The following is a 60,948-nucleotide window of genomic DNA, read 5'->3' as shown; positions in this document are numbered from 1 at the left end:
TAACCTAGTAACCCGGGGTGATCGGGCCTTCGCCGTCCGGGCACCGTGCCTCTGTTTAAGTCACTACTGTAAACCTACCTCTACATTACCTCTTTATATGACTGTACACACCCTAATGTTATCTGTTTAATCAAACTGTTTTTCTATTTTTTGTTTTGCTTTGGTTTTTTTTAACCTTGCTCTGTTCAGCACTTTGTAATTTTGTTTGGAAAGTTGCTATACAAATAAAATTCATTATCATTATTCACTTCTTTTGTTGGGTCAGGTTCTAAAGACATCAAAGAGTGAACTAAAACCTGTCTGCATGTTCCCTTGATGCGAGTAGCCAAAATGTGTCACCAGAACGATGTGGTTTTCTGGAGAGCCTGACAGTCTGTGATGTCCCCCGTACCTTAGGGGCATCTGAACAAAGCATGCCATCATAATATTCAGGGACAGACAGCAACAGAACAATCGGATGTGGTTTTCATTAGTCTGTAACTTAGCAATGTGTTAAGAAACAAGTGCACGTCGGCAGTGGGTAATTAGGGTAACTTTTGGTCTGCTGCTTAGTGGCATATTAGACACTGAGAAAAAATCTAAACGCTACAGAGGGAAACACAATGGGGATTCTGAACTTGAGGTCTTTAAATGCCAGTTAAAATTAATTGAAGGGGCTCTCCAAGTTGCCTATGTACGAGTTCCAGAGTAGCTATTAATTTCATCAGGTTCAAGTTATTTTTTATGAGTTGCTTGGTTGAGGATTTGCTTAATATAAAACATTTGGCTAAGAATTTGATTGAATGCAACAAGAACAGCCTTTTCCTAAATTACAAAGAAAAGGTTTATTTGAATTATTACAGTGAAATTCATAGTGTGTGTATATACATACATACATACATACATACATACATACATACATACATACATACATACATACATATATATACATATATATATATATATACATACACACACACACACACACACACACATACATATGTATATACATATACTGTATATACACATATATGCTGTATATATATATATATACATACATACATACATATATATATAAATATTATTATTTTTTCCTTTGATTTGATGATTTGACATCTTGACTCCAGTACCGCCACAAGATATGAGATTTTATTTATAGACCAACAATAAGAAACAAAAAATGCAATGTATAACAACAATTTATGGGCATATCATTTTTATACAGAACACATCTAATAGAGCATTTCGTAACACAAAAGCACAAATCACAACGAATGTGCGCAAATTACAGTCAATTTAGTCAAAAGAGAAAAATACACAAGCACTTTTACTTGAAGAGTATACAAAAAAGAAAAAGAGAAACCGAACAATAAAACTGCCTGCAAAAAAATCTGTACTGGATAAATGAAATAACAATTGGATTAAAAAAGGCCAATGACATGCGATTAGAAGTATACTCGCATAGAAACTTGGGACATCTTTATAAAGAACTCTCTTGTTTCAGATAGGTAGATACTACTTTTTCTGAAACTATCTGTACGTATGCGGCAGTACACTTTGAGGGTTACTGTCATCATAGTCAAACAGTAATAAACCTAAGCAGAATGTTAAAGCTTAGCACCATTGGGCTAGCAATAACATTATAGTAACCATAATACCCGCTCTGTGACACTGTCATGTTAAATACTTGGGGTGGGCACTGGAAGGAATCCCATTTGCAGTCAGACACGTTTTTAAACATGGCACTAAAGTGAACCGTTACTTCACCTTCCAATGTTGTGCAGCAATGGGTCTTTAAATGTTAATCAAAGTCTTGCTTCCTCCCTTTTGTTCATCTGCTTCCAAAACCATTAACCGTATAAAAGGAAATGGTTGCCTATAAACATGTATAATCTGTCCATGTACATGCAATTAAAAATGATGGGTAGAATTACCATAATGTACATACCCATATCCATTTTAAACATTTCCCTTTGTAAAAAAAAAAGGAAAAAAATCTTTATCAAAACTGCCTCACATGTAGAAAAATACAAGTTCAGACCCCAGATCTGCCTGCAGTATGTGTTGTGTTGCTAAACACTGGGGGCAGATACCATCCAGCATGTTATCCCCCTTCAAGTCCTACAAAAATAACGGGTAGCAAAATACTCCACAATCTAAAACCTCATGGAAAATAAGGACACCACTGTCCCTCGTAATGAGCTATGTACATAATTGAGCTTGTTTTCCAGAACCTGAGTGCTTAAAAAGTCGATCAATGACAGAAAATAATGGCAATATGTTACAGAATGCTGAACGGCACTCTGCTTCTGAAGGACATGCACATGTGGCTGACTGAACGTTATGTTAAATAAACACAATTCCAGAACTATGTGGGGTGCTGTAAATGTCTGCTGTAGGTGTATTGTTAAATACTATTCTACTTACAAGCACAGCACAAATGTGGGGTAACGCAAATTGGCAAAGCACTCCTGTACTCACTACAGGATATCAGTATCACAAGAGTCGAGCACTAGTCCAGCTATGTACCATCGATAACTATTAATTGTGAATTATCACCTGATCATATTCATACATTATGTAATATCAGTGGAATAAACAGGCATATCCTCTTTCTGATGTTATATGATGTCATAGTGTATTGCTGTATAACGGTTAACCTGAAGTAAAAACAATATCTCCTTCCTGAGCTCTACCCTGAACTATCAGACAGAGACATCTTGCCCGCAGTTCAAATCCACAGCACAATCAACTGTGCCACTGGCAGGCAGAAGATTTGACAATACAACCGATTAAAGACTTATTAAAAACGTTGTTTTTATAGAGTCGCACAACACTTGGCTGCCGAAGCATAAAGCTACGGTCAGACATGCACAAATTAAATATTATATTATTCGCCTTCCGTTCACTTCCATTCTATTCGAGCGAAAGGGCGCAATGCTCCCTGTGGTGAAGCAAATTTGCATCTTCTGCTTCACGTGGATTTCAACTTTGGTGACTCATGTGTGACCAAATCCACTCAAACATATCCGCTGAAATTGCAAACAACCTAATTTCCATGTGCATCACATTCTGCACTGCCCACATTCAGCATGAAAAAATATGGATTTTGCCTCGGCATGGGATGGTCATTCGCACATGCGACCATGCCCTAAATCAGGCTTGAGTGGGAATTAGTGGGCACTGGGCAGGTACTGTACATTACAAGTCCACAGCAGCTGGTCAAATGAACTCAACTGTCACTTGTTTTCCTCCTTTCATACACCAATATGTAATTGACAATATCTTATTTGTAAGAAACAAATATAAATGAGCACCTTAAAGTGTCCTTCAATGCTTGCAGCTTCCCTTCCTTCAAGCACCACTCATAAGTGATGGCTGAAGAGTATGTTTTGTTTTCCAGTAATTCGTACATTTTCAATCCATCTCATTGGGTCACATTTGAAAACATCTTCAGAACAGCTATTAAATGCCCGAACAGAGAAACAAATTCCACTAATGTGTTTAAAACGATCTTACACATGCTATACAAAATTACCCTATATATTTAAAAAATATAGAGTTGGGGGAAAACAACTACACATTTTTAGCATCTGTACAAAAAACAAGAAACATGAAAACAGCTTTGAGGAGAGAAAGAAAGTGAAAAATCTCTTGAATTTCTAAACCACACTGCTCCCATGCTACAGCGTATTTGGCACTTAAATGCCAAGTTTATAAAAAAAGAATTGCCATTAAAATATATATGGGAATACATGTGGAGACCATACGAACATGGCTCTGCTTTAATGCACTTGTCCCCTTTTGTCACAAACAACATGTATATAAAAAGTGCTACCAACAGTCGGTGGGGAAGAGGGCGTTAAGTTGCACATTGGAGGTTGTTGGCAGAGTTGAAGGGCTCATCTTCTCTCCAGACCTTTGCGGAGCTGCTCGTGTCTCTATCCAGTTTGTGAGTTGAGTTTTTAGTCTGTTTCACTCGATAGGGGATGTGGTTGTGGAAGTGGGTGGAGGAAACGTTTCCCTAGGACACACTGGAGCAGCGGATGCTGGGGGAGCCCATCTGTGTGAGCACCTTGTCGAGCCACTGCAGGGGGCCGTTGAGGTGCAGCTCAATCCAGCAGGGGGTGCTGGTCACCGTCTGCCGCCTGGGACACGAGGCGGGAGAACACATGGTTCAATAGTCACAACAACAAAGAAACACGCCCCCTCTTTGTACCGAGAACTAGTTTCTCCCTCAAACTATTTCTCTTAATCTTACTTTCCATTTTTTCTAGAACACTGACTGAACAGGTTTCAAAACCACACACCTCTTTAACAATTCGATAGTTCAGTGTAGGGAGAGAGAGTAGGGAAGTCACATGTAGCGAATCGATGACTCAATGTCAGGTCGCCCCATAGTCCAAGTGACACTCATGTTGTGCTGGGACGCACGCATGCTTCATGTGTGTGTCATAATTATGTACAAGCTAATGAATTGCAATATATTGAAGCGACATTACCAGGAGCTAACAGCATATAAATAAATGTTTTGTATTGCTAATAAACGTTAAATGTAATAAAAGATTATAATAATAAAATGGTACAGTCCATCTAAAGCAAAAAAGTGAAAAGTATATCATGTGGTCTAGAAAGAGACAGCATCAAATCCCTTGCTTTATTCCAAACTCTTTAAGCATTTAAAAACAGAACCACAAAGTACCACTAACATCTCCAAACAACTTAACATGAGTCCTCGGCGGACGAGATCATGGGCGGCACAGTAGGGCGAGAGAGTTAATGGCCCATCCAAAGCGTTTGAGCGAGTGAAAACAAAAAAACAGCATATGGGAGAGGGAATATAAGTGGATGGTTCCTTTGCACCTGGTGAGTGGTAATTATTTTCATGTGCCCTCTCAAGTGAGCATGATGTGAAAACGAACTACTACAACACAGAGGCAGAAAGGCACTAGATGAGTAAATTATTAGTCAAAGAGTTATTAGTCAAAGAGATCTGCTTGAAGGAGTCATACATATCAAGGAATTTACAAAATAATTGATTCAGCGGGTAGGAAAAGGGACAGAGCGAAAAATTGTGTCAGATCGTGAGAGAGAGGACAGAAAAGCACACACACACACACACACACACACACACACACACACACACACACACACACAGCGCTGGGGTTTCGCCTTTGTGGAAACCTCTGCTGAAAAGCCAACTTTCAACCAACCACTGCCTCGCACTGAGAAGGCCCTGGGGCCATTTTCTCTCTCCTGTCCTCTGTTTGCTACTATCAGGTGAGTCACGCTGGGTGGAAAAGAGGGAGGGAGAGCAGTGGGGGAAAGTCTGACATCTCTCTTTGACACAGCACATGTGTGTTTGTTTAAAAACAGTGGGCTGTGCTGGGCCAGGGCTGTTCTGCTGATGGGGTCTTGGCAGTGTGACGTACTGCAGAGTGCATGCAGATGCTTGGGAGAGAGTGGGTGGCTGGAGACTTTGGTATGAGATTCATGGTCAGTGTTGGTCTCTGCTGTCTGGTGAAACTCTGATCTCAAACAAAAGAGCTGCGACTGGACACAGAGCTGTCCCCCCTTAACTGGGGTGGGGTATAGTGGTAGTTCGTAACACACACAAACGTTCTCCACTCTATAATCATGATGACCCACTGCTGTTTTACATCTGAGATGTTTTTGGTAAAAATTGTGGGTGAATCTGGTTGTTAATCGCTGGCAACCATGATATAAAAGCAATAATGCACTCTAAGCTGTGACATATTGTGATTTATACCACACCTTTCTGTGTTTCATACCAGAAACACTGGTAGCCGTAGTATAATCACGATATACCACAGCCTTGAGAGTATTGTTGCTTAAATATTTAATTAGATGAGTTATCAGGTTAATATTTTTTGGGCAGTTAACTCTCATACTGTGAGAGACAGTAGAGACAGCTACCATTCATGCAGAGAGATCACTCTAAAGAAATGCAGAGAGAACACTAAAAGAGTGTAGAATATGAACTCGACAACAAGTCAGTTTAGCATATTTGGTGATCAAGTTTGATACTGTGAATTTTAATGGCCAGCTACCACTCCTGTCTCGCTGATGGATCAGTCTAAGCACTGTGCGTTGCTTACCTGTACTCGGCTCCCCAGCCCTTGACGAAGCTCATGCGGATGGTGCACATCCTGGTGAGCTGGTAGACGGCCTCAAAGCCCTGGTTGACCGACTGGGCCAGCAGGGCGGCAAACTCCTGGTTGTTGAAGATCTTCAGGTTACAACCTGAATGGATGGACCCAGAGACAATCGTTCAGCCTAACTAGTCCATAGTATACCCGCCATTTGCACCCACCGTCCATCCGGGCTATGGGACCGCAACCACTATTACAGATCCGATTCACAAAAATGCTAATAAACAGCTTAAATTTGGGAACCGCACTTTGAGAACCAATGCTTTAGACAGCAAGGATATAACCAAAGAGCGCACAAGGCATGAGAGAACCACTGTCTCTCTCTCTCTCTCTCTCTCCCTTCAGCCACATACATACCTGGTGGGATCTTGCAGACAGTGGCAGGGTGCCAGCCGTAGCGCTGGTTGCAGTTGGGGCTTTGGACAAAGATGGCACTGTCACTAAGACACTCAGCAAACACCTCACCGCCGATATAATACAGCCGCACTCCCCGGCCTCCAGGGAACAGAGACACAACACATTGATCCGTCAAATCACTACCATAAGACAGGATAACAACAGGAATTATAGTGTCATAGTTGGTTTTAGGCAGTAAAAGATGTGTATATCTCATATCGTATAAGGTGTACGCTTTGTTTTCGCCCAGTTGTGTGCCTGCATCTCAATGAGGGTTTACTTAGTTCACAGAATATAAGAATATGCAGTAAGGGAGTAAGTAAACAACCACACTGTGATTACAAACCAAAGAAATTATGTCGACTGTGAGTAGAGGCTAATTCATACTTTGCCCCCGCAGCCTTTTAAATATCACTCCATAAAAATTACTCATTTTCAACGTAAATGTTCAAGAGGAAGTAATCCATCAATTGGGGGGGCCCTTAATACCTTAGTTTCATTTGAAGATGCATTGGTTATGATGTCCATAACAATAAGAAGAAAAAGATAGGGCTCGCAACTCACTTTTGTGCTCCAGGTTTTATTCAAACAAACAGCTGTTTTGTTTGAATAAAACCTGGAGCCCAAAAGTGAGTTGCGAGCCCTATCTTTTTCTCATTATTACTGTTTTTACAGTTAAAGCTTAGCACCAAAAGAACTGAGGATGAGCGTTATTTGTTTTTTCTGCATAACAATAAGCACCCTTAGTTCTCCCAGCAAAGTAGGCGGGGCTTTGAACACTGAGGCACGGCGCTTATGACCTATCTGTATCATAGACATGTATGGTTTCTATATTATGCGAGTATTGTTTCTGGAAGCCATCGTGGAGGTGATGAGCCTTACCAATGTGTCTACGGGTGAGCTCCACAGCTGCATTGCGGTTGACGTTAGACAGCAGGCCCAAGCAGAAGCGCTCAGAGTTTGAGGGGTCCGTGAAGCCGTCCACCGTCAGTGAGGGCTGCGAAGCGTGGAAGGTCTCTCCCACCCGCTGGTTCAGCTCATAGTACGAAATGGAGCACCAGAAGGCCGGTTCACAGTACGTCACAGGCTGGAGATCTGAAGGGAAGAAAAGCCTGTTTGGTTACCAGGTCACCTTGATGAAGTGTGGCCAACTCAACTATAGTCACAGCCAGACAACAAGAGATCTCTGCCTGCCTAGCCATCATTTGGGGAAATCTAAATTCAATGTATGGGCTGTAACAGCGGAGAATGCTTACTCTCCCACTGTTTTGAAAACCAATTCTGATATCATTGCTCTAAAGTCTGTGCATTGGTTCTACAATGCAGTCTGTTTTTACATTTCGGAATTGTTTCCACCCCGTTCTAACCACTGCAATGAATTCAGATGTCACCAGGTAGGTGGAGATCTCTGATCATTTGGCTATGCAAGATAAACTTGACTATGTTTGACAGAACAGGATCAAAAGGTAAGGTACGGGATAGGTAAGGTACGAGAGTGTACGGTATAAAGTAGGGATGTAACAATATCATATTTTCAGGCTGATGCAGATATCCGATTATTCCACATCAATATCAGCCAATGCCGATACCGATTGTTACAAGAATTTTAGCCTAAAATGCAGGTACAACATTGATTATGTTTTTCAGATGGTCCTGTCGGTCTTGAGATAATCAAGTGGCATCAGGAGCACTTTAAGGACTTTAACAAAACAAGAACCCACAAAAGTGGAGCATCCGGTTCATGTATACAATCAGTTTCAAACATCAGCCGTAATAATATAATCATACCAAAACAGATTGTGCTTTTTAAAGCCCAAATTGGCCCAGACAATTGCATCTGATACTGTTATCAGTGTATCCCGAGAAGAGTAAAGAGTTGATCGTTCACAGTAGCTTGTAAGTGATATTTTTGTTGTCTGCAGTTGTGTATTGTACAATGACAATAATTTAAAATAATTTAAAAGACAAGATAAATTAAGCAGAATGGATTACATAAAAGGAGAATAATATAGTTCATTATAAGATAACATAATAGAGACCAGCATTTGGATGGAATAAAGAAATAGACAAATACATTGAGAAGGCAAAAAACTACAACAAAAAATGGATGGATAGAAAGGGAAAGGGTGATAAATAAAGCAAATATAATGAATTATAAAGGAACGGAATAGAGAGACAAGCATTTAGATGGGATAAAAGGAATAGAGGAATACAGTTGATTCCTGTTTAACTATGTTTTGTTGACCTCTTTTGTTATGGGCCCAGTATTTGTTACATTTATGAATTGAGTATTTTTATATTTGTGTTTAGTAATCAGAAAGAGAAATGATTTTAAAGAAACACCATCTGACTCCTTGTGTTTCTCTGGCCTACCAACTTAGTCTCTTACAGACCCAAAAATCTGGCATTGATTGGGCTTTAAAAACAATTAATATATGGAGAGCAAAGGGAGAAAAAGAGCGTGAATGTAGACAGCTGTGGAGAGGAAAGAAGGAAAAGAGGGAAGTGAGAGGAAAAAAGGGGGCGAAATGGAGAGCTGAAAAAAACCTAAAAGAAAACAGAAGACATTTACGTCACAAAATGTCAAACCCATACACCCAGTTTCCCAGAAGCCCAAACGAGACAAAATGTGGAAACTCAACCCTCACTAGAGGGACACTAGAGCCAAAAATGGTCAAATTACATGCTTATCCATAATAGCTTTCGGTAAATTCAACACTGGTTCTGGTATAAAAAAAAGGGGGGGGGTGGAGAAAAAAAAGAAAACTAAAAAAAAAAAAATTGTCCTTGGCTTTGAAGTCCAGTTCTGTGCTCCGTGGACAGCAGAGCCATGTGAAGCTGCTATTTATTATTTCACTCGGTTGCTTGGCGGCGAAGCCCCCCGGTGATTTTCCGTTCTGATACAATAAGCGGAGGATATTATTATTGATGTTAGTGTGAGCTGACTGGTGTCTTGTCCCCATTCGGAAAGGGAGCAGGGAGGAGGGAAAACAATGGCTTCTTTCACCCACAGCTTCCCATTACAAAAATGGAGTGTGTTCCTCAGAGAAGGAGAGAGGGAGTGTTCACATAGGAGAGAGGTGGCAGTGGATCACTCATCAGTTAACCACTTGAACCCCAACATCCCTATACTGGGGGGGGAACATTCGCCAAAAATAGCTGATCTATAAGCTCACAACGCAGCACATTGTGACATGTGAGCTTGTAGATTGGCTATTTTTGGAGAGATTTGGTGTAGAGGGAAAAAGAGCACAGCAGCACACCAAGTATAGACACAACTCATGTCCAGTTTACTAAGTATAGAGGGTAGACAGCAGTGGAGAAGAAAGAAGGTAGGTGGTTAACTAAGGTGAAATGTGGAAATGTGCACCCACGCACACTGAACGCATGTACCATGTACGCACTATACACAGGAATGCTCAAGCACATGTCGTCCACATTTTTGGTCTCCTGTGACAACGCCAAACACAAACACACAGTAAAATCCTCGATGTTAATTTAAATGTGCACAAACATTTGTACACTCAGTTACGATAACACTGAGGATTCTACTGTGCACACACACACACACACACACACACACACACACACACATTCAGTCCTTACCCATGTTGTTATGTGTGGGGGAGACAGGGTTTGGTGACAGGCTAGGGGAGCCTGTATCCATGCTGTGGTTCATCTGGTGATCGCTGGTCTCCCCATCTTCACTGAGGTAGCCTGGGGGCGGCGTTTCTGGAACACATACAAAGTACATAATGGTTACAAACAAAACAAAACCACGGCACATCAAGTATTCGCTAAGATATATGTAATCAATCAAACGTTCCGTATAGCCGCAACAGATCCTACCAAGGGGAGCTAGTTTCCAAGAACCTATTATCACAAATTAGGTGGGGTATAGATTCAAGGTTCAGTTTATTTGTCATTTACATGCTTACACATGAAAATGAACATCGTACTCAGGACCGGCAGTGTACTGTTATCGTTACCTATCCACTTCGTGACTTGTGGCACATAAGGCCTTCACAGAGCGCTTCCACTTTTCACCAGCAGTGTACAGTAAATCTAAAATAAACTAACAACAAATCATTTAGGGTTTGGTACAAGCAGAGTGACTGTGTCCGACTTTTGTGAAACACTGATTATAGTAAAGGTTCATAGTGATCCACTAGAGCACTGTTTGGGTCGCAGACCAATTTGTATGGGTCGCAAGTAAATATCCCCTTTTTTTGTTTCCTACATTAAAGATTATAATTTATTTTTAATAATCACAACTTTATCAATTAAAAACAATTCCAATATCTTTCAAAAGTATTTCATAAATAGAATAAAAAAAATCAAATAATATACACATTTTTGTTAAAGTTTAAGTAGTAGCGAAAATAGCAGATCCACAAGCTCGTTGCCATTTTCACTAGTTTGGGACGGGTCCCGGGCAAACGTCTAATTTCTCTTTTGGGCCTTGAGCTAAAAGGTATGGGAACCACTGCACCAGAGCAGGGTAGAGCATAGAATAGGAGATCATAGGAGATCATAGGAGACGAGAGGAGAGGAGAGGCAAGCACTCTCAGTGAGCTGTGTGACTCATGATGTAGCCCAGAGGTTTATATCACTCAAAGTCCCAGGTGTCTGAGTGCTTGAGCGTTCACCTTGTCGCTGCAAATGTTTTATGTTGAACGTCTTCTCAGACTGACAGCTCTGACTCTCAGAGCCTTGAGGTCTGAGTAGCTGTCTGAAAGGAAAGTACACAGTAATATCCCGAGTGTTAAATAGGACACTCTGGATTTTGCAGTTGATGCTGTTACCTGGTATGTAGTTGCTCTGGGGCTCAATGCCAGCTGGGAAGTTGGTGTTCTCAGGGATCGAATGGCTGTAGTCATCCAGAGGTGGGAACTCGCTGGGGATCTCTGTGTGTCTGGGCACCAGCACCGGTGGCAAGACTGCAAATGCACGTACACACACAACAAGCACATCAGAGCCTCACACCAAGTGTTCCTCTAACCAGAATATCACATGTAAGAATTTGTAAACAAAAACTGGCCTGGACTTCTCTAAACAGACTCAACTCTGGATCTTGCCTTTTAACCACTTAAACTCTATATACACTTTGTTGAATGTCCAGAATAGGGATGCTAGGGTTCATGTGGTTAGAAATGGCTAAATAAAGGAGTGGGAAAGGCTGTACCTGGGGTCTCCACCCTCTGGTAGTGGTAGGGGTTGACGCACACTTCGTCCTTCTTGGTGTGGAAGGCGTATTCGCACAGCTCCACCGCCCGCAACTCGTGGTGTGACTGCAGGTCGGGCCAGCGCCACAGGCGGCAGTAGATGACATGGGGCAAGCCCTTTCTGTGGGACACCTGCAGGCGGCCATCCAGAGACCTGGGGGACAGAAGGAATATGCAGGGAAATTCATTCAATTGAATTTTAGACAACTTTGTTTATCATTGAAGGACAATGCCGGAGGAATGAATAATGTGGTTCATTAACACATATAACCGATGACAGTGTATCATATCTTGACATCTTCTAAATACTATATACCCATTCATTATCAGTATCCAAACATTTGACATACCCTTTAAGACATGAGATACTGAGTGTGGGTGTGTGTAATTTTGTTAATGCGAACAGGCAAGGTCTCGGTCACTGTCTTGTTATTGGGGAGGGGGGTGTCTAAAAATAGAGGCGTTGATGGGATTACCACTTTCAAAACAGGAAGTTTCAAAAAGAAGAAGTTGCATACTGGAAACAACCCTGAGAACATGTATCATGGTGGGCTTAAGAAAAACATACAGATAAAAGCAATTCTGGCCAGCAAGTAGCACTAGTATTACATAATAGTATACAATTCATTTTGCAACAGATGAATATGAAGACTGATTGGTGTACAGCTGTAGTAATGACTTGGAATAGGCCTACAGGATAGTAATGAATGGAGACCGGTTGCTTTACAAGCTTTGAAATCACTGAACCATTAAAATAAAATCCCTCTTTCATGAACGAGGGGCAGCGACCACAGACATGTGTGCACACGTGAGTACAGAGTAAGGGTCAAAGGCTTAGGCTAAAGCCCTTTGGAAGGACAAATGTCAGTGCTCAGATGAAAGCAAGGACTTCTACTAGCCAACTGGTGAGGGCTCACTGGTGCTGTGCCATCTGGGTCAACCATTGTGTGTCCAGCAGGGAAAGCATGGCATTTACATTTTTCATCGTAGCAGCATTCACTGTCTTTGTATTATTAAAAGTGAGTGAGAGGAGGCTATTTAGCTGTAAATCAATGAAAGAATGTGCATGCAAGCATATAACAACACCCACTCAGAAAAGAAACATTTTGCAGCTTATGATTGCATTTTTTTGCATTTGCACCAAGCAGATTTATACTTACAGCACGACTATGTCATACGATCTGAATAATAAGAAATCTAATGATGTAAGCATAACTAGGCCTCATATAATCCAAAAGGGCAACACATTATAGTACTTGTACGATTTTATGTATTTATTCCATTATTCTTGTCACAGCAACCCAAAAGTTTGCCACGCTACTCCTTCCACAGTTTTGCTGGCACACACACAAGCTACATATCAAAATCGCTGCGCTTGCATTTTGCTAAGCGATATGTTATCACCATACTATCATCATCATTATACTATAATTCATACTATAATTCTACAAAGCTCTGTCCCCATCTGTGTGTCCCCAAAACTCTTCTGCCCGGTTCTCCTCAGTGGCTGGAGCAATTGATCTGCATTTGCACACAGCCATTGACCATTACCATTTGCACGGAACAGCTAAGCCCGTTTTTCACTTTCCCCGAATGTCAGCTGTTTATTAGCGTTTTGTGTTAACTGGCTCCCGGGTTGCCAAATCATGTGCGTGCAACAAGCACCGGTGTTGCCACATCCGTGAAACAAGCGGACCATGACACACTTTGGGTGCTCATCGCCCGACGGGTATGGTCAAGTATAGGTATAATATATATATATATATATATATATATATATATATATATATATATATATATATATATATATATATATATATATATATATATATATATATATATATATATATATATATATATATATATATAGTATAGTTATTTATATTAATTTATTAGTGAATACCTTTTCCCATTGACTTGGATTGGAACTCCCATTCAAGTATTTTTCTCTCTGAAACTGTAAGGGCTACAGTTGCCACACTTGGTAGAGAGGTTCACAGTCCAGAGGCATAGGCAGGAACAAATAATGACACCAGTCGGCCTCATGGTGGCGTTATAACCACTTTATGTATAGGCCACGCCCATTTGTGTCAAACAAGATTTTACGGCATTTAACATTTTATTCAAAACACACTTTTTGCTCCTCCTCCTACAGATCTTATCCAAATCTTTTAAAAAGTAGCACAGGTGATCTCTGGGCCCATGTGATAAAACCACATCACACAGAACTTTGATAGTCCATACCGCTCGGCCGTAATTGGCTTCCGAAGTTAGTGGAAGGGGCCTATTTTACAAAGAAAATCCAGAAATCATGAACAAAATGTCCAATGAACCCCAATTTGTAATTACATGTCAAGGGTGGTGGAATCAACGCAGTGGCAAAAGCAATTTACCCACAGGGCCGCCACAAACAAATGGAAAAGTAACCATTTGTTGCAAAAACATGATTTTTAGGGGATCATTGTCCTCCAAATGACGATGTGACAATGTAAAGGGCTTGCAAAATTATTGGGAGGGGCCTATTTCTTAAAAACAAAACGCCATATATCATGAAGGCAGGATCCGATCAGCACCAAATTTGAATCTTATGTTGCTTGGCCTCTAATGCAATGCCTCCCAGTGGATTCCTCGGAGTCCCGACGGCATCAGTGTGATCAAGGCAACAACACTTGCAATTTCCCCAAATGTCTCCTTTTCAATGCTCCACCGAAAGAGTTTGTGAGTGAAAGTTGCTAAAGAACATTTTGCACTCAGCCAAGGTCGTTCATTCACTTAAAGACACCCCCGCAACAGATTCACTCCACCAGAAATTGATGCGTAAAGTTTTATATTGCTGTAATGAAAAGCAGCATGACCATTCCTAGCAGAGCCAGCAAATGAACATACATGTATTAAATATTCACATGCCAAAGTGTCTCACATAAAAACTACTGAAACATTTTCCTTCAAGTGTTTAAGAAGCAACGCATCACAACAGCAACACACAAAACAATAAGGTGAAAGAGACAAGTCCAGACACTATACTCTCTTCAATCAGAACGACCCGTTTTATTACAGAGGTTTATGACTTGAGAGTGTTGAGGGGTGGAAGTTCTGGGAAACGCCCCCATGGCAGGAAAAACCATTCCTCCCCATTCAACCAAGCCCCAGTCTGTAGTGGCTAAACTTGGCTTGGGTATCATCCCCATTTAATATTGTTTAGGAGAGCCGGTAGCCGTACCCCAGCTGACTAACTCAGATTCTTCAAATATGCTCCAGGAGTATTTAGAGTGCTTCGGCTATGTGCAGCATGGGGAAGCAGCAGGAGGGGGGGGGGGATAACGCTGACCCCAAATACCCTGCAATGCTGGCGCGTGTGTGTGTGTGTGTGTGTGTGTGTGTGTGTGTGTGTGTGTGTTTGTGTGTGTGTGTGTGTGTGTGTTGTTGACTGACTAGCTGGGAGGGTAGAGATGGCCAAATCGGTTGTTCAGGCCTGTTCTAGACCATGACCTCCAAGAATCCAAGCCAACTGTTTCATCTCCTCTATAGAGCAGCAGAGAAAGGGGCAAACAAAATAGTGTTTTCAACTCCCATTGACCCCTTTTCAGTTGAAAAGTCGTCATTTGCTGAAGTTAGGCCGAACATTATGTCCCTCCAAAATGAACCGAAACATTCCTGCCGCCTTCACCCGTTGTTACACTATCGTTTTTTTCCCCAGTGCCTGAGTCTGGATAAAACTCTCTTAGCCAACCGGGACTCAGTTCTGGCCCATCCTGAGTTTCTTTCCAGTGTGGGAGGGAGCTGAGGCCCTTCGAGTTCCCTCGTCATAAAACGGTCAGAGTGGAATTGATGTCCAAAATGGATGGGACAAATTGGTATTGATTTTTGCTACGGGGGAAATTAAGTGAATGTCTATTGTGTTCCATGGCCCAAAGCAGAAGCTGACCCTGACCTTAATCAACACCCCACCCACCACCACCATATCCATACACAAGTCTGTGTCTGTGTCTGTGTGTGTGTGTGTGTGTGTGTGTGTGTGTGTGTGTGTGTGTGTGTGTGTGTGTGTGTGTGTGTGTGTGTGTGTGTGTGTGTGTGTGTGTGTGTGTGAGTGAGTGAGAGAGAGAGAGTGAGACAGAAAGAGAGAAGGAGAGAGAGAGAGAGTGAGACAGAAAGAGAGAAGGAGAGAGAGAGAGAGAGATTCAGCAGTACATGGCATGCATGGTGATTAAAACAAGATTCCCAGATAATGCCACTTGATATAAAGGGGCGTTGGGATGGGGAACTGGTTCTAACATTACTCAGGATGGTTGAGTTGATTATGTGAGCGAGTGTGGAACAGAGACAGACTCCAATATCTGCAAATATGCCTATGTGTGTGTTAGGTTGACTCATAAAACAGACTCTGACAAGCCCAGACTGGGCTTCAGCAGTCTCAGGGGGCTAAACAAACACTTGGAGGCATGCGCATGTGTGTGTGTGTGTGTGTGTGTGTGTGTGTGTGTGTGTGTGTGTGTGTGTGTGTGTGTGTGTGTTCTATTTAGAATGTCAACACACTGAAAAAGGAACACAACAAACAGAGATAGACTTCTTGCACCTTAATGTCTATATCATGTACAGTATATATACCTAAGGCAAAGTTAAAACAGGGTATGCAAGTGCCGAGACTATGCAAACGTCAGAACGTCTAGTGCATTTAAGTAGAACATTGTGTGTGTACAAAATAAATGTACAAATAAGATGGCGGGTGGGGGCTAGACAAAGCAGGGCGAGAGATAAAGGAAGGGGACAGAGCTGCAGGACAAAGGGGATGACAGACTGTCTCAATAGTTCAGGGCAGCTCAGAGTGTCTGTGGCTGCACCCCCCCCCCCACCCCCAATCCTAAAAGGCACCCCCTCTCCGTCTGTCTCCCTATTTGGACAGCCCACTCCAAAAACTGAGTGAGACTGGGGGCTGGAATGGGTCTATGTGCCCCTCATAAAACTCAGTGGCCACTGGCCAGTCTGTCTATCTACTGCCATTTGGGGCTGCAGTAGTGCACAACTTCTGTTTTTTGGTGGCAGGATGCCGTCTTTCAAAAACACCAAAGCTGGTAATGGCGTCTATTGCCCTTTTGGCAGGGCCGTCATAAAGCAGTGAAAAGGAGATCATTCTTCATGTGGCCCCAGACTACATGGAAGCCCACAATATTAATGTCATTGGAAATTTCACCGCTGGAAGAATCTGCAGTTACTCAAAGTTAACACTATGTGTAGGGGGGAAGTGTATTCATATTTTAAATTGGTGCCCTATGACCGGGAAAAACATTATGCAGTCATTAACATTCAGTCATGTTCCTCTGGAATGCGTTCGACTGCATTACTCCAACTACCAGCATGCTGTGCGCACCGCCATTCCAAAAGCTCCTCCTACAAATTTCCTCCCACGTGGGAAGTTCTTCCCTTTGCATACAATAATAAACATCGCTATAAGTGCAGTTTGGTATGCTACTATATTCAACATTACTACTGAACTGATCAAGGTGTAAAACTGTGTTGTAAAGTATTGGATTGCAAAGTATTCACGTCAAAACTGGAGGACTGAATGGAACATGTGAGGGAGACAGCAACTTGCTGTGTCTGTTATGTTGCTAAGAACACTACATGATGAAGTAGCTGGACCCTCGCCAGCAACAGAGGTAATAAACTGCTGTTCTGTTGATTCTGTACTTGTTATTTATCCTTGCACAGAATACTAAGTAGTGTTCATAGAGGTGCAACTCACACCAGTCCTTTTAGAGGTGCCGGCCAACGGTAAAACACAAAAGAGTTGCTGCACACTCTTAAGGCCCGTTCAAAGTCCCTAGGTGGGTCTGAAACGTGCGTCAGGGGGTGAGGGATTCCGTCCGTTCTTTACGGACAGATGCATGGTCGCTCACGTTAGTTAGTTTTTTTTTGTTTTTTTTTTAAGTGTACAGGCGTAATACACCTATTCATCCACTAGATGGCAGTTGTGAGAGTATATACCGTACCCATAATGTTCCCATAAGCGACTTTGACAAAAATTAAGTCAAGCTTCAGTTTAGTATTCACTGTGTACGTTTAAAAGTAATTGAAAGTAATGGAACATTACCAAATGGCATACCATTTATTTACTGTTCTAGATTCTAATAAATAAGGTAAGATATAAATTATAATATTATAAAACCTACATTAACCACTTTAGCCCTATTTTATACCTAGGTTATTTGAAAATAGCCGATCTACAAGCTCTACAAGCCCGTGTCTCGATGTGACGCATTGTGAGCTTGTAGATCTTCTATTTTCAAACATTAGTACTTTTACTTTTGGTACTTTAAGTACATTTTGATACCAATACTTTTGTACTTTTATTCAAGTAAATTTTGAATTTGGTACTTTTACTTGTAACAGAGTACTTCTACATTGCAGTATTGATACTTTTACTTAAGTACAACATTTGAGTACTTTTCCCATCACTGTACATAAGTGACAAAGATACAGTTCATAGTCGCTTCTTTTGGGCTTGTTTTCATAGACAGGGTTGCTTATTTCTTTCACAAAACCTGGCAACACTGACCAGGAAGTGCTTTCCATCGTATTGTTTACATTGGATCACAGCATCCAACAGTAATAGTTTAATAATGATGGGAAAAATATAAGTTGCACTTACAGAAACAAACATAAATAGGAGCAACACTACTACTACACTACTTGTGTCGCACCGAAAATAATGTTTTACCGCTACGTGCGGCATCAGGGACTTGCGCAACATGGCCGTTCGACAAACTTTTTGGAGAAAGAGGGCCCAAGGAAAACTTTTTTTCCCTTATACTGCCAACGGTCGCCAATGGTACTACCACCAACGTGCACGTCGGCCTGACGGTGAATGTCAAAAACGACAACGTAAGGAGCGCCAGCGCTCCTTACGTATCCTTACGTCCGACTATAAATTATACTTTAGCTGTCGATGCAATTTTTATCCAAGACAGGAGAACAGCGATTCTGCCTTCTTCAGGGTGAAAATTGCATCGACAGTTACGAGAGTGTGCGGCCGCCGGCTACTTGTGTTTTTACACTACACTAAGTAAACAGTAACACAACTCTATACGAATCGTGAAATATCTGACGTTAGGTTAGCGTGACCTTGTTTGATGCCTACATACAGTATGCCTACAGCACATGTTGATTTTACTGTGCTGTCCTTTTCAGAGCCAACAAGTGAGTGAGACAAGACATACATTCGCTGGGACACTGGCTCGGATACTGAAGGATATCTCACCAAAGTATTGTAATAAAAACACTTATTTTTTTCACCGTCATTCTTTATTTCTGCAGATATATGGGGGAGTTTAATGCAGGATGCAGAGCTTTTACTGTATGTAATTGTGATTACTAACACCATACATTTCATAAGCAGGTGATTGTAAAGTAAGTTACACGTTTCTCTGTCATTTTCCTTCAGTCATTTCAGAGTTACAGATATAAGCCACACTACTGTGTTTGGCCTAAACTTCCTGTAAAACACAGTAAACATGCTGATTATGTCATTTTAATGCTGAAATACCATTTTTCCTTTAAACATGAATAGTTTTGGTACAACTGAGACATATGCCTTCATTGATGTGTGAGATAAAAACAAATAGGTCTGAGGTCAATTCATTTCACCAACTAACCGAAGACAGCTGACTGATGCGCTACATATTACTACAGGTAGTATCATACACAGTCTATTAAATGCTGCTTTTATTTGTAAGGTGCTAGCTATATCAAGACTAACATTTTGGTGCCAGGAGCATCTTCACCAGTTGTTAGTCCTGATATAGCATAGCACCTTACAAATAAAACAGGCATTTAGTAATGCTCCCTCATTCCTTTTGTCTCTGCTCCAGAGAGGCCCTGCCCTGGTTTGATGTGCGGTGGAACTCCTTCTCTTCTAGCATAAAGAAAGAATGCATTTACCATTTGGACAATAACACATACATTTCAACCCTGCATAGCATCGTTTGAGTCTGGGCTCCTCTCCAAATCAGGGGTGTGAGAGGTACAGTAGCTCTAACGATAGGAAACACTGCATTTAGCCTATGTGCTGTGAAATATTTTGTGCAGTAAATGCAAAATGTACACTAGATCAGAATGATTCTTTCTGTTGGGCAGCCTGTAGCCATCAAACCTCAATCCATATGGTTGATGTACATTCCTCAACACTGGGGTCTGGACAACAAATAGTTAGGAGCTTTATTATGAAACATCATCTATGACAACTCAATATCATTCAGCACACTGGTTGCTCAACCAGTATCAGCAACATAATTGTGACCTGTCAGGCTTGATTCCCCGCTGAGAACATGTGATTCCTCCTCTCCACCCTCGCTCTCTCTCCAATGCTGCTGTCTGAATAGTGAATACAGCAGTAATTGCCATAAAAATAAAACATCTTAATAGTTACTTAATAGTGTCCGTACTCAAGCCCAGGTTTTAACATGCAGATACAACAATACAGAGCCAGTTGGGGTTTTCCCCCCACAAAACCAGTATTGCAGTTGGTGCAGCCAAGCATCGGTTTAAAGTATACATTTTCACTTGCACTGTGTGCAGTGGCTTCAAATCTTATTGTATATATCTAGAAATATATCACTCACACACACACACACACACACACACACACACACACACACATACACATCATTTCTCCCTCTCTCTTCCCCTTCTCTGGAAAAGCCATTAGACATCTCTCTTTCCTTCCTTACAAAAAAAAAGAGTGGATGGAAGGGGGTGGGAGGAGAAAACTAGGTGATATCATAGGACTGGAGTGTGTGTGCTGCCTTGGACCAGAGAGGGGGTCTGAGGCGAAATAAGAGACCAGCAGCCAGACAGCCAGAGAAGCCAGACGACCAATAACACAGTCTGGATTGAAAAGGTGGGTAAAGGCTGGGGGTCATTACCAGCTGCATTGCTGAATGCCTTTGAGTCAAACATAAACATATACTGTAGGTTTCTTTCCAGGGTCCAGTCAGTGTGATGAGTTTCTCTTCCAGTAGGTCAGTTATCTATCTAGTGGTGCCACCAACAACTTTGAAAGTGTGACTTTCTTCACGTTTTTCTATCAGATTGATAGCAAAACCATTAACAAAAAAAAACCAAAAAATGATTACACCATGATTTTTCCATAACATAGTCTCATTTAATTACCTACTTATATTATCTAGGCCTAAGGCATAGGCCTAATATTTAAATGTGAACTGATTTTTCTTTTGGGTGTTGAGACCTAAATTACTATGGCTTTTCTGACAAATAAATCCTCTTGAATATTTATACTCTTTAAAGAATATTAATACATTTCAAGTATGGGCCTCATATTCAGGCCCACAATACTGAGAATGTGTGCTGTGGATTGATTAGTAAACTGAAAAGAGGGTTGGATGAAGATCAAAACAATTAGTGGGCTATAAGAGGGCGCCAGGGGTAAACTAGCAACCAGACTTAAAAAAAAATCACCAAACTGTACATGGTCCCTGGTTTATTTTGATAGTGACAGTCAGCAAAGGCGAGAAAGCAGGCCAGTGACACACAGCAAACAGCCAGGAGTCGAACCAGGGACACGCTGTATCTTGTGGTATACACCCTAACCATCGGGTTGCCCCCAGCTGTCCGCAAAAATAACCACAAAGAAGAGAATGTTCTGAAATGAAATGCAAACTTAAAATCATCAGCATAAAATGACATACTATTCCACAAAACATCATCACAGTCACTTTCTCCATTACAAAGCTGCCCATCATGCCCTAAGTTAATTGGCGAGGTGCAACTTTACAGCAACTCTGGACCACTGGGTCATCCTTTATCTCTGATCCTGCTTCCAGTTCCACAACTTTGTACAACGATTTCACCCCACCATCTTTTAACTTTTCGCTCCTCGAATTAAGACCCTCCCATTACACTAAGAGATTAATACGAATCTCTCATCCTCTGCTTTAAACCTTGTAGTTCAAGTGAAGTTTTTTTTCTCAGCACACATCCATCTGTAGCAAAGCGCTTGTAGCAGAGGTGCTAGTGGCCGGTGGAGCACAAAGGCAGGCTTGTTGTCTGGTGTGTGTGTGTGTGTGTGTGTGTGTGTGTGTGTGTGTGTGCGCGTGTGCGTGCTCCCCTGCAGATAGTGAGACAGCAAAGGGCCAAGTTGAGGCAGAGCTGTCTCTGGCAGTCTAACCCCCTCCACCCCTGGAGCAGCCGCAAACCAAACAGCAGCCCACGCCCTCCCCAAGGCACTGCAAGAAGCATTCCACTGGCCTGACTAACCACACACACACACACACACACACACACACACACACACACACACACACACACACACACACACACACACACACACACACACACACACACACACACACACACACACACACACACACACACACACACACACACACACACACACACACAGACTGAGACATATACAGTAGTAAACCCCAGATAAATTAGGATGTTGGATGTAAGGATGTAATAAAATGCAATTCTGAGATGACTTCCTCTATGTTCCGCTCTGGGTGCACCAATAGTGATATTACAACACAGTTTGTAATATCAATCAATCGGATATACAGTATGTGCAATTCCACTGAGTTGTTGTGGTGAACTAACACACTAGTGTACACAAGTGTAGTGAGCGTGTACCTGGATACTTTTGTTATTGTTTAATGTTTGACTTTTGGATCACAGTACTATGTCAGTAATCCATGCCAAATCCTGACAATTAAGCAAAAGTTGTTTATTTGAAAAGGGATAGCATGTTTATAGATCTGCATCTGCTATTTTCATCAAATGTTCACCACCACCACCACCACCACAGAATAGGGACGCTAGCGTTCATGTGGTATTGTGGTAAAGTTATAATGAAACAAACCTTGTTTAGATACAATCAATTTTGTAGACAGGGGTTTAGAAGAAGTTGACTGGGCGCTTGCAGGGGCTTCGGAAAAATGTACAACTAGAGTTTATCATTTGATTCCAATAACAGGGCGGCAATACATTACACACACACACACACACACACACATCTGACTTCAGAGACAGGCGGCATCCCCTTTCTGTAAGGCAAATTAAACAATGGAATAAATCCGGCATCCTACTACACAGAGGGTAATTTACTACTGTAATTACAGCTGCCACCCACAGACAGAGTAAGACAGACAGCACACATACACTCTCTGTGACCTTGCTGCTATCGTGACGCTGAAGAACAATGCTGTCTCAGATGACTCAATGATGGGCACCTTGACGTGATACCTATATGTGCATGCAACACCTACGCGAAAGTCTGTCTGCATGCGTACGTGTCGGTGATAGCTGTGTTGTTGTTTTAACAAGGAACATGAAATGAAAATACACAGGTCTAAACACATACACAATGTAAACTGATCAACACAGGATGCACAGCTGCTTCTATTCATTATACTAAATAAGACAGGATGTATTGAGAGAGAGAGCGTGAGTGTGTGTGTGTGTGTGTGTGTGTGTGTGTGTGTGTGTGTGTGTGTGTGAGAGAGAGAGAGAGAGAAAAAAGTCTTCTAACAGGTGGAGGAGGAAGCAGAGCAGGTGCATGTTGTACTTCCTGCATACAGTGTGTGTGCGTGTGCGTGTGCGTGTGCGTGTGCGTGTGCGTGTGCGTGTGCGGGTGTGGGTGTGGGTGTGCGTGTGTGTGTGTGTGTGTGGGTGTGGGTGTGGGTGGGTGTGTGTGTGCGTGTCTTTGTCAGTTTCATGTTGACTACCATCTTTGACAATATACCACACACACGCGGGTGGCTCTATTGACGTTGTACCACTGTCTTCCCGTGGGCCTGTGTAGAGTCTGGAAAACACACTTATCTTGGTTATCAGCCAGAGGTTTCTCTGTGCCACGCCGCAGTAACCGCAGCCTGCTGTCTGCCAACCACCTCTATATTAACGCTTGAGTTGAGAGTCCATTTGGTTCCATTTGTACACTCTTAAGAGTTAAATTAACACTGGGGATTTTACCCCTCACACTCCTCTATGCTTTTCCCTGGCATATCTCGTTGTTCTTCCTTGTGCGGCCTGACATTTCTTTCATACCCTCCTCACACATTTCTTGGCCATCATGCTAGGCCCTCCATCCACCAGTGTCCTCCACTATCATGGTCTCTGAAGCCTATCGTAGTGTGAAGTTGTGATTTCAGTGTGTGTTTTACAGTTTTTCTGTGAAACTCATTATTAGTGTTCTCAGCCGTATTTAATGTGTCAACGCATGGTTGATCGCATCTATCTTCTTCAATTATTTAATAACACACGTTTCTGCCTTTTGGGTTATCTTGAGTGTCCATTTCACCTTTGGGCTTTCTCACTACCTGTCGTTTAGGGGTGGGACGATATATCGATATCGCGATATATCGCGATACTTTCCCCCGCGATAAATAATCGATATACTGCCGAAAAAAATCAATATATATTCTTATTTTATTTATTTTTTTAGTTTGTGATATGTTGTTTTTCCGACTCTGTATTTGTGTAATGATGATTTTGAACTGTTTGGTGCTATTTTATGTGTTTATGAATTGAATACAAGGACTATCGTGATATATCGTTGGTGAAATTTCATGCAATATATCGTGATATCGCAATATATCGAATATCGTGATATTATCGTTATCGAGTGCCTAATATCGCCACAGATATCGTATCCTGAGATGCCCATATCGTCCCATCCCTACTGTCGTTGTGTAAATGGAAAAATATAATTACTACATAAAGTATAATTGTATTAATAATGTATACAATGTATACAAACCAAACTTATGTGACCACTTTAAGTCTATCTCTATCAATTCCTCTCTCTCTTAGTCTCTTCCTTTCCCTTGTCACTTTCTTGTTCTATTCCTTTGCCATGTGTTTCTTTCTCCTGCCCTTTCCTGTTCCAACATGCAGCAGTCTGAATCAGCAGGGTCAGACTGCAGACTTGCTGCCAGGGGGATGTTTGTGGACAAGACAAGACTGTTCTGACTGCCAGCTAACACCCAGAACCAAGACCTCCCCGGGCAGTCTGAGAGGATAAAAAAGAAACGGCTAAGTGTGAGGAATCCACTGCTCCAGGGTCTATGAATGAACACACACATACAATGCACGCGCGCACACACACAGACACACACACGCTGATGAGTAAGAGTAATATCTCTGCTTGTTCCCCCTGCAATTCTCCCGATCAACCCAATTTATATTATGTCTAATGACAGCTTCTGGTAGCTTCAGGTAGCACAGGTAGGAAACCACTTACCAGGCCTACACATAATTTAGTAGCTTAATGGGTTCAGGTCTACAGGTGCTATTGAGGTTCATGTGACAATTTTCAGACTTCTCGCTCTCGCTTTCAAATGTCATTGTCACCATACAGTCTAGCAATATTTACTGGTCTAGACTGAGCTAAATGCGATATTGAACTTCGGTAGAGCCTTGGGCTGTATAGCTACATGGCCATGACATACTGTAATTAAGCAACAACTCACTCCAGGCCGTGGTATATTATCATCCTTCTAGGAAATCTTGTGTAGCAAGATTATCGGAGATCTCCACCAGCCCTTCCTTTTTGGACGGTGATATGATTTGTTTCAAAGGCGTAGGTGTAGGTTAGAGGCTGTTCCAACAACTACATTGAATTTAACTGTCACCAGTACACGGAAGATCATCCCGCTATGCAATACTACCTTTTAATACTACTTTTCCCCAGAGAGATGCACTGCTCTATCCACTCCCTATTTGGCTCCACAGGGGTCAAAGTTAACCTTAAACGTTGTTAACCTTTAACTCATATACTGCCTAGAACGACTAAAACGACTTCTGTCCATAAGCCATGCCTGCCAAGAACGACTAAAACGACTTTTTAAAAAAATTTAAAAAATTAAAAATATTTTTTTTTTTTTTTTTTTTTTTTTTAGATTTTTTTTTTTTTTTTTGACCCAAAGACCAAGGAGATATGATTTTTCGAAGATATAGACTCCCATCCACTTCCTTGTTAACTTAAAACTTAAAAATTCTGTATCTCGGCTCCTGAGTACTTTTTTTTTTCAATGAAAAATCTTGGCGGTGTTCAAACAGGCCAGAAATAATTCTGGCAGTGAATGAGTTAATGTTGTCATTTTGTGTTTAATTATTGTGGTTGATTATTATTGCGGTTGATTATTGTTATATTCAGTAATCTATGCAAAATATTCGCACATCCAGGTGTGTTGGACAGTGACAACTGAAGCAATCATGAAAAACATATTTCATGAACAAAAATGCCACACTCTGTATACAGTAATCAAATTATCATTGCATTAGAATGAATTCGCTCCCAAAATTTGTGGAATGGGTCTATCTTTTACAAAAAAAAACTATATATATTAAATGCAAAGTCCAATCCACCCCAAATTGTATTGCATGTTGAGGGGCCTCTACAGAAAGCACATCTAAAAGCACTTTCACTTCTGACTATAATAGGGGTGCCACAAATGCAAAAGGTTGGACCGTATGTCGCAGAAAACTATTTCCCCCTTTCATAGACTAATCAGCTGGTTGCCACACTTTGGCCACGTGCTCTTAACTACTTTATTATTTTCCTGCCTGATTTGTGTTCCCAGTCGTAATTGATGCAATGTATTTATGATCAGCATCCTTAATCATATTATTTCCCCCCATTGCGCTTTGCCTTTTCATACACGCACACATCACCAAGGCAATGCCATAACATGCACCACAGACTGACAGACACAACGGTGGAGGGAGGTAGGGAAGTGCCTCCTGTCTGAGATTTGCACTCCACTGAGCACCCCTTTCTAGTTATGGAAGATTTAGAGGACACATTAATAAGACTTGCTTGGAGTCACATATTGTATGTGCACTATAAAGTGCACATATTGTCATATGCATTTTTTTTATAAAAACACTTGCCTGGGTTGTTTTATGATGTTTTATGGGTTTTGTTCAGTGAAATTATTAAGGGGCACTCCACAGAGCGCATATCTATTACCTACCATCCCCGACGCCCCGGCCTTCAGCGATAAATATAATTGTTGAACATAAATCACTATTATTATTCAATAAAAGACCAGCTTAACCACATGAACCGTAGCATCCCTGTTCTGGCCTGGGCATGTCAAAATATGTGAATAATATTTGCGAAAATACAAGATTTTTTTCGACAAAGAGATTGTGTAAAGGGAAAATGGAGGGGACCACGTATAGACCCCTGGAGGACAGTCAACAAAGTATAAGTGGTTCTGTGATTTAATGAAGGACCAACATTTACAGAAATTAATGGTTATTACTGGATATAATGTATTGACTGTAACACACACAAAATGACATGGCACATCATTCACTCATACACAGTCAATGTAGGGAATTTGTTGTTGAAATCTAAATAAATATTCATTTTGCCAGCAATACTACAATTTGGTTGAGAATGTGCATAGTGACAGTACAGATGCTTCTTTTCTGTGAGCTTCTGTTGTGGTTCTATGAACCTTTTGTCTCATTGTGGCCAACTGTAACAAATCCCCCCCATACCGGATCAATAAAGTTATAATCTAATATAGAGTCAGACCCTCGTGAAACCAGGCCCATGATAACAGTCATACTGCACATGAGTCACCTTCACAGTTCCCACCTTTGGCCAATGTTAGGCTGCGCCACTTTGAACGCACCTCCTGAACACTGGATAGTGTCACAATTTAATGACTTGAAGCACTTGACACACCATTGTTTGCATTGGACGGAAGTGAGCAACTCAGAGAGCTTTTTATAACACGGTCTATGTGAAGAAAAATAGAAAGGAAAAAGAAAAAAAAGAGACACCGAAAGTGAGAAAGGGCCGGGCCATACCACAAAGCCACGACGGCTTGCTGTGGGGTGACTAAGACTTGAAATTACACAAGAGCCTTGGCATTTACTGTTGCTTATTGTTTAAAAAGTAAAAAATTACTTGTTATCAAACCACAGCGGCCTAGTAATGAAATAGTAGCACAATGGCCTTGCCCCAGAAACATCTAAATTAAATAATGAAAGTTAAAGGGACTGTAGCTAGTGTTCTTTTGTGGGGTTTGGGCTCCATACTCACTAAGACACGAAGTTTCACCGTTAAAACTACCCGTGAACATGTCCTGATCCTGAACACTGTATAAGTCTTTTGTCGCTCCATACGCAACTCCTGGGAAAACACACTTTTCTGTGCTGGCGCCATTCTATTGTGAAAACCCACTAAAACCAAAATAACCACACATATCCACAATTACACTTTCAGTAGTAGTAGTAGTAGTAAAAACATACTGCATATTTTACAAGCAATGACATCTTTGTATAGCCACGCAAATTAGCTAAATAGTTAGCATTATACAAGGACCGATGTAAATAACAATTTCATACTTACATGGCAAAGAATTTGAGTACATTTCAACTTGCTTAAAATCTGTGTAATTGATCTGATCATGTGAGGATATCCATGCCATGCAGTCTTGCACTAGTTCAACAAATCTTTCCTCAAAACAAAAGCTCTAAATGGAATGGTAAATGGACTGCATTTATGTAGCACCTCTCTCCAAATCATTTTACCTTCACCCATACATTCACACACAGACAGCGGAGGAAACCATGAAAGGCTCAAACCTGCTCATCGGGAGCAATTATGAGTTCAGTGTTTTGCTCAAGGACACTTCGACACAGAGCCAGGGATCGAAGCGGGAACCTCCTGAACCACTGCCGCCCCCCTCAAGCACTCATTTGGAATCACAGCCATAGAGTTGTATTACAATTCTAATACAACTCTGTGGTCAGAATTCGATGTGGTCACTGTGCAGGCAAAGCATTGAATAATCCAACTGAAGTAATGGAATACCGGCCACAACTGTGACAAACCAACCATGGGATTTGGACCAATTGCTGAAAGGGGAATATGGACAACAAGAAAGACGAAAGGATAAAGTTCTACCTGCCAGCTAGACAAAAATACTGCGTCTTTTGCTCTGCATTGCGCCATAAGTTCTACTTCTTACTGAGTATGGCCTTTATGGTTCTTTATCTGGAAAGTAAACAGACACACACCTAACTCAAGGACACAAACATGTTGTGTACAACCACCAAGCTAGGCTATAGGCCTATATAGCTATTTGGCAAGAAATTGAATGAGAATGTATCTGCATTGTTCACTCCCAAGGGAATTCCTTTCCATTCCACTCTCTCCAAAACGGATACAATTGTCCTTCACATACCCCCCTAGTTTAAGGTTTGCATTAGACAAAAGCCTTCAGCAGCATGCCTGCTGTACAAGTGCAGTAAATACCAGGAGAGTCTTCAAGCAACACTCTTGTTAGAACTACAATATTTACAAAGCTATACAGGACCATCTAGATTGTGATTTCGGCTACAGTACACTGCTCACAGACAGTGGCTACTCGCTAGCTGACTATCTGATCAGCTGGCTGGTGATGGGCCTCACTGTGGCAGTTCATGTGTCAGGAAGATAAGGCAGCGAAACTCCCCATGGGACAGGTCTGAGCAGGCTTGTGGCAGCTGCTGTGAGCCGGCCGGCATGTAGGGAATGAATAGGAACAGGGATGCAGGTACCACAAGGCCAGCTCTCCAGGGAAACTGTCAGCCAACATTGATCTGAGGTCATCTTAGCGCACTCCACCGCTTCCCCTCTGCATTAGTGGTAGGAATATGAAACTGGAAACAAACATTTAACTTTCCAGGCAAGCTTAAGACTCTGGATGCAGGCCCAGGCCCATGCACACTATGATATGCAAAACACTTGTGGCAGTTAAGAATGTGGGAGTGCCCTGTGTCAGATTTGATTTCATCTGGCATGCTACTTGGGCTATTGAAGCACAGCGGAGATATCTTCTGAGGGCTGAGAGGGTTCGAGGCCTTTGCTTGCTACCCACAAAACTCTGAAGCAATCACTGCCAGTGCCAAGCATGGCAATGGAGATAGTGCTGACTGTATTGCAGTCAGGGTTATTATAAACAGCAGTAACTAACTGTGTAACAGTGTCTGAACGTTGGAAGGTGGAGGTCAGCTTAACATTCTAAAAGGAGTCCACTGACTTCCAATGGACAACCAGTCCAGCATGGTGTGTGTGTTTACCAACAGAACAGTTCCCCTGGAGGGACTTTCACCAGTGTTGCCATGTCTGCGTATTATAAGCGTCTTTGGGCTTGTTTTTCTGTGAAGTTGCTTGTAAATATTGGTAGTTGCGGGTTGCGTTTTTTTTAGGCTTGTTTCTAAAGTGTAGTTGCTTATTTGGGCTTGCTTCCATTTTTATTTTGTATTATTATTATTTAAACCAGTGGTTCTCAAATATTTCCATCTCATGGACCCCCAAAATTAATTTTGTATTTGTCCCGAGCCTAACCAGCATCTGAAAATGTTTTGTGCCAGGGAGCCCTGCATACCAGATTTATGTTGTTGAAATGTTTCAAAATATTCCTTTTTTTTTTAAGATTTTTTGAAAATGGCATATCTACAAGCTCACAACGAGTCGCATCTAACCCTATATCTGCCATTTTCAAATAACCGATGCATATAATAGGTTTTAAGTGCTCATATGGCCTAGTGGTTGCTTCTTGTAGGCTTGTTTTCCTAGACGTGGTTGCTTGTTTCTCTCACAGAATCTGGCAACATTGACTTTCACTTGTCTCCACAAGGCAGTGCAGCAGCAAGTCTTTCGGCCTCATAAAGCGCATTGAAAGATTCCAACGACGGGTAGTCATTTTGCCGAATGCCAATGTTTGATTATGGGTTTGTGCTGCTGTCTGACTGCTTCACAACATGGCGTGGTATAAAGGAAAGGATCAAACCAATTTCCACAGCCTCGCCTACGCGCACAACACAAACAAACCCACCACCATGCTAGAAAGCGTCCCAGATTAAGGCCAAGTTATATAACTTGGACTCCATTTGTGTGTGTCTGTGTGACTATAATATGTGGACAGCGACGGCTCGCAAAAGGTACAGAAAGTGCACGCTGTTGTTTCCCCCAAAGCATGACAACCAATCATGAGTTCAAAGAAACCATGCAAGGACACCTGACATTATGATAGAAAGAACTTACTGCGACAGAACAGCTGCTAAACGTAATGTTTTGCAGCTAATGTTACTTAAAATCTTAAACGGGTGTATATTTACCACTGATTTACCAAATGGACCCTAACGGGACCCTAACGAACCAAATGGGTCCATTTGGTTCCATTTGTACACTCTCAGAGTTACATTGACATAGATTTTACAATATAAATTGCGGTCCAAGTGATAGAAATGCCATTAAATGAGGGTCTGTAGCCCTAGTGCATGTCAAACTGGGGGTCCTTGAAATTAAAATGGTTGAGAATCACTGCTAGAGCCGTAAAAAATCTTCTCTTATGGGGGTCCCTGGCATATCTTTTGAAATGGGGGTCCGCGGGCTAATAAGTGTCAATTTGGGGGTCCTTGACATGAAAAAGTTTGAGAACCACTGAACTAGAAAGTGCTGCTTTGTTATTTATTATGTAACACTGCGTTACACTAAGGATGGACTGTCTTGCCTGTAACTGTGGTTTCACTGTATATAATACACACCGTAGGTGTGCGTAGTATAGTAATCCAGCCGCTGCGGTGCATGGACGTTTACCTCGGTATGGTGATGCATTTGGTGTTGATGTTCTGCGTGGTGATGGCTTTCTCCAGCTCGTCCAGCTGTCCCGTCTTCTTCAGCTTCTTCACCAGGCTCTTCACCGCCTTCTCGCACCATTTCTCCTCCTGGCCGTTCTGCTCGCCCTTCTTCCAGCCCAGCAGTCTCTTCACGATGGGGGGAGTGAAAGGCAAAATTGACATGTTTGGGAGTTCAGTCAACTATTAAGTCCTTTCCAGTGCTGAGAGAGGAGAGATGGTCCGCACGTTGGTAAAAAAATAATAATAATCCGCAAACAAATCTTATGTTTGTTGAGACGGTGCCAGATGTAGAGAAACTGGTGGGGTTTAAAAAACAACCGATTGTTTAATAAACTCCACGGTAACGCTGTGGAGCATCACATTGAAATGGGTTCAGTCCTTGGTTAGTGTTCCGTCCGCCTGTGTCTGGAGCTCTGTGTGATCAGTGTTGCCAGGTTTTGGGAGAGAAATGAGCACTGCAACCAGGTCTATGAAAACAAGCCCAAAATAAGCGACTATATGGGCCACATGAGCACTTTAAGTCTTTATTAAACATAATCGGCTTGTAGATCTGCTTTTTTTAAATAAAGTCTTGGGGGAAAGGGACAAATATGGAATATTTTAACAACGCAAATCTTGTATGGCGGTCCCTGCCACAAAATATTTTAGATGGGGGAGGCGCGGTGGACAAATGCATATTAAATTGGGGGTCCTTGACATGAAAATGTTTGAGAACCGCTGGTTTAAATGACATTTGGAAACAAGCCCAAATAAGCAACCACACTTTAGAAACACGCCCAAAAAACGCAACCCGCAACTATCAATGTTTACAAGCAATTTTATAGAAAGTCCAAAATCGCTTATAATAAGCCGACATGGCAACCTCGTCTGCGATTAACGCAATGTGCAACCAGCGGGAGATGTGGTACTACTCCGCGTAGAAACCTAGTTCTGTCTACACATCTTTTGCAATAGTTTTAAATAGGCTACTCTCAATAGAAGTTACAACCAAATAACACACATGACTTAAACGGCACTTGAATAAACTGTATTAGTCCTGGCGATAACTTATTTTGCTTGAGGTTGTCGTTGTTGACCAACAAAGTTTGGTTAAATTCAGTGTTGCCAGAGTTTGTGAGAGAAATAAGCAATCAGGTCCATGAAAACAAGCCAAAAAGAAGCCACTATATTTGAAAATAGCCGATCTACAAGCTAGATCTGCTAATTACCCAAAAAAAAGGGGATTTTGAACATTTTGGAAACATTTAAACAACACAAGTCTTGTATGTGGGGGGGTCCCTGGCACACAATTTTAAATGTATAAGAACCAGTGGTTTAAACACTAGGAAACAAGCCCAAATAAGCCACTACACGCAACCAGCAACTAACAATATTTAACAAGCAACTTTGCAGAAAAAGAAGCCCATCATCGCTTATAATAACCCTACATGGCAACACTGGTTAAGTTCAGAGTCATCCGCTGTCTGCAGTCTGTGGAGTTTCAGTCTGCCTCCAATGCAAATGCAGCTCCTCTGTAGTCTGTTTAGACCCCTCATTCAGACCCTGAAAGACCACTGAGAGCAGCTGGACAAAAGTACCGCACATTGCACAATCCATTCCCTGCCTTTTCCAGCCTTGCAAACTGCATGCAGACAGTTGTGGTTAGCAGTAGCTGCCTTTCTGACAAATACATGTACACACATATACCGTTGCATTGATTTGGTTACATAACACAGGAGTATATTAACTCATACATAAAACACAATTATATACGGCAAACTCAACTTCACTTCAACTCAACTTTGTCAGGTTTACAGATGTAAAGGAAAAGGAGTGGGTGGATTTTTTTTTTTACAAGCTACCCACACATTTCAGTTATATAGAATAGAGAATAATAGAGGAATAACAAAATCTAATATCAAGTAAAGCTAAACAAAAAGTGTGTATAACCTACTTAAGAGTCAGTCTCCTTTAAAGTAAAACATCATCAGCAGCAGATATCAAATACTGTATGAAATAGGCCTATCGGGAGGGAATATATCTCCTCCCTCCCTGAACACAATTATTATTTTTTTGTTTAAATCAGTTGTTTGTCTGGTGAATGTTAACGTTTTTGTTATTGGTATTGTATATTTCTGTGTGTTATTTACTGGATTAAACCAAGCAAGCATCTCTGAATGAACTTCTCTGTCTCCAACATAAGAAAATAACTTGTGATCTGGTAGGGTGCACTGAAGAATATGCCATCTTGCTCGCTCTGGTTTTAAGATGTCAATGTTGTATTGCAGTGCAGTCCATCATTGGGAAATATGCACACACTTATGCACACACTGATGCATGCACATACATGGACACCCTCACCATCTCTCTCTCTCTCTCTCTCTCTCTCTCTCTCTCTCTCTCTCTCTCTCTCTCTCTCTCTCTCTCTCTCTCTCTCTCTCTCTGTGCCCCTTGACACTATTATGTGCAGGCCAGGAGATGTGTCATGGTGGACTGTGTAGTACAACTGAGTCCTCTGCCAGTGATTGCCCACTACAGCTTGGTGTGTGTCTATCTTTGTTCTTCAGCTTCAAAAGAAATACTTAACTGCATCCAAGGACAGTTTCCAAATCGTGAGTGCCCTATTTGCAAGCACTTGAAAAGGCTGTAAAACACTGATTGCGCCACAGCAATATAGTAAGTGCACTTTGTTGGCATTTCAAATTCATTTGGTGCGCCATCAATGGCATGATAGCAACATGTTGAAATTTTACAATACTATGATGAGGAATGTAGACCAATTCAGTATCTGGAGGTAACTTTTACAATGCCATATACATTTATGTGCAGATTTATTTTAAACCAAAAATCAAGAATTTGCATCTATTTGCAGCAGACAATACACACATTCAAAGAACAACCTAAAAAAATCATTAACAAATCATCAATCTTTTTTTCTTTTTATCTAACCCCATTATGTTTTTTTTAGCCCCATACCAGTGGGTCCATTTCACAGTTCACAGTCATCCTAGAATAGTAACAATGACTTGTGGTTGTCATTTTGGTATGTACAGTACTGGTGATTATAGCAGTCCCCCTCTTTCTTTCTTTCTCTTTCTTTCTTGCTTGTGCTAAAATACAGCTGCCTTTGAGCCAGCACAACCGGCCCTCTTATCTTTAACCATATCAGTGATACTCCAATGCATTTACATCAGCTATAAGCATGCTTACACATTTCCTCTAAACTTGTGATAAGAAAACTCAAACTTTTCCAAACAGATTTCAAATCGAATGGCTGAACCAAAAGTATCTATACAAAATAACATTCCTGAAAATAAATTACATATATTAAGACAAACATTTATTGTACATTATGGTAGTATAGAAAATGTTAATGTAGCATCGTAATAAGACAGACCCATCAGATACACACACTCTTCTTGTTTAGCTGAGTAATGGCTCAGGGAATGAATGAGTTCCTGATTCTTTGTTGTTTGGCACTCTTGTCACTTGTTATCAGTTTTTTATATCTGTACTTCTTTTTTCTAACAAAGTACCCAACTATAGCTGCAGCTGTTTGGTAACAATGATGACTACAGCTGTAAACAACACCAAGGTCTCAGTTAAAGTGGTGTGTTGGCAGGTTGGAGAAGAGAGAGCATGCTGCCATGTCACATTGCTGAGACCCTTCAGTCGCCCCCCACCACCACCCCACCCCACCCCACCCCACCCCTCCCCCTGGCACCTGTTTATGCCTCCGGGGACACGACCGGCCAAGACAGCTGGTTTGGTTTTGGAGAAGTGTAGGGTGAGACGGATATAAGGGGTGGTGGGGGGATGGGATTACAGATGGACGGTAGTAGTTGCGGGGGGTTGTGGTGGAAGGCGGGACTATGGAGGGGGTCTCTGAAGAGAAGAATTACAGAGCACAAAAGGCATGTCAGTAAGGCTGAATAGGTAATGACCATGTACAATCCGATGGATGATAATGACATTGTGCTGATCTGCACCTCAGGGGACTTGGTTCAGTGTGTGTGTGTGTGTGTGTGTGTGTGTGTGTGTGTGTGTGTGTGTGTGTGTGTGTGAGAGAGAGAGAGAGAGAGAGAGAGAGACTTTGTTCGATGTCCGGTGACCCAACTGAGTGTGTTTGCAGAATGAGAAGAGGTTCCAAGTGTTTGCGAGGTTGTGATAATATTGAGTCTGAATGCTCAACACAGAGAGTAAATTAATTATTGACCAATGCACAATGCGTCTTCCTTTTGGCATTTTGCCTTAATATTCATTCTATATAAGTTCCTCTTAAAGTACCACACACTTTCACACAAGGATGCCTTTAATAGTATGTCTGCAATGATGGACCAATAGCCCAGTATACTCATATAGAGTAAAATCTCTCATTAGCACAAGGCCATTATTTTGTAGTTGAACTGTAAACAAGACATGACATAATGTCATTTACCAGCTGATAGTGGACTAAAGGAGGCTGAGGAGAGAGCACGGCCATATCTTCATCGACGGCATTGCAGTGGACAGGGTCAGTGACTTCAAGTTCCTCTGCGCACACATCGCTGAGGACCTGGGACACACGCACGCGGTGATAAAGGCCTGCAGCGCCTGTATTGTGTCACCTGACCTGAAGAAATTCAGGGTGAGTCCCCGCATCCTCAGGTTGTTCTATAACAGCACCACAGGGAGCATCCTGACAGGCTGCATCACCTGCTGGCATGGGAACTGCACCGCCCTCGCCCGGAAAGCACTACAGAGCATGGTGCAGATGGCCCAGCGCATCGTCGGAGGTGAGCTTCCCTCCCTACAGGGAATATACGAGAAGCAGTGTGTCGTCAAGTCTGAGTGAATCATCAAGGACACTCACCACCCCAATGTTTGTTAATTTCTATCTCTTTCCACCTTTCTTGAAACTGCAATGATGGGAGCTTGTATACGACAAAGAATTTCGCCCACTTTTTTACACCTGCAAACTTCTGTGATATGACAATAAAGTTTAGCTGAGTTGTGTGTTGATGCATGGGTGTGTGTGCGTGTATGTGTCCTTTGCTTGCTTATGATCTTAAATGCAGGACATTATTATGGACAAACAGAGCTCAGGGCAACAAAGTGTTGATTGAAGATTCAGTATGTTTTAATTTTATTGTTGTATATTTGGAGAGAAAGCAATGTTTTTTCACAGATGTACTTGGTGATTGAAGAATAGTTCCAATCCATCTCTTAACAGACTCTGACATCTCTTCCAGTGATTATGAAAGCACACAAAGAACACCAACACAACTCTTCCCGTCCTACCTGCCATCCACCCATCCATCCATCCATCCATCCATCCAGCCATCATCCTTTCTCCCCCAATGTATTCTTCTTTCTTTTCTTTCTTTCTTTCTTTCTTTCTTTCTTTCTCTATAAGAAGACACTGTCGCTCCATCTTTCTGTAACTGTCTCTGTAGCGGTAACATTTCCCTCTCTCCTAACACACCACCAGTGTGCATATTCCTTTTCTCCATCTATATTACAAAGTCACTTTCTCCAGATGATGGGTGATTCATATTATTTAGTTACAGTAATACACTTAAAAAGAGGAAGCCATTTTCATTCCTTGGTGAAAATATTTGGAAATTGTTTGCTGTTGCACAACTTGCAGGGCTATGAATAACAGCAAGAGAGTTATTATTTTTGCTTTAATGTGCATGAGACTATGAAATCCAAGTAGAATATACAAACAATCCTTGTTGAATGGAGTGTAGCATTTCATTATGTATCAAGGAAAATAATTGAGACCAAAGTGTTTGAGATTATATTAAACAAAAAAAATGTTTGCCCAGATTTTCAGATCTCAGTGTTGTTAATTAAGTTGACAGTACATTTTTTGAGAGCATCAGTTATTGTGTGTAGCCTGTGGTAGTAACCTGCTGAAATGAATTCATGTTTGTTATTCCTCTGGCCTTAATGACTCACTGCTGTGCATCCGCTCTGAACCAACCTAGGTCTGCTGAGGTGACTCCTCTGTTGTATTATGTGTGCTCTGAATGACTCCAAGCTCACATTACTGACACAGTGTAAATATAACCCCAGTGAGGTTATGAATGAGCCCATCCAGAGTCATAATGTAGTAAATGTAGGTCAATTCCCTTCCCTTATATGGTCACGCTGACTGGAATGTAAGTGCGCATTTGCGCTGTGTCCACTCATGTGAAATAACAATAACAGTGACAATTTTATTTCGCAAGTACGTTGGCTAACTGACAGATAAGAAAATAGACACTTCCCTCAATGAGCAGTTAAAATCATATCTTATCTTACTTTTTACTCAATGGCCATGATAAAGTGGTCAATCCCGTAACAGGATATATCCTGCGAATGATGTGATGATTCAGTATTCTTTGAGATGACTACTCTAGGTCAGCATCAGGTCACGGATATTGTTTCATTCAGTTATGTTAGCCTACACAGCTCTTGTCTTGTCTACATGGAATCTTTTTGCAAAAGAATGTCCAATGTAAAGACAGTTCTGTCCATAAATGACTTTAACATTAACATATAGATAGAGCTTTATTGATTCAGTTGTCAATGGCAGTACAGCAGTAAGAAACACAGGACAGGTGCAGAAAGGGGAGATACAGCAACGAGTAACAACAAATAGGCTAGTAATGATAAAGATAAAGATACAAAAAGGGTTGATATACAGTAGGTAGCAACACACTGTGACTAGCAAAGGAGTACTAGACACCAGATATAGCCTATACACAAAAAAACTTCAGTTTTTATTGATTGAATACTTTATTAGTCAGAAATAGAATGTAGTTAGAGTAAGACATTTAGGCTAAAAGGATAACACAAAAAGTCCTGGGGACTACAGTATACAAACAGTATTGTCATAAAAATGGATGTCAGAACAGCAAAGGAATGAAATCTAACCCCAATTGACCCTTCGATAACCTCCGACCCACCACTCTGCAGTTCTATGTCTGGCAAGCACTGCTCATCCATTGACTTGAATTGAATATCACAGATTTTCCCACATCAAATAATCTATCGTTTTAATAGCGAGACTCACAATCTCTTATAAATCTAGTCAACAAGGCCTGCCCATAACATTACTATTTCAACAAACTAAATTCATTACAGGCAAATGTTATCACTAAAGGAGGGAGGAACAGCATCACCGTACAGGAGAGGAGTGTTTGTGTACTGCAAGACTACAAATAGTAGCAGTTAATAATTACACAAACAAATGAATAAACACTTAAAGGAGCGGTATGGCGTGGTAGGAGTTGCATGTGATTCTGGTGTGTTGAACTTGAAAGAGACCCAAGGTTCCTTTTGAAGTTACTCACTGCCACCATAACAAATACACATCTGCTACAATAGTAACAATATAAACGGCTTAAACGGCACATTTTTAAACATGCTCATGAATCTATACACCATGCCATAATACAACCGGTCCATATCAATGCACAGTGATGCTGGTGCTGAACATCCTCAGTGATTCACTGAGGATTTTTGTTTTATTTGTTATGTTTAATGTCATGTGTAGGCTATTGCCATGATATGAGAGTGCCTCGCCATGGTAATAGTGGGCAACAAAACATTCTGGGCACCTAGGAAGAGTGAGCACTATAGGGAAATGTGGGCACCACAGAGCAGACAGCAGGCCTTGGAAAAGTGGGAACTATGGAAATCTGGGCACCAAAACAGATTGGGCACCGGGAAAACTGGGCACCTCGGAAGAATGCGCACTAAGGAAATGTGGGAATCAAAACAGAGTGGGCATCCCATCCAAAAGATTTAATGACACATTTTATATAAGTTTGAGGTTAAGGATAGTTCTGTGAGGTTAGGCATAGTTTTACTGAGGTTATGGTTATTGCTAAGGTTAGGCATACTGAGGTTAGGGTTAGGATTAAGAATAGGGTTCGGCATAGTTTTACTAAAAGGTGCCAACCAAGTCTTCACCCATAAGGTTTGCATATGGCCATGCCAGACCAGTTAGCAACGGTTGCTAACTTCTTATTGGACGGGAGGCATGCGATAATCCAACAGACCTTTTCTCCGACTATGTGGCATCCGCGTGCGGTTAGGGTTAGGACTAACGTACTGCACCCGCATTGGACAATCGCTATTGAGTGTAGGCAGCAACGGGGAGCAAAAGCAGCATAGCAGAGTTATGGGCATGAGCAAGATAATGTATGGACAGGTAGGTCTCCTTGGGAACCGCACACCATTAATTAACATGAATTAATGATGAAATCATGATACATTCATGATGAATTAATGTGAGTTAATTAAGAGTTAATTATCTGGCCATTGAGGAAGTGTTACCAGAAAAAAACATTTGGGGGGTTAAGTGTCCTGCCTGGCTGCCCAAGGGGTAGGCCTAATTTGTTTTTAGTTTGAGAGTGGCTCACTGACTTTCACTTGTAGTTCAGGAATTTGAACTAGTACACACCTTACGGTGTGAAGCCTGATTCTCTGACCTTTAGGCTTCCAGCACCCCTAGAACTGTTTCAGTAGACAGTCACACATTCACTTCAAATGAATGCAGGACTTCACAGCACTGCTTAGCAGTAGTCTACCCTTTACAGTTCTTTTTTTCTTTCTTATTTTACGTGGCTATGCTGCCTCTCAGTGGTAGCAGTTGTTTACTGCTGCTACCAATCAATCCACCCTGAAATACAAGTGGACCCTGCGTAAATCTCTATCTTTGTCTTAAGCATTAGGTTTATGTATTTTATTTGATCAAGTATTAAGTTAAGTATAGGCTAATTGTATCTGATGAATAAAGGTCAGGATCGTGCAGAGACCATTAGAGGGTCAGGAGCTCTAAGTTCAAAAGGGGAACGTGGAACAATATTTTAAAACGCCATACATAGACATAATTTACAGCATAACCTGTTGAATTAATCATTTAACACAGAAATAACCGCATATATGGTTCACCCTCTAGACCAGTAGCTCGAGGCCCAAAAGAGAGATTAGACGTTTGCCCGCACTCAAACTATAGTGAAAATAGCAGATCTACAAGCTTGCACAAGGCTTGTGTGTGTGTGTGTGTGTGTGTGTGTGTGTGTGTGTGTGTGTGTGTGTGTGTGTGTGTGTGTGTGTGTGTGTGTGTGTGTGTGTGTGTGTGTGTGTGTGTGTGTGTGTGTGTGTGTTTGAGATGATAATCTAGTTTAATTAGCTCTGATGTTTTCACTGTTTGTTTTTGGTGGCCCAAAAACGGCCCAATCTATCAAAACAAACAGTGAAGATAGACACCACCAGTGGCTGATAACTGCTGATATAGAGGGACATGATGGGTAAACAATGTATGTATTGTTCTATGTAAACACAGGGCAAAGTTGCATATTATGCCTTTAATGAACCACATAGACAATAACCAAGAAAATAGACAAATCCTGATGCTCTAAAAACCTCACTGTTGTCGGCCTATACCGTCAACCTGGTGTGTTTACTGCCTCTTGTTCTCTTCTCTCATAGGCTATTTGTCATCATGGTGAAAGTGAAGTAGGCTGCTAGGCCTGCATTTGAAAGAATATTCAAGTGGTAGAAAATCAAGAAGAAGAACTTTAAATGCGGTCCAGCATTTGCATTTGTCACTCAGTTATGAAAAAACTTGGTCATATTAATAGTCAAGGAATTTGATTTGACCAATTTATCACCTGAAGTGATTGATAGCCATCATGGAAAAGTAAGTGACTTACTACATCCACGAGGTAGGCTAACCAATGACTAAAAAATACAATGTGTTATCACTGCACTGCACATCATACTTTACAGGATGCCAAAGCTGATTAGGTCTTGCAAACTTCCTATTTCCTCTACAATTGCACATTATAGCCTGCATTCTAGTCTCCCATTTGCATTTATATGATAATAAAACCCCTCAATCCTGGATAACATATGCATAGACGATCCAGCATTGTTCACAGCCCATTGCCTTTCTCTGGCTGGCTGATATAATTTCTCATTTTCCTAAGCCCAATTCACACACCCCTTGACAATATGCAAATAATGTCCCTGGGCTACCATTATGTTGCTGCACTTGTACAATAGAGTGAAAGCAACGCTAATATCACTCGTATTATTATCAAGTTCCACAATGCCTTTAAAGATAGCTGCAACATTGTGTGAGGGCCCAACAAAAGGATGTTATTATATGTGATCTGCTTAATGTTGTTTGGAAATGAATTTTCCTGTATGATTAGACAATTGAAAATGAGATAATCAGATTAGTTATTATTCAACAGTTTCCCTGTTTTGTTATGACACCCGTTGTGTTCTAATTCTGTTATGGGTGTCACCTTTAGAATTAAAAAAAAAGAAAAACATAAAACATTAACACAAATGATCAACCCTATCTTGTTTTCTTTGAAGAAAGCATCTGATCTGTTTTGTTGTGAGCTGCTCAAAATCAGGCTCTATCGCAGAGAGATCATTTCTATCAAGGTCTGTTTTTGAATAGGTTTCATCCCTGGATGATTCCAGGGGCAGTGGAATGTAAACAAACACATGCAACGTCTATAAACATGCTAATGTTAGCATGCGGCATGTGTGCATATAAATGTGTAAATGTGAGGTAGGCACAGTGTGGTGACTGAACAGAGGTTTGCAGAGGTACAAAAAATAAATTAGGAAAAAAAAAACCTTCCCTGAGGCAGTTCTGTTTAGCCAAGCAACGTTACCTCATTTATCAGCATTTCCCAACCTCGGACCAATACTTCTATGTGTGTGTGTGTGTGTGTGTGTGTGTGTGTGTGTGTGTGTGTGTGTGTGTGTGTGTGTGTGTGTGTGCGTGTGTGCGTGCGTGCGTGCGTGCCTGTGAAAGAGAGAGAGAGAGAGAGAGAGAGAGAGAGAGAGAGAGAGAGAGAGAGAGAGAGAGAGAGAGAGAGAATGTGCCCATGTATCTCCTCTCTACTCTGCATGCCCCCATGGGATGACAAAATGATCAGATGATCTCCGTGGGGACCACTTGATCACAGGCAATCCTGTGAACCCAGTGAAACCTGATACTCTGAAGATTAAATGGAGCTGTCACTCATACTCTGGCTCTAGCTGACAGGCCATGCTTACTGGGGATGAAACTAATACATGACTCAGTTGACCAGATATGCCAGTGGTCTTACACCATTACACTTCATCTTCCCTGAGAGGATGTACACACACACACACACACACACACACACACACACACACACACACACACACACACACACACACACACACACACACACACACACACACACACACACACACACACACACACACACACACACACACACACACACACACACACACAGAGAGAGAGAGAGAGATAGAGAGATGTACTGACACACTCAAAAACTTCAACAGCCATATGAACCAACACACACATTATGGTATACAGTACGTGCAGGCACTAGCAGGCATACAGGATGAGCCTCATGTCCACACATGTGCATGTGTGGGCATGCATACACACACACAACTTAATTATAATGTATCATGGTGCATTGAATTAAATAATCCACATTGCTAGGGATAATAGACGGGTTAGACATCACATGCTTGCTTCTTTGTTGCATTTCTGTCTCAACATTCATCAAACCTTCTTGAACTGGGCCAATACATGTCTTACTGCCTTTGTATCAGAAGATGGCAGCAAAAAAGCACCAATGTCACCGCAAAGAAACACTGTATTTGGTGTACCAGTGTAATCGTCTTTTATTCACACCCGTCCTGTATTCATAAATGGGACATGATCAGCAAATGACCACATCTTCTCAAAATGAATTTCCGCAATGTTGGCACCATGAATGTGTGTGCATGTGACATTTGTCATGGTGACACACACACACGCGCTTGTCTGCAGTACCACCTCCTCTTCAGGGCAGCAGGGCAGCTAGTGCGGAATGGTGAAATGAAGGGCCGTGACAGAATGTCTGGCTGTGTGTCTATGTCCAGCCATCCTGTGGAGCCAGGCCGTCTAGATGCCAGTCTGACTGTCTGTTGGCTAGCTGGCCAATAGCTATGCTTTGGAGCCACTAAAGAACAACGGGAGGGGCTGGAGAAAATCAGGGAAGGGTGGATGGATGCTCAGTACACTTAACTCATTTACTTTCTTTCTCTGCCATTTCTCTATCTCAGGCTTATTTTATTGAACTGAATGATTTTGTAGCTAATTCCTCTGTGACTTGGAGACATATTACTTCAAAACAGTTTGAATCTATCCCCATGTTTACAGAGTGCATGTGAAAACCGAGGCTGCAGTAATTCCCTTTTGTGGTATATTGCTGTTAATTTCAGATCACAGGTCTCTCAATATATTCATGACAGTGGATATTCAGCCATTTGATGTCATTGGTAAATAATCTATTTTTGTGCATCAGATACAGATTATAATGTAAAGGGTTGGAAACCAGAGGAGAGGAGAAAATCAATGTGTTCATTCAAAGAGCCTTCAAAGATTTTTTTTCAAGCTCTAACACAACTTTGAAAATCCCAGATTAACCCTGCTTTTACCATTGCTTCATAACCAAGTAAGCAGGTCATAAAGACCCAATGGAAACCATAAGAAAATGGCGTTTACAGTCTAGTAATCTGGACATTTTAAAACAACACCTGCATGTGGAACTTGAAAATAATCTTCAGGGATGTGTTGGGAAAATCTGGATCTTCTTCAAATGAACAAAACATAATTACACAGAATATGAAAGTATAGTATAGTCAATCAATCAATAGAAACAGAGAAGGCAAAACTAGCTAAGAAAGTACATGATAAAGAGAGCTTGTGTCCAGTGAAGGCAACAGCACACGATGGCACATGTTGGCACAAGGATTGAAACTTCATCATTAAGAATGTCATTTTTATTTCTCCCGAACTGTGGCATGAATCTTGCTGAAATGATTATGTATTGGAGAGATGAATCCCTTTATTTAGAAAGAAAGAGGAAAAGCAGCTAGTGTGGTTTGTGAATTTCTTTTTCAAGATCTAAGTAGCATTCTCAATCATGAGCCTAACTGGAAACCATTCATTGAGCCATGACCAGGCTGAACGGTCTTTCCCCAGAGTCATCCATAATTCATTGCGCCAGTAGGCAGGCGACTCTGCAGAAAGTTAGAATGTCTTCAAATGAAAGAGTAATTCTTTCCCACAGCAGCAATTTAGTTTTGGCCTTATAAAGAAAGAAAGAAGAAGAAGAAGAAAAAATACTTTAAAATATATGCTTGTTCACAGGCAATATAACTGTCCCTAGTAATTAAAATGATCCTGATCCAATTCATTTAGAAGGTTTTGTTTTCCATTTAACTTCTCATTAATTGCCTTGTATAATCCTGAAGTATCAATCATAGCTGACAGCCCAGGTCAAGTGTCTGACTGAGTACAATAAATGCCTCATCTGTCTTGCTTTTCACAGTATCACTATGAAAATATGTTAATTCAAATATATGGTCATTATGGTGTTAATACACACTGCCATTCAATCTCCGCCAGGCAGGAGGGGCAGTTTTCACCCATCTCCGTCCATCCAGGTGTGTGTGTGTGTGTGTGTGTGTGTGTGTGTGTGTGTGTGTGTGTGTGTGTGTGTGTGTGTGTGTGTGCGTGCGTGCGTGCGTGCGTGCGTGCGTGCGTGCGTGCGTGCGTGCGTGCGTGCGTGCGTGCGTGCGTGCCTCCTGCCTGCCTGCCTGCCTGCCTGCCTGCCTGTCTGTCTGCCTGTCTGTCTGTCTGTCTGTAAAGAACTAATCTCAAGAACCACTGTACAGATTTGCAAGCACATTCCCAGTAGGCCAAGGATGAACCTCGGCCCCAATGTTTTCAAATCGGCCTCATGGGGGCGCTATAACAGGCCGCTTCACATTTTGGCCTATAGCTATTGAACACAAGGACATACAACCAAATTATTTCCTCCTGGATACCTTGGATAATGAAGCAAGTCCCCTTATTGGCCACACCCATTTCCGTCTGACAAGATTATTTTCTTCAAAACATACTTTTTGCAACTACTGTTGTGGAATTCTGGAAAGAGGACAAGAAGACAATATTAAAGGTGGTGAAGGCTATACTTTAACATACACGATATCATGGGGAGTAGTACATTAGGCACAGTCTGACACAGATCGGTGGTAAGGTAGTTCTGCCAACGAGGACAGGGATCAGACCATAGTTATACTAGCTGCTACAAGGACAAACTGAACCAAAACAAGACAAGCTGTACCAAAACAATAGCCATCAGGCCAAGCAGAGACATCTTGGCTCCTACAAGCTACAGAATATCATGTCATAAGGTACCATTAAGTAAGTACTTTAAGTAAAGGTTAGATATAAAGGTTAGATATAAACAGTGTTGGGTAGTAACAAGTTACTTTTAATATATTACTGTAATATTATTATTTTAGCCAGTAACGAGTAGTGTAAGGTATTACTCTGCCAAAACAGTAATATTATACCATATTACTATATAAAAAAATGTACATATTACACATTACTGTGTGCAACCAGGCCTGGCAAAGATCTGCGCTCTCCGCACTTTTCTAGTTCAGGTATTCATCTCTTAAATCTCTCTTGTGGTATACCAGTTTATTTGAAAACAATCTCTATTGTAAACTGTTGGGGATATAGGCTATACTTTCAGTGTTGTTACATTTGCTCGATACAAGGTTTGCAGTGTTCTGTGTAACTGTTTTAAACACCATTTGTCTGCATGTTATGGTAAGGATGCTACATACTGTAGAAACAGTTTAGAAAGTTGTGGTATTTCGGCTTATTTTACACATGTGCACTTCATCGATCACAGTTCCAATTTTCCATCTCTTTATTCTTCTTTATTCTTTCCCCAGCATTTGTATTGGTGTATTGGAGAGTTTTGTTGTTATGCTTCCATTTGGTTGATGTTTTGAGTTACTGTACATTGTCTGCGTCTATCCATTTATTTCCAATGCATGGTTTGATTTATGTGATATATACTGTATGATCTATATGACTATTGTGTTTTATTAAATTATATTATGTCCAAACATCACGCAAATCGGTACACATTATGTCTATATGTGATCAAGGCGGATCTGTCTTATCTTTTATATTTCATCCTGATTGGCTAAGAGGCTTCCAAAGTTTGCAGGAGTGGCCCATTTTGATCCAATTCACATTTTTCCTTTGGATTCCTTGGATCATTAGGTAACTCCTAAATAAGCCATGGCCATTTCCATCAGACAAGTTTTCCGCCAAAAAGAAAAACATCTTTGCAAAACAGTTTTTGCTACTACTCGTACCGATTTTGTCCAAATCTCTGTAGTCATGTGATCAAGATGTATCTGTCAGATTTTTCTAATTCTATTCCGATTGTCTACGATTGGCTATCAAAGTTTGCTGGAGGGGCCTGTTTTGCACAACATGGTACAAGCACCGCTGGACTGATCAGCAGGAATCTTTGCATGCACACTCCCAGTAGACCAGGGAAGAATCTCTCCAGCCATTTCTTTTCTCAAATCGGCCAGTTATAGTGCCAACATAAGACATATTTTTCCGAAACAAATCTTTTGTTTCTAATCCTACAGATTTTGTCCAAACCTCAAACAAATCGGTATACATCATCTCTGTAGTCATGTCATAAAGCTGTATCTGTCACTGTTCAATACAACCTTGAACGTGGTTAGGTACCTTGATTTGGCCTAATTTTGGAAACAGTCAAATTTCTTGACTGCGGAGGATATGCCATAATGCTGTGCAGTTTGACCAGTGACATATTTAACTTGCTTATCCTCTTACTCTTCCCAAATAAATTAAATTACAATCTTTAAAAGTTTAAACTGTTTGTGTTTGTGGCCGCCCCTATGGGCAGGAGTGAAAGCGGTTTTGAAGGTGCGCTTCATAGAGGCGCACCTCCATTCTTAAAGGAGTAGTTCACCCCAAAAAAAATCTATTAATTACACACCCCATGAAGCGTTGAATTCATGAGGATGTTTTTGTTTTTGTCACATTCCTAAGCCAATAATTTGATGACCGGGTCATCAGTCAGAAGGAGAATCAGTAGGACACTCCGCAAGTCTCCTCTGGTCATCAAATTATTGGCTTCGGAATGTGAAAAAAAAAAATCACCATGAATTCAAGGCTTCATGGGGTGTGTAATTGATAGAAAATAAGTATTTTTTTGTGTGAACTTCTCCTTTAACATGCAATTCCATGGTCTGATAGGATTTAGATATTAGATTATTATTTATTTTACGACCCACGGTTCAAGGGTTATGGACAAAATATGAAGCAGCCTGTTATATTGCCACCATGAGGCTGATTTGGGTAGATATTAGTCTGGAATCTCTGTGTAGAACCTGCATTTCCAAGGGGCGGATTAAAATCAATGCCAATGCCTCTCATTAAAACCCGCCCCATATTTGCATAGGTTTCTGATTGGTGCCCCACGACTTTGGGGGGAGCGAAATCCAATCACAACCGAGCAGGGCCAGACTAATCTTTTTGCACTGGCAGATTCGTCTGGTTTCCAGGCTAGTTCTTCCTGGGGCCATGATAAAACACTTTTAGCAGAATTTTACTTTGTTGCGGATTGTGTCTCACTCCAAAAATAGCAGCAGATCTGATATTTTTGGTGTGAGACACTGGTCTGCAACTGTTAGGTATAATCAGGTGTTTCATTCATGTGTGAATCTGCAACTTTCTGCCTGAAAATAATGTGTTAATCTTCCAACACACATGTAAAAGATAACTAGCATAAATAATCAAACCATAAATCAGTATATCAGTAGATAATCTCCTTTTTATGTGCCTGGAGTGCACGTCGATTCCAGTTTCTTTTTCTTACTCCAAAATTGGTAGGCTATTATGCTTTTGGTATCCATGTCATTTTGCGTGTTATACCAAAAGTCCATCCGTTATGCACACGTAAAAACATAAGCATAAAAAAAAAGAAAGGAGGGGAGGAGACGGTGATAAAGTATGTTTTGGTTGCATACTACCTCTGAGAGCAGGCCAACATAAGCACTGGAGGGCATGTGGTGACAACTAACGCAATAAGCTTGTTCAAGAACATCCATAGTTGTTGCCTGAGGGGAGTTGCTGTACAACACAAGCACAGTGATGGGCCAACATACCTTTCTTACTCCACCTCAGTGTGATAGGCAGTTTCATGAAAAATGAAGAGAGAATTTCTATTAATCCACTTAACACAGGGAGACTGGAAAATAAGAATGGGTACTTTGTCAGATGCATAGTCGCCTGCATCTCTTATTCTATATGACACCTCACCTGTCTTTTTGAAAGGCTATCTGGTTACTCCAACTGGAAAAAGAGGCAGTTTTGTCTTTTCTAGTCACCATGATGAAGCCGAAATTAAGTTCTTCAATTTCAAACATGTCGTCTTTAGAGCAGCGGCCCACAATACATTGCTTTTGTCCGGTGGAGACAGTCCTGTGGCCTCTCTCTTTTATTTCTGCTTTTAACACCTTGCTTTCGACAAAGGGTGAGAGTTGAAAAATCACTGTATCTGGTTGGTTCAAAAGGAGGTCGGACAATAAGGCTTTGTTGGCTCTAGCTAACTGCCACTGTTCAGTAAAAGGCTTTGATTATGGGAAAGACGTGTGAGAATAAGGAAGGAAGAAAGGAAAGAGATGAAAGAGTCAAGTTTAACCACTTTCAACCTGATGTCCCTATTTTGGGCATGTGTCATTATAGGCGAGAATGGCCAGAAATGGTAAATATTTCATAAAAGATTGTTGAAATAGCATATCTGCAAGATTTATAATATGTCACATAGCTTGTATATTGCCTAAATATAAAATAGGGCTTAATCGGTTAAAGTTACCAACATTTCTGGGCCATCTTGTCCTGGTCCTGGCCCTGATATTGGCTAAGGGTGCTTATAGCCCAAGGGTGCCCAAGCACTGGGAAGCATGCAATAATTATTCATCTAATGATTAGCCTATTATGCTGCAGACTGAAAGACTTCAGACCCATTACTTTTATATCTTTAATGATTCATAATAGTAACAAGCACTTTTCAACCAACAATGTGCTTTACTTGCAGGCTTGGTCAAGTTTTCCAATGCTAGAAGTTGCTGACGGTTGCTTATGGTCTGTAATCTTTCCATTTTAATTTGACTACTTACTCTTTTGTAGGTTCTGTTATTCGGGAGTTCCGGTGCTTTATGCCCAATTTCAGGGTTAAGCACTTCAGGGCAGTAAGGGTTAAATGATATTTTCCCCTACAGCTTTTATGTGAATGGCTACAGTAGCCTTCTGGAAAGAACAGAGCTAAGTGTCACCACTTGTAATGCTGTCAAGTTCATCGCTGCTTGTAGCCGGAGGCTCATTCTTTACACTGATTCGTATCTGTGTTAACTAGTGTGTTCACACACCATTCAACAGTAGGAGTACTGACAAGCCCAACCCAGAGCTAAACTGACTATAGTAATGTGTTAAGCTTGAACGAAGAATACCAGCATGGTTTGACTATGTCGGTTCACTCGGTTGGTTGGACGGTCAATCCAGGTGTCCCCAAACAACATATCTTGAAAAGTACTTGCTCGATTGCCATGGAATTTGCTGTGCACCTTCATGCTCTGGATACAGATTTTGGAGACCCCATTGCCTTTCCTATACAATTTGTGCCCCCCCCCCATAGTGCAATAGGCTCTATGCACAGCAGCCATATTGGAAAGAAATTGAGCCTCTTCTTACTTCCTTCACAGGTGTTACCAATGATACTAATGAAGGCTCTGTTCCATTCTGGAGTCAGGGTGCTGATGTTGTGCATGTTGGCTCACTGGAAACACTCTGCTTACACCAGTGGGTCTAAAAGTGTGGTCCAGGGACCCCTCATGGTGCCTTGAGGGGGTTCCAAATGGACTCCTTACGGCTGTGTAACTCTGAGAGTTATGGGGGTCCTTGAAATAAAAACGTTTGAGAACCACTGTGCTACACTAAATGGAACAGAGCCTTCATTAGCATCATTGGTAACACCTGTGAAGGAAGTAAAGAAGGGGCCCAATTTCTTTCCAAAATGGCTGCTGTGCATAGAGCCTATTGGAGTTTGAAGAGGTGAAGATGGGGAGTGATTCTGCAGCCCTGTGTCTGACCGAGGACGGTCGGGTCTGGAACCAGAAGAGTGTAGTTGGCCAGGGTATCGTTAGGGAAGGGAGGGATAGAAAACGGACTGTGGTATGTAGGAGGTGGCGTATGGCTGGAATCATATGTTGCAGGTAGGGTGCCATGCCATGCCATGCCTTAGCCAACTTGTAGGAATTCAGCAGTGTTTTGAATCGGATGAAAGTAGCCACTGGCAGCCAGTGGAGTGAGTGCAGTATAGATGAGACAAGACAACACTTTGGGAAGGAGCAGGTGTGCTGTAGCATTTTGGATCACCTGTAGAGGACTGAGAATGTATGCAGGGAGACACACCAGTAAGGAGGGAGTTGGAGTAGTCAGGTCTGGATACTGCTTAGATCGGGAGCTGGGCACACTCCTTTGTAAGCGATGTTACAGCTCTGATGTTCTGGATGCTGTAGTACAGTACAACCCTACAAGAGTGAGTGCTGCAATGTGTGCAATGTGTGCCTCAGTATTTTAGGCATGTTTGTTTAGAGCTGACTCCAAAATAGCTCCAAAATGCATGTGATCTAAAGATTTTCCAGTTGTATTTTGACAAATCTTAACAGCAGATGCATACATATAATTGCATACATAGAATACAACATAAACTGACTCTACAAATGGCAAATATGTCCTCAGTTCTAAAATCAACATTTCTGGAACATTCATTGGGGAACTCCCCATGTTTTGATGGACAGGCAACAGCATGATTCTCATATTGATGCTGCAGATAACTTCTGAAGTTCTGACGAGAAACATGTAACCGGAGAGTGTTTTAGGTGCTTTTTGGGGGCCCTGTGTGCTATGAGATAAATCTATTACAATTTAAAGTTTCTACATTTTAAATACATATATATGTATGTATAATGTTTGGGGGGAACACAAAATCTGATTAATCTGTTACTACTCATTAGGACCAGATGGGATAGAATAATATTGTCTCCCATAAGCAGCATGATCTCTATGCCAAATGTGCCCTGAAATAGATCTCATATAAAGAACTGGGGAAGCAAGATGAGTCGTTTATTCAGTAAAGTCATCACTGTACCGTATAGTAAGACACAGAAGAAAAGTGGTACACCATAGTTAAACAAACACACAAACAGAGAGAGCTATTAAGACAGTAAGCTGGCCTCCACACAGATATACTAGGCACAAACAAACACATAGACTACCCTGTAACTCTACAAAATGACTCAAATGGGCAGAAAAAGGGGAAATTGAGTTTTTTTCCATCTGGAGCTGGAGAATCAAGAGAGCTGGGCGGAGACCCGCCGTTCTTCCAGCGAGAGGAAATTTGAGCAGGGTCGGTACCGTGGTGGAATCTACCGCACTGGCATCTCCCAGAGCCAAAACCTCATTCTGGAAGTTTGGAAAGCAGAGTGGGGTGACAGCATATCCTGCATCCATTCAGAGCCCTACAGTATGGAAAGCATTAAGAACACTTAAAAAAAGAGTCAGTTGTACATTTACTGTGTTGTGTGTGAGTGTTTTTCTTTTCTTTTCTTTTCCCAGTGGCATCTTGGGTAAATGGGAATTTTGTAAAGGAAGCCTTTTATCTGTGAACAATGACAAATTGGAAACAGAAAGAGGAGTTGGACTGATGTTTGAATTTGTGGCATTTGGGCAGCATTGTTCTTTGTTATGGATTTGTAAAAATGTGCCGCATTAGGCTTTATTTCAATGTCGTCAAGCATCCTCTGTGTCTTTTACATCTATTGTCTGAGTGCTGTGACATTGAACCTTTCAATGCTTACTAGTAGTGGCTTGTAATGTTGGCATCAAGGAATTTAACCAGATTCATTGGGTTTTTTAAACCTTACTGGCAAGGTTAGAGTAAAGGTAATAGCCAAGGTCCATACATGCTGTGTAATATTATGTTAATCCCATTCATATATTAAACATTTGTTTAAAATTGTACAATTATCTATAACAAAGTTCTACAAGCAATGTTCAGTTGAGTACAAAAGACCCCAATGGAAACAACAAACAAGCCATAGTGCTTTCTTGGGTTTAAAATCCTCTTAACAGACCTTGTATTGCACTGCACTTACCTGTACTTGTCTTTGCAAACTGTTAATAAAGTACTCAATCAATCAATCCATCCATCAATCAATCAATGACTTTGGTAGTTTGTGGCCCATTTAACGCATCTTTGTCATGTTTTTGTGGCTCATTTAAAGTACAAACATAGCAAATAGAGCATCAGGTAACAAACATGTAACATCAGAGCAATAGTCATGAACAACAGACATTACCAAATTAATAAGCTCTATAATTAACATTTTGTGCAAAAGAAAACATTTTTTGGTTGTCGTCCAAGATAATTGTTACAACTAAATGCGTAAAATATGACACTTTTGAAGAAAACAATGCAAGACATAATTATATTACCATCATGTGTTACCTCTGCGTATACATAAGCCTGTCTTATATAAACATTGAGGAATATAAAGGTACATCAAAATAATTTAGTTTAATTCAACTTTACTAAAAAGTTATCATGTAAAGACTTCCAATTCAGTATGAACATAAAACCTATAGAATTCAGAGGATCTGGTGTCACAGTCAACTTAATGTCACAACAGTTTGTCAGAAGGACAAAAATACAGTTCCTTGCTGAGACACTATACACACTGATAGACAACTGTTCTAGGAAATTAGGAAGAACATTGCTAAATGTTATTATTGCTACAAACATATTAAAATATGTCACTATATTAATGATGTAGCCTATACATTAATATATAACCCCTTTTTTTAAGATGCCACATACAAAACATTTGGTTGCTACACCATTGTGCTTAAATTTAGTTTTGGATGGTGGATTGTGATTTTCTCAGAGAGCACCTCAATGCCTTTAAATAAAGTCTCTGATGAGATCAAACTCATTCTCAGGAAACCATCAGGTAAAGTGGAAGAAAGAGCTCTTTGGGTGATCTAAGGGGTTAAAAGGGAGTCGAGGAGTCTCTTGGCTGCCATTCAAAAGGCTCACAGCTCCAGGCAGTACTGGTCGCGGCTCACAGCAGCTGAAAGAGAAGGCTGTCTCCGATGCCTGCCCCCCCTCCTGCGTCTCTGTCTCCATATAATTACACTATAAGGCTGACAGACATGGTGCTTAAAGAAACAAAACAAAGACAGGCTAAAAAAATAAACAGCGCCACAGTAATTCATTGAAGGGCTACAGCTGAAATGTGTACATCAGTGAGATTTATGCTAATAGTTTGTGTTTGTCATAGAGTAGCAATGGTGCAATGAAGAAAACATCTCCTTCGATAGATTATAAGTGACATGTCATGTTTTTGTTAAGATGGTCAACAAGTGGCAGTCATTTATTTGTTATTTTAATCTTTTTTTTTTTTCTAATTTAGTCATCATGCCAATTGCCCTGTGTGGTCCCTGTCACTGCTGACCCCTACTGTTTGGTCTTTGGCAGAGTGTAGACAACCACATGTGTCCCCCCATACACATACACAGCTGCTTCTTTTTCACCTGACAGTGAAGAGTTTCACTGGTGTGGCCGTAACGCATGTGGAGGAACATGTTATCCCTCCTGTTTCTGCTCCCTGCTCAACATGTGCCCCAAACAATCTGTGTGCGTGTGTGCGCGCGCGTGCGTGTGTCTAACCAAGACAAGAGATATTCCATAAAAGACCGGCCTTCAGCACTACAAGTATAATTTGTTTCTAGATATGATTGCCAGAGCAATCATATCTAGAACATAACAAAAATAATATATATATACCTCAACCAAAATATCAGCACCATAGTTACTATAACTTCAACAAAGCTGTGAACGACCTGAGAGACAAGAAGGGCTGTTTATGCCATCAAAAGGAACATCAAGTTGGACTCGAGGTATGGGGTCCATTTGCAAACCAAGATTTTACTAAATGGGACAAATACCAATTGAGACTCTGCTAAATCATGATCCATATACACAACAGAAAACGCTAAATAATACATGCAGAGCAGAATTAGGACGACACTATCTAATTACCAAAATTCAAAAGAAAGCTTTTGAATCTTATAAATGACAAGCTACACAAGCAGAGCCACCAGACAGAATCCACACTGACTAGACTAAACCAAAGAAAATAAAAATAAAACTATCTGACACATTGGAAAGAATCAACCAAAAACCAGAGCCAATTTGAATGCTATTTGGCCCTAAATCGGCCTAGACAGAATACATGAGCATTGTGACTGATCCAAAAAAACGTAAGGAAATCATTGACTAGGCTACTGTATGTAGAGACTCAGAAGTGAGGACAGCCTGTCTAGCAAGAGAGGCCACAGAGCAGATACCTTTATATACATGTGTAAGTTGTCTATACTTATCTATAGCCTACATATATATATATTTTGTATCTATTCCAAACCAATCCAACTTTTAGAATCCAAAGATACACAAGTTTCATTACCATCATTCACTGCCAGTTGTGTGATGGTAATGACAAAACCACAAATCTCACGTTTTTGGAGAAAAAGATGTCTAGGTCTGTCACGGTGCGGGCAGACAATATAGGACCCAAGCGGAGACAGAGCGATTCAGATGCAGGGGGATTTATTACTTAAACAGGGAATATAAGGAACAACAGAACACAGTAACAACAAATATGAACCAACATTGACTAGAAACAGAGGGGCATATAAATAGACAGGGACTAACTAGGCACAGGTTAACAAAGGACAATTAACACATGATTGGTTGGAACAGAACAAGACACAGGTGAACGACAATTGCAAAGACATACTGGTGAGACAAGACAGGAAGCAACAACTAGGGCAGACAGGAAACACCACGACAACACTACAAAATAAAGGTGCAAAGAGAACAGGGAACAAAACAACAGAACAAGTGGCCAAAAGGGTCCAATACCATACAAGGTAGACAAGGGCTAAATAATAAAGTCACAGTTCACGGTCCGAGGAGCGGACCGTGACAAGGTCCTTCAAAACACAGCTCAACAAGACTTTCCTTCCCCACCTAATCCTGTTTCTCACTTCTCTATTTTTATTTTTAAGTCTTAGTCTTGCTAAGCTAACTGGTTAGCTACACACACTTCTGTTTTTGCCTGTGGGCCTGCCATTTGTTTTTGTTCTTTACCTGTTAAGTTTACCTGTATTTTGTTTTTTCTAATCATGCACATACCTGCCGCTATGTGGACCTACTATGTTACCACTTTTGCTACTTATGCTTAACCTCATTTACATACTGTATCGGTCACAGTGCGAGGCAGGGAGGTGTAGGACCCAAGTGGAGATGAGAGGCAGAGGCAATGCAGCTCGAATTAAAGTGTTTATTAACACTGTCACAAAAGGAATAGGCAGCAATCAACGTCAGGTACAGGCAAGGTCAGTAACCGGTCAATCAATCAGAACACGAAAGTGACAATACAAAGAGTAAAGGGAAAACTATACTGGGAAAGCTACGGGAACTTAATACAAGGCAACAATATGAAGAGACAAATACTGGCATTAACTCACACAACTACATTCAACAAACTAACAGTAACTGAAGCAAACACAGGACTTAAATAGACAGGGGATTAACAGGACGCAGGTGAACACAACAGACAATCAACACAGGATAGGCTAACAGGCAACGAGCACAGGTGACTAAGTTTACAATAATTACAGGGAGGTGAGACAAGACAGGAAACAGTAAACAATGTAGACAGGAAACACTACTACAAAACAAGAGTACGGAAAACCAAGGCAAAGGCAAGAGTACAATACAGACAAATGCAGAACATAATGAACAACGGCCTAAACAGGCCTAAAGAACAGCCCTTAGGAGTCCAACATCATATAAGGGCATTTAAGGTCCAAATAATAAGGGCACAGTCCACGTGACAGTATCTGCTGGTCTCCTTGCTACAAAACCGTTTTAGAGACCGTTGCAGCGGTCTGAACTGAAGAATTGCAGACTGGTGCCATTTGGGGATAATGGTTGCAAGTAGTTGCAAGGAGTTGCAGTTGCAAGTACTTGCAAGGAGTTGTATTGGTGTGGACTGGCCTTTATGCTCTGCGTGTATATACTGTATGTGTATATGTAGATATCATGATCTTGTTTATGTTCTCTTTGACATGCTTATGGAAAACAACAAAATGATGGAGCTCATGCAAAACCGAATTTCACCCACTTCTTCACATCTGTAAACCAGTGATGTGACAATAAAGCAGATAAAACGGACTCTCCACTCTGATGGTCCATTGTGGAACCTTGGGCCGTCAACCTTTACTTTATAGAGTGTGGAGCACAGAAGCTGTACTCCAATTAGAAGGCCGAACGTGCCATCCACTGTTTTTGATATACTGAATGCTAAAGATAAGAACGGCAGAATTCTCCAGGCGCTCAACCGAACGCTTGTTTGCATGCAGACCTAGATGTGGAGCGAAATGCCTTCGTGATATATCAGGTCGTATTGTTTTAATATCGTTAATTTGCTGTTCTTTTATTCACATAGTATAAAGGGAGTCTCCCTTGTTTGTCAATAAAGATGCCTTGCGCATGTGAACGGTAATTTCTGTGTATGTCGTCTATAAACTGGACTTTAGGGTTCATTGAACCAAGAGTGACAGGTCAACCACGGCACATCAGCTGGTGACCCCGACCGTGACCCTGTCCAGTCCAGACGACCGCTGGATCCATAAGATCCAAATAACAATTCGCCCATACACTATGTGCTACAATTCCTTGGGGCCCCAGGAAGAGTACACGCGGTGCTATATGTGAATTGTATTATGTCAAATTTAGGTCAATTGTTAAAGATAATGTGTAAATATGATTGCTTGCATGTGAAGTCACCACTGAACAGCAGATTGAATGACCTTTGTGTATTAATACTTAGGCTCTGTACTTCCTATACCCCATGATGTCCCGTTAGTGGCTGGGTGGACCGAGTCGATCCTCCCAGCATCTGTCTCTCTGTATTCTATGATCCTATAGTCTACTGAGACACTACACTGTCTCTCTGTATTCTATGATCCTATAGTCTACTGAGAGACTACACTGTCTCTCTGTATTCTATGATCCTATAGTTTACTGAGACACTACACTGTCTCTCTGTATTCTATGATCCTATAGTCTACTGAGACACTACACTGTCTCTCTGTATTCTATGATCATATAGTCTACTGAGAGACTACACTGTCTCTCTGTATTCTATGATCCTATAGTTTACTGAGACACTACACTGTCTCTCTGTATTCTATGATCATATAGTTTACTGAGACACTACACTGTCTCTCTGTATTCTATGATCCTATAGTTTACTGGGACACTACACAGTCTCTCTGTATTCTATACTCCTATAGACACTATTCTATACTTCTATGAGACACTACACTAGCTGCCTTTGCACGGCTCTCTAAATCGCAAACCACACTGGGTTCATGGGAGAAGATAGCGTGTAGCCTAAGTTGTGTACGTTATATGTCGTTATATGTCGTTATATGTCGTTATATGTCGTTACATGTGAGCTGGGACTGCGGCTCAGGGAAGACCCCAAAAATACTACAGGTGAGCTGGGACTGCGGCTCAGGGTAGACCCCAAAAATACTACAGGAGGTGACGACCGTAAACGGGCCTTGAGGACGTACGCTGCTGGGTCCGAGCGGTAGGTTACATGTGAGCTGGGACTGCGGCTCAGGGAAGACCCCAAAATACTACAGATTTGTGAGCTGGGACTGCGGCTCAGGGAAGACCCCAAAAATACTACAGGTTGTGAGCTGGGACTGCGGCTCAGGGAAGACCCCAAAAATACTACAGGTTGTATGTAGGCCGGCCATGTTAAGGCTTGTAGTGGAGTCTTAGAAAAAAACCAAATACACTGAAAGGCTGGCTCTGCAGCCTAGGGCTGACCCCTAAATGGTACCACAGTGTGTCATATATGTTGTCTATACTGTATGTGTATGTTGTCGTCATGAATGAATGAAGGCCTCTGTAAGTCCTGTTTGTTTATCTGTTTGTTTTTTAAGGTATGTTTGTACGTCAGAGACGTGTAGGCTGAAGGTGCGGAATAGGTCGACTGAAAAATACCTTCTGTCATTGTTAAGTGTACATGTTTGTATCTACTGTAAGCAGGAGGCGTGCTGCTGTAGAACACCTGACCAGTGTGACTGACCGTGTGACTGCTGCAGCTGAATGTGTGTCCCACTTTGGGGTAAGTGTTAGAGGTGAATGCATCAGGAATTGTGAGAGTATGAATGACAGGCGCACCCACTCTATTTATTAGGACCGTGGTTCAACTTATTTCATATATGCCCCTCGATCACGTGCCGTTCCTGGGTCCATATATGTAATTGAGTTGAACACAAATCACATAGTTCTGCTTAAGTGGCTTCTGATCCTGGTCACTATGGTGTGCATTCACAAGTGTATGGCTTTGTACCATTTTGAGTCTGACTCAGTGGAGCACAGTGATTTACTTCTGAGTGAACGGTGTGAAGGCCTGAGGACGTAGGAGACACTAGGGGAATATTTTCCAGGGGGAGTGAGAGAGAGAAATAAACTTAGTAATGCCCCACATTCACGTAAGGTGCATCCTTGACACCTGCTACTGTTTTTTTCCCTGAATTAAAATATTTGAGTTATAAGTGCCCTTACCCCTGAGAATTTACATACTGCAGTTATCCAACGGCAGGTTGACCAGTACTTTCAAAGTAAAAAAATAGGAGAACACAGTCAATGAATAACAAAAGGCAGCCACACATAGAGGGAGAGAAATAGTCTTCTTTAAATCTGGTAAAATAGATAGTTGAAAGAATGAGGGGAAAGGAAGGCATTTGACCTTCACTCCTTACCAGCGGCCTACAGCAGAGGCCCAAACATCCTGATAAGATTCCCACAACACTGACAGTGGAAAAGGAAAACAAAAGCTAGTCTCTGCATGTGATTTCTCCCAGCTAAAACATGGTTATGCATAGAAATTAAATCTGGTTGAAATTAGTGCCCCAACGTGAGCTTGTAGATCAACTAAATTCTCCATAGAATGATAAAATAAATGCAGAAATAATGTACTGTGACCAAACCCGCTTATATCCTTAATACTTCTACAATCCCATAAATTAGGGACACTGAGAACTAGGGAATGCCACCCTTAGATTTTATGATTGGAGTCAGTTATTTATAAAGAAAAAAGTGAGGTCAGAGGTGAGGAGAGAAATATGACGTTCAAATAAATTAGTTTCTTCAGAAAAATTCTGCACAAATAAAGAAAACAGTATGGCTTCCATACAGTAAGTGAGTCACTCCCCTTCCCCCCACTCCCCCCGTCAACTATTCTGACTATTCCGTATTATTAAGTGATGGGGCAACTATATTGTGTAATTATATTTTTTGCTAAAATGAATTATGGTGTACAACATGTAAGTGGTTTACTTTCTTAGGACCACAGCCAGCAGAAACCAATCTAGACAAACAAAGCTAAATAAACAACTACGCCAATTTGACCGTTAGTAACAATAATAATTTTAAGAATGTAAGTGGGCAGAAAGCCCAAACGCTTATAGAGTGCGGTAATCATAAAACATTAGTTTTGTTATAGACCAAACATGTCACTAGCACGCGCACATGAAGGCCAAGAGCAGAACAGAGGCCTTACTGACATCACGTTTGCCACGTTTAACCGATTTGCCACACAGACTGCAGGATCAAATTACAGACAAGTGCCACAGACACAGTGCCTGCAGGCATTCCACACATTAATATACATACAAATACCCAAAATGGACCTTCACAGAAGTTAGAAATGTATTGATTCCACATTCGACGCTAACTTACAACATGAATGGCAGAGGTTCACTTCCAGCTATGACCTGATGGAACATGGAACTGTACAACAAACTACTGTGTGCTACAAGTGAAACACCACAACATAAACCATCGTTCTGGACATGACGTAGAGGGCCAGCAATAGATACAAGCTGTGATACGTGTATAAGTGCACTTCTGTGGACACCTATGGGGAACAGACACCAAGCCTTGGGGAAGCTTGGGTTACTCAGACTTTGAATGTTTCGAAAGACTTTACACCAGATCACTATTATGCTATGCTATGGTCACGGACACATGACCTCTCGTCTTTTCAGCCAGTGGAATATACGCAGCTGTGGTTGACCTCTTGCCTACTCTGTGTTGTTGTGGCCTCGACATGTGCAAACACATACATTTCTATCGATCTGGAGAGAACAACAACACAATTTATGTTTATAAGTGACAATAGCGAGGGAGACACACACACCAGAGCTATTAGTGCTTGGTCGTATCGTTATCTAGAACACAATTCGTTCTGCTATAAAATTATACAACAATATGACTAAAAATATTACTTAAGTGCCAAACTTTGATTAGTGGGTAGTGTCATAAGTGTAAGTTAAAACATTTTTATAGTAGGATAATATTACATAAGCAGTGTTAATTAGACGTCATGGACCTAGATTACTTCAATAATGTAATAAG

At 41.2% G+C, this 60,948-nt stretch overlaps 1 protein-coding gene across 1 annotated transcript; it reads right to left on the bottom strand.

Annotated features, from left to right (window-relative positions):
• Positions 1–1,106: 1,106 nt before the first annotated feature.
• Positions 1,107–31,837, bottom strand: smad3a (SMAD family member 3a). Its single transcript, XM_084066499.1, has 8 exons — positions 31,395–31,837; positions 11,734–11,927; positions 11,354–11,488; positions 10,155–10,280; positions 7,431–7,643; positions 6,510–6,647; positions 6,099–6,243; positions 1,107–4,127 (listed from the first exon to the last, which is right to left on the bottom strand). Exons 1-8 carry the CDS (start codon positions 31,595–31,597, stop codon positions 4,004–4,006), a joined length of 1,278 nt encoding a protein of 425 aa, XP_083922625.1. The 5' UTR covers positions 31,598–31,837; the 3' UTR covers positions 1,107–4,003.
• Positions 31,838–60,948: the final 29,111 nt, after the last annotated feature.

This window comes from Gymnoscopelus microlampas (assembly GCF_963454915.1).
Source record: "Gymnoscopelus microlampas genome assembly, chromosome: 1".
In the NCBI taxonomy this organism is placed as follows: Eukaryota; Metazoa; Chordata; class Actinopteri; order Myctophiformes; family Myctophidae; genus Gymnoscopelus; species Gymnoscopelus microlampas.
The sequence above is the reverse complement of the archived record's forward strand: the minus strand, read 5'-3'. Positions and strand labels throughout refer to the sequence as shown.

What these genes read in the sequence shown, in the direction of transcription:
- smad3a (XM_084066499.1), bottom strand. Translation starts at nt 31,597, where the DNA reads ATGTCAATTTTGCCTTTCACTCCCCCCATCGTGAAGAGACTGCTGGGC. An exon ending in CCAGAGGGTGGAGACCCCAG is followed by an intron (nt 11,489 to 11,733) that starts GTACAGCCTTTC and finishes GTGCATTTGCAG; the next exon opens with TCTTGCCACCGGTGCTGGTG. An exon ending in GCTCACCCGTAGACACATTG is followed by an intron (nt 6,648 to 7,430) that starts GTAAGGCTCATC and finishes TGTTCCCTGGAG; the next exon opens with GCCGGGGAGTGCGGCTGTAT.